General features: G+C 45.0%; 4 protein-coding genes and 2 long non-coding RNA genes across 7 annotated transcripts in view; 2 read left to right on the forward strand and 4 right to left on the reverse strand.

The window, feature by feature from the left end:
* Positions 1–15921: 15921 nt before the first annotated feature.
* On the reverse strand, positions 15922–27660 carry LOC311107306 (ubiquitin-conjugating enzyme E2 K). Its single transcript, XM_084149791.1, has 7 exons — positions 27202–27660; positions 22111–22204; positions 21851–21909; positions 18406–18488; positions 18196–18295; positions 17064–17192; positions 15922–16891 (listed from the first exon to the last, which is right to left on the reverse strand). Exons 1-7 carry the CDS (start codon positions 27262–27264, stop codon positions 16817–16819), a joined length of 603 nt encoding a protein of 200 aa, XP_084005917.1. The 5' UTR covers positions 27265–27660; the 3' UTR covers positions 15922–16816.
* A 17761-nt stretch (positions 27661–45421) lies between these two features.
* LOC311107608 (beta-klotho-like) lies at positions 45422–53981 on the reverse strand. Its single transcript, XM_084150129.1, has 6 exons — positions 53042–53981; positions 51707–52220; positions 51226–51494; positions 48268–48524; positions 47210–48150; positions 45422–46739 (listed from the first exon to the last, which is right to left on the reverse strand). Exons 1-6 carry the CDS (start codon positions 53789–53791, stop codon positions 46294–46296), a joined length of 3177 nt encoding a protein of 1058 aa, XP_084006255.1. The 5' UTR covers positions 53792–53981; the 3' UTR covers positions 45422–46293.
* A 7889-nt stretch (positions 53982–61870) lies between these two features.
* LOC311107583 (toll-like receptor 6) lies at positions 61871–64725 on the forward strand. Its single transcript, XM_084150090.1, has 2 exons — positions 61871–61947; positions 62270–64725. Exon 2 carries the CDS (start codon positions 62272–62274, stop codon positions 64690–64692), a length of 2421 nt encoding a protein of 806 aa, XP_084006216.1. The 5' UTR covers positions 61871–61947; positions 62270–62271; the 3' UTR covers positions 64693–64725.
* A 114-nt stretch (positions 64726–64839) lies between these two features.
* On the reverse strand, positions 64840–68817 carry LOC311107584. The gene is made up of 3 exons (XR_014610436.1): positions 66495–68817; positions 66308–66407; positions 64840–66037 (listed from the first exon to the last, which is right to left on the reverse strand). It is a non-coding gene; the product is annotated as an uncharacterized lncRNA (long non-coding RNA).
* Positions 68818–68825: 8 nt separating this feature from the next.
* On the reverse strand, positions 68826–70457 carry LOC311107585. Its single transcript, XR_014610437.1, has 3 exons — positions 70091–70457; positions 69639–69903; positions 68826–68948 (listed from the first exon to the last, which is right to left on the reverse strand). It is a non-coding gene; the product is annotated as an uncharacterized lncRNA (long non-coding RNA).
* A 548-nt stretch (positions 70458–71005) lies between these two features.
* The window catches only part of LOC311107386 (mitochondrial nicotinamide adenine dinucleotide transporter SLC25A51-like), a 6769-nt gene continuing 6578 nt past the window's right edge, over positions 71006–71196 (forward strand). The window contains exon 1 of one of the 2 annotated variants that reach the window (XM_084149880.1): positions 71006–71087. The gene's annotated coding sequence lies outside the window, so the exon portion shown is untranslated. Of the gene's footprint in view, positions 71099–71196 lie in introns of both variants that reach the window. The other variant, XM_084149879.1, reaches the window with a different exon arrangement.

A 71196-nucleotide genomic window follows, 5' to 3' on the forward strand; every position in this document is an offset into this window, starting at 1 on the left:
GGATAAAAGCGTCTGCTAAATGGCATATTATATTATATTATTATTATATTTGTGGTTCTAGTCCGGGTGGTTTTGAAGCGGTATGGTTCGGTAGTGTGGTTGTGCATATGTTGAGAAAGTTTGTAGCAGGTTTTTGTGTCGAGCTAGCATGCTAGGTGAGGTTTGCAGTAGGGCTAATGTGAGTTTCAGTTTGCTGGCTAGCAAGATAGCTCATGTTTTTTTGGTCAACATAAATTTTTGGTGTGGCCGCACCCGCGAAGGTAGTCAGTTGTTTACAGCTGGTAGTCGTTAGCTACTGTAGGGCTGATGAGGTGTTTTGCTCGTGGGCCGGAACATTTTGTGTTTTGGCTACAGTTTTGGTAGCTTTTGTTAGTGCTGTTTGCAGGATTACATTACCCAGTTTGGAGTCTGGAGGACTCTGTGGCACATGTATTTGTGTTAGTGCTAGGCTAGTGGCTAACAGTTGCTATGGTATGTAGCTTTGGTAAATCAGGGTGTGTTAGTGCTAGGCTAGTGGCTAACAGTTGCTATGGTTTGTAGCTTTTGTGCATGGCATTCTGGTTTGGTTTTGCCTGGTATGAGTGGACATCTCTGGCGCTTGGAACACATGCATGTATAGATTGGTTAGCAGTGAGCTACTGGCTAACTTTGACATTTGTCAGTCGATTTATTAGTTCTGTTTAGCCTACTGATTTTGACTATGGGGGCATATGAGCCAGCAGTGTTTTGTGCTGATGTAGAGAATAGTTGGGTGTTTCTCAATCTAACAAGTGGGGGGGGGGTGGACCACGAAGATCTCCCCCACCACACGAGCCCGAGGGGGTGCAAAACCCGACAGGAGATCATGTCAGTGACTCAACCCACTCAGATCGAGTATAGCAACAACAAAAAAAAGCCTGGTATGACGTGGTGCACCCCTCCTATGGATGGCATGGGAGAGCGCGAGCAAGCCAATGACTCAGCCCTCGTAACAGGGTCAGAGGCAGAGAACCCCAGCCGAGAGAGGGGAGCCAGCCAGGCAGAGACAGCAAGGGTGGTTCGTCACTCCTGTGCCTTGCAGTTCACCTTCGCACCCCGGGGCCAGACTCTACTCAATCATAGGAGCTACTGAAGAGTTGAGTCTTCAGTAAAGACTTAAAGGTTGAGACCAAGTCTGTGTCTCTCACATGGATTGGAAAACTATTCCATAAAAATTGAACTCTATAGGAGAAAGCCCTGCCTCCAGCTGTTTACTTAGAAATTCTAGGAACAATAAGGAGGCATGCGTCTTGTGACCGTAGCGTATATGTACGGCAGGACCAAATCGGAGAGATGGTAGGAGCAAGTCCATGTAATGCTTTGTAGGTTAACAGTAAAACCTTGAAATTAAGCCTTAACAGGAGTAATATGATCAAATGTTTTGGTTCTATTCAAGATTCTAGCAGCTGTATTTAGCACTAGCTGAAGTTTGTTTAGTGCATTATCTGGGTAGCCGGAGACTAGAGCATTGCAGTAGTCTAATCTTGAAGTGACAAAAGCATGGATGAGCTTTTCTGCATCATTTTCTGACAAATATTTTGTATTTTTGTGATGTTACTAACTTGAAAAAAAGCTGCTCTTGAAATATTTTTGATATGTTTGTCAAAAGAGAGATCAGAGTAACATCAAGGTCTTTCAGTTTTATTTGAGGTCTCAACCATCGAGATTCATTCTCAGATCCGACAGCAGATCTCTTTGTTTCTTGGGACCTAGAACTAGCATTTCTGTTTTGTCTGAGTTCAAAAGTAAAACATTTGTCGACAACCACTTCCTTATGTCTGAAACACAGGCTTCCAGACTAGACAATTTTGGGGCTTCGCCATGTTTCATTGAAATGTACAGCTGTGTGTCGTCTGCATAGCAGTGAAAGTTGACATTGTGTTTCCGAATGACATCACCAAGAGGTAGCATATATAGTGAAAACAATAGTGGTCCTGGAACGGAAGCTTAAGGAACACTGAAACCATCCACAGAGACAAACTGATATATTTCCGACAGATAAGATCTAAACCAGGCAAGAACTTGTCCGAGTAGATGAATTAGGGTTTCTTATCTCTCCAAAATAATGTGGTGATTGATGGTGTCGAAAACAGCTTTTTCTAACATTTTTGAAAGGAATGGGAGATTCGATACAGGCCGATAGTAAAAGATTTCCGGGTCGAGGTTTGGCTTTTTGAGGAGAGGATTTATTGCTGCCACTTTTAGTGAGTTTGGTACACATCAAGATGATAGGGAGCTGTTTATTATGTTCAACATAGGAGGGCCAAGCACAGGAAGTAGCTCTTTCAGTACCTTAGTTGGAATAGGGTCCAGTAGGCAGCTGGAAGGTTTAGAGTCCATTACTATTTTTGTGAATGTGTAGAGAATTACAGGATTAAAAAACTTGAGTGTCTCCATTGATCCGAGGTCCTGGGCAACTGAGTTTTGGAGAATATGCATATTCAAAGAGGAGTCCTGTCACACCCTGGCTCTGGGACTCTATATGTTGAGCCAGGGTGTGTTCATTCTATGTGGTTTATTTCTATGTTGGGGGTTCTGGTTTGTTGTTTTCTATGTTTGCCTTAGTGACTCCCAATCAGAGGCAACGAGTGTCAGCTGTTGGCTGGTTGTCTCTGATTGGGAGCCATATTTAACTGTCTGTTTTTCACTTTGTGTTTGTGGGTTTTTGTTCCGTGTTCGGTCATTGTCACCGTGGACGTTACGAGTCGTTTGTTGTTTTGGTCGTGCTTTAATTTAATAAAGTAAACATGTTCATTCATCACGCTGCGCATTGGTCTCTCCCTGACGATCGTGACAGAAAAACCCACCAAAACTGGACCAAGCAGCGTGTCCAGGAGCCATCGCCAGGGGAATCGCTTGCAGATCTCCGTGGCAACCTCGACTGGGTCCAGCCTTGTAAAGAGCAGAGTGGATGGACTTGGGAACAGTGGAGGAAGAGTCTAGACTGGGTCAAGCCTAATGAAGAGCAGAATGGCTGGAATTGGGGGCAGAAGAGCGAGAGTTGGGCGAGAACGATAGAGGCCTGGCCCACGGGGAGGAGAGACCCCCAGAAAATTTTTAGGGGGGGGGCTCACGACGTCGGGGCAGCAGGAGGCCGCGATAGAGCGGTCCAGCGGGTTGGCAGAGGCGGCCGCCAGGTTACGGGGGCCACTGGTCGAAGAGGGGATGGAAGGTAGAGAGGCACGGCGAGAGGTACTGGGGTGTGTTACCAGTCCGGTCCGGCCCGTTCCAGATCCCGGTGTAGGGCCAGTGGTGTGTGTCCCCAGTACGGTCCGGTCTGTTCCTGCTCCCCGCACCAAGTCAGTGGTGCGCTTCGTCAGCCCGGCTCGGCCCGTTCCTGCTCCCCGCACCAAGTCAGTGGTGCGCTTCGTCAGCCCGGCTCGGCCCGTTCCTGCCCCCCGCACCAAGTCAGTGGTGCGCTTCGTCAGCCCAGTCCGGCCTGTCCCTGCTCCACGCACCAAGCCTATGGTGTGCGTCGTCAGCCTGGTAAGGCCCGTTCCTCCTCCACGCACCAAGCCAGTGGTGTGCTTCGTCAGTCCGGTGAGGCCCGTTCCGGCTCCACGCACCAAGCCAGGGGTGCGCATCGTCAGCCCGGTCCGGTCCGTTGCTGCTCCACGCACCAAGCCAGGAGTGCGAGTCGTCAGTCCGGTGAGGCCCGTTCCGGCTCCACGCACCAAGCCAGGGGTGCGTATCGTCTGCCCGGTCCGGCCCGTCGCTGCTCCACGCACCAAGCCAGGGGTGCGCATCGTCAGCCCGGTCCGGCCCGTTGCTGCTCCACGCACCAAGCCAGGGGTGCGAGTCATCAGTCCGGTGAGGCCCGTTCCGGCTCCACGCACCAAGCCAGGGGTGCGTATCGTCAGCCCGGTCCGGCCCGTTGCTGCTCCACGCACCAAGCCAGGGGTGCGCATCGACAGCCAGGTCCGGTCCTTTCCTGCCTCACGCACCAAGCCTGGGGTGCGCGTCGTCAGTCCGGCACAACCCGTGCCTGGGTCATCGGTGCCAAATCAGGTACCGCTTTATTGCTCCCCAACGGAGCTGAAGCTAGCCGCTCCTGCTACGTCCAGGTCAGCTCCAGCCAGCGGGGCCAGACCGGACCAGGGGCGCTATGGGGGGTTTATTGGAGGGTGGTGGGCAAGCCCGGAGCCAGAACCGCCGCCGAGGAGGAGTGCCCACCCAGCCCTCCCCTATTTTTCTCTGGTTGAGGCGCGGTCGCAGTCCGCGCCTTTAGGGGGGGGTACTGTCACACCCTGGCTCTGGGACTCTATATGTTGAGCCAGGGTGTGTTCATTCTATGTGGTTTATTTCTATGTTGGGGGTTCTGGTTTGTTGTTTTCTATGTTTGCCTTAGTGACTCCCAATCAGAGGCAACGAGTGTCAGCTGTTGGCTGGTTGTCTCTGATTGGGAGCCATATTTAACTGTCTGTTTTTCACTTTGTGTTTGTGGGTTTTTGTTCCGTGTTCGGTCATTGTCACCGTGGACGTTACGAGTCGTTTGTTGTTTTGGTCGTGCTTTAATTTAATAAAGTAAACATGTTCATTCATCACGCTGCGCATTGGTCTCTCCCTGACGATCGTGACAAGTCCGTAATTTGTTTTCTAATGATCATGATCTTTTCGTCGAATAAGTTTATTTTACCAGGTAAATTGACTGAGAACACATTCTCATTTACAGCAACGACCAGGATAATAATTATAGGGGAGAGGAGGGGGGATGAATGGGCCAATTGGAAGTTGGGGATGATTGGGTTCCCATGATGGTATGCGGGCCAGATTGGGAATTTAGCCAGGACACCGGCTAACACCCCTACTCTTACGATAAGTGCCATGGGATCTTCAGTGACCACCGAGAGTCAGGACATCCGTTTAACATCCCATCCAAAAAACGGCACACTACGCAGGGCAATGTCCCCAATCACTGCCCTGGGGCATTGGGATATATTATAAAACAAAAATTGACTAGAGGAAAGAGTACCTCCTACTGGCCCTCCAACACCACTTCCAGCAGCATCTGGTCTCCCATCCAGGACCAACCCTGCTTAGCTTCAGAGGCAAGCCAGCAGTGGGATGCAGGGTGGAATGCTGCTCAAGTTCATTAAGTTATCACTGCTGAAATGAAGGCCATTTTCACTTGGGGAATTCTGCTTTTAAGTTAGCTTTGCAACAGTATAGAAAATAACTGTTGGATTGTTTTTATTCTCCTCAATCAGGTTGGAAAAGTAGGCTGATCGAGCAGCAGTGAGGGCTTTTGATATTGCACCGTATCGTCTTTCCAAGCTAGTTGGAAGACTTCCAATTTGGTGGAGCGCCATTTCCGTTCCAATTTTCTGGAAGCTTGCTTCAGGGCTCAGGTATTTTCTGTATAGAAGGGAGCTAGTTTCTTGTGACAATTTGTTGTTGTTTGTTTTTAGCGGTGTGACTGCATCTAAGGTATTATGCAAGGTTAAGTTTAGATCCTCAGGTAGGTGATTAACTGATTTTTGTACTCCGACGTCCTTGGGTAGGTGGAGGGAGTCTGGAAGGGTATTTAGGAATCTTTGGGTTGTCCGAGAATTTATAGTGTCGCTTTTGAGAATCCTTGGTTGGGGTCTAAGCATATTATTTGTTGTGATTGCAAATATAATAAGATGGTGGTCTGATAGTCCAGGATTATGAGGAAAAACATTTAGATCCACAATATATATTCCATGGGACAAAACTAGATCCAGGGTATGATTGTGGAAATGCGTAGGTCTCGAGACATGTTGGACAAAACCCACTGTCTATGTTTTGTAGTGGGTCTGTGGACTTCTCCATGTGAATATTGAAGTCACCAAAAATGTGAATATTATCTGCCATGACTGTGAGGTGATAGGAATTCAGGGAACTCAGTGATGAACGCTTTATACGGCCAAGAAGGCCTGTAAACAGTATTTATAGAAAGTCATTGTTTGCGAAAAAGCACCTGAATGATCATCAAGACTCTTGGAGGAACGTTCTATGGACAGATGATTCAAAAGTATAACTTTTTGGACGACATGGTTCCAGTAATGCCTGGCGAAAACCAAACACTGCATTCCACAGTAAGAACATCATTCCAAAGGTCAAGCATAGTGGTGGTGGTGTGATGGTTTGGGGATGCTTTGCTGCCTCAGGACCTGGACGACTTGCCTTAATAGAAGGAACCATGAATTCTGCTCTGTATCAGAGAATTCTACAGGAGAATGTCAGACCATCCGTCTGTGAGCTGAAGCTGAAGCGCAGCTGGGTCATGCAGCAAGACAATGATCCAAAACACACAATCAAGTCTACATGAAAATAGCTAAAAAGCAACAAATTTGAAGTTTTGGAATGGCCTAGTCAAAGTCCAGACCTAATCCCAATTGAGATGTTGTGGCAGGACTTGAAACGAGCAGTTCATGCTTGAAAACCCACACGTCACTGAGTTAAAGCAGTTCTGCATGGAAGAGTGGGCCAAAATTCCTCCACAGCGACGTGAGAGACTGATCAACAACTACAGGAAGCATTTGGTTGGAGTCAGTGCAGCTAAAGGTGGCACAACCAGTTATTGAGTGTAAGGGGGCAATTACTTTTTCACACAGGGGAATTGGGTGTTGCATAACTTTGTTTATGAAATAAATGAAATAAATATGTAATTGTTGTGTTATTTGTCCACTTATGTTCCCTTTATCTAATATTAGGTTTTGGTTGAAGATCTGATAACATTGTCACGCCCTGACTCAGGGGACTCTTATATGTTGAGTCAGGGTGTGAATATTCTATGTTATGTTTTCTATGTTTTCATTCTAGGATTGTATGTCTATGTTTAGCCGGGTGTGATTCCCAATCAGAGACAGCTGTTGCTCGTTGTCTCTGATTGGGGATCATACTTAGGCAGCCTATTGGCACTAGTTAGTGGTGGGATCTTGTTCTGTGTGTAGGCTTATTTTGTGTTCAGCCTTAGGACTTCACGTTTCGTTTGGTTTGTTGTTTTGTTGTATGTTTATCGGTGAAATAAACATGTACGCATTTCACGCTGCGCCTTGGTCTGACCCGTCCTTAAACGAACGTGACAGAAGATCCCACCAAACACGGACCAAGCAGCGTGCCCAGGAGGACCGAACACCCTGGACACAGGTGGGGAAGATGTGGTCGTGGGAGGAGATATTTGCGGGAAAAGGACCCTGGGCGAAGAAGGAAGCCCAGGCAGGAGAGGAGCAACGGCAACACAGAAGCCGGCCGAGGAGGAAGCCCGAGAAGCAGCCCCAATAACATTTTGGGGGGGAGGCTAAAGGGGTGGTCGGGGAGCGAGAGAGAAGAGCCCCGACCACTGCACCCGGTGGGTTTCCAGATTGAGTCCCTACGACCATGGGAAGAAGAGTGGGAACAGTATTATTCTGAGTAGTTGGAGGATGACGACGACGATGAGTTTCTGTTCCCTAACTCGTGGGGGCTCCTGGAGGAGTCCTCACTGGAGGAGGAGTGCCGAGAGAGAGAGAAGGATCGGATCGGCAGGGTAAGAGAGGAGGCCACCATATTACCGGGGCTGATAGCTAGAATAGAGCGGGAGAGATCCATTCAAGAGGAGGCACTGCAGGAGGCTCGTAGGGAAAAGGAGGAAGTAGAGGCACGGAGAGAGGAGCTGGTTAGGCAGCATAAGGAGCGGGGGTTAATAAAGGAACCTAGGTATGCGGAGATACGCACTGTGTCACCAGTGCACCTTCCCAGTCCGGTCCGACCCGTTCCTGCTCCTTGCACCAAGCCAGTGGTGCGTGTCGCCAGTCCGGCCCGGCCTGTTCCTGCTCCTCGCACCAGGCCAGTGGTGCGTGTTCCCAGTCCGGCCCGGCCCGTTCCTGCTCCTCGCACAAAGACAGTGGTGCGTGTCGCCAGTCCGGCCCGGCCCGTTCCTGCTCCTCGCACCAAACCAGTGGTGTGTGTCGCCAGTCCGGCCCGGCCCGTTCCTGCTCCTGCTCCTCGCACCAAGCCAGTGGTGCGTGTCGCCAGTCCGGCCCGGCCCGTTCCTGCTCCTCGCACCAAGCCAGTGGTGCGTGTTCCCAGTCCGGCCCGGCCTGTTCCTGCTCCTCGCACAAGGCCAGTGGTGCGTGTTCCTAGTCCGGTCCGGCCCATGCCTGCTCCTCGCACCAGACCTGTGGTGCGTGTGTCCAGTCCGGCACGGCCTGTGCCCGTTCCACCGGTGCCGGTGCCTGGTCCGGCACCGGTCAGCTGCTCCACTCCGGAGCCAGAGCAGTCCGCTCCATCGGGGTCCAGTCCAGCTCCGGTCAGTGGCTCCACTCCGGAGCCAGAGCAGTCCGCTCCACCGGTGCCTGATCCAGCTCCGGATCCGATCTGATAACACTGTCACGCCCTGACTCAGGGGACTCTTATATGTTGAGTCAGGGTGTGAATATTCTATGTTATGTTTTCTATGTTTTCATTCTAGGATTGTATGTCTATGTTTGGCCGGGTGTGATTCCCAATCAGAGACAGCTGTTGCTCGTTGTCTCTGATTGGAGATCATACTTAGGCAGCCTATTGGCACTAGTTAGTGGTGGGATCTTGTTCCGTGTGTAGGCTTATTTTGTGTTCAGCCTTAGGACTTCATGTTTCGTTTGTTTTGTTGTATGTTTATCTGTGAAATAAACATGTACGCATTTCACGCTGCGCCTTGGTCTGACCCGTCCTTAAACTAACGTGACAAACATTCAGTATCACAAATATGCAAAAGTAGAGAAAATTAGAAAGGGGGCAAATACTTTTTCATAGCACTGTATGTAAATGAGATTTCTGTAATTATTTTAAATACAATTGCAAACATTCTAAAAACATGTTTTCACTTTGTCATTATGGTGTATTGTGTGTAGATTGGTGAGAAAAAAATATATATTTAATTCATTTTGAATTCAGGCTGTAACACAACAAAATGTAGAATAAGTTAAGGGGTATGAATACTTTCTGAAGGCACTGTAGCAAGCTTTTTCGGCTGGTGGAGGTCCTGCAGATCCATGTCCAGATAAAGTGTCCGGGGTGAAAAAGTTGAATGAAAAAAGTGTGAGGACAAAACTAAGACGTTGGTAAACTTGTTAAATACAGAGTTTGATTAAACGGCTATTAAAAGTAAAAAGCAAAACGTTTGGCAGGTAGCCAAGCAAACAGCACAGCAGCATGGAGACAACGATAGTTAGGGGTTTCGCAGCCTCTGCCGAGTCCCCAACAGCCGAATGTTCCGCTTTTCAGCGGAAATGGAAAGAGAGCCTGTGACAAGACTTTTGCATTTGGACCTTAACAAGGCGACACTCCATCTTAACTCCTACTCCACATTTACTGGATTGGTTGAACAGTGCAGAAGAGAACCTCCCCCAACAGTTTTTTTTTGTTCTCATCATGACCAGTATGTAGGGGATCTAGTTTCAGGCGTTTCTTTTACGCCTGCTACATTAGGTTAGGGGTTTCGTAACAGAAGGAAATAAGGATTTTTTGGAAGGCAAGAAGGGTTCTAGAACCCTTCTGAATCTGAATAATGTTTTTTATTGTATTTTGTACTGAGTATTAGTGTTTACCTCATTGTTTAAACTTAAACATCAGGAGTTTGAGTAATCTGATAAATTAAAAAAGATAGGTGTGAGAATTGTTTTAAACTGTTCCTACATGGAGATGTAAAGTTCCCTTTTTTACATAGGATGTGAAATCTGAAACCACTTGAAGCTTGATGTCCCTCCTACAATTTCATTTCGTTCTTCTGACTGTCCATCAACTCCTGGCTGAAGCCTACATCACAGCCACTGACAAAGCACATGCCTGCAATTCATACATTGTAGCTCAGCAGGAGAGAGTGGTTTCATCACTATTGCACATTCAGAGATCAATTTATAGCCATTCATCTAAAATAATTCAGACTTTAAACAAAAAACCCTTTCTGTTTTGTCATAGATTGACAAGATTAATATGTGATGAAAGGCGAGTTCCTAACGAGTTCAGGAAGCCAAGCTAGAGCTCTGTGTGACGTTCACAGATGTTTTGATAAAGAGAGATCTTTAGAAAATATGCACATTTTCTCTAACACTAAACATACACATATGTATTTTACAGTAATAAGGAAGGTGAAATCTTATAGTTAGTGGTTTTATCATTTGATTATAATATATTTAGAAAGCATATAAGTCATTTCAAGCGAGTTGCGCAGCGGTCTAAGGCACTGCTCTCAGTGCTCGATGCGTCACTACAGACCCCCTGGTTCGACTCCAGGCTGTATCACAACCGGCGGTGATTGGGAGTCCCATAGGGCGGCGCACAATTGGCCCAGCGTCGTCCGGGTTTGGCCGGTGTAGGCCGTCATTGTAAATAAGAATTTGTTCTTAACTTACTTGCCTAGTTAAATAAAGGTAAGATAAAAAATGCATTGTTTTGTTGAATAGGAAATACGTCATAAGATATTTCGAATTTTTATCATATTTGTACTGTGTACTTGAGCTTGTGTCTAGATCCTCAGCAATTTATAACTAGTTTAACCAGAAAGGTGAGATTTTAACCTTTCTTGGAGTATGCAGCATTGTGCCCAAGGACTCTAAGATAACCTGCCTAAATGACTACCGACCCGTAGCACTGACGTCTGTAGCCATGAAGTGCTTTGAAAGGCTGGTCATGGCTCACATCAACAGCATTATCCCAGAAACCCTAGACCCACTCCAATTTGCATACCGCCCCAACAGATCCACAGATGATGCAATCTCTATTGCACTCCACACTGCCCTTTCCCACCTGGACAAGAGGAACACCTACGTGAGAATGCTATTCATTGACTACAGCTCAGCATTCAACACCATAGTGCCCTCAAAGCTCATCACTAAGCTAAGGATCCTGGGACTAAACACCTCCCTCTGCAACTGGATCCTGGACTTCCTGATGGGCCGACCCCAGGTGGTAAGGGTAGGTAACAACACATCTGCCACACTGATCCTCAACACGGGGGCCCCTCAGGGGTGCGTGCTCAGTCCCCTCCTGTACTCCCTGTTCACCCATGACTGCATGGCCAGGCACAACTCTAACACCATCATTAAGTTTGCCGACGACACAACAGAGGTAGGCCTGATCACCGACAACGATGAGACAGCCTATAGGGAGGAGGTCAGAGACCTGGCCGTGTGGTGCCAGGACAACAACCTCTCCCTCAACGTGACCAAGACAAAGGAGATGATTGTGGACTACAGGAAAAAAAAGAGGACTGAGCACGCCCCCATTCTCATCGACGGGGCTGTAGTGGAACAGGTTGAGAGCTTCAAGTTCCTTGGTGTCCACATCACCAACGAACTATCATGGTCAAACACACCAAGACAGTTGTGAAGAGGGCACGACAAAGCCTATTCCCCCTCAGGAGACTGAAAAGATTTGGCATGGGTCCTCAGATCCTCAAAAAAGTATACAGCTGCACCATCGAGAGCATCCTGACTGGTTGCATCACCGCCTGGTATGGCAACTGCTTGGCCTCCGACCGCAAGGCACTACAGAGGGTAGTGCGTACGGCCCAGTACATCACTGGAGCCAAGCTTCCTGCCATCCAGGACCTCTATACCAGGCGGTGTCAGAGGAAGGCCCTCAAAATTGTCAAAGACTCCAGCCACCCTTGTCATAGACTGTTCTCTCTGCTACCGCACGGCAAGCGGTACCGGAGTGCCAAGTCTAGGTCCAAAAGACTTCTCAACAGCTTCTACCTCCAAGCCATAAGACTCCTGAACAGCTAATCATGGCTACCCGGACTATTTGCACTGCCCCTCCCACCCCATCCTTTTACGCTGCTGCTACTCTGTTAATTATTTATGCATAGTCACTTTAACTCTACCCACATGTACATATTACTTCAACTACCTCAACTAGCCGGTGCCCCCGCACATTGACTCTGCACCGGTACCCCCTTGTATATATAGCCTCCCTACTGTTATTTTATTTTACTTCTGCTCTTTTTTTCTCAACACTTTTTTTGTTGTTGTTTTATTTTTACTTTTTTGTCAAAAATAAATGCACTGTTGGTTAAGGGCTGTAAGTAAGCATTTCACTGTAATGTCTGCACCTGTTGTATTCGGCGCATGTGGCCAATAACATTTGATTTGATTTGATTTGATGACAATAGTTATTGTTCATGGTCCTCTCATGATAAATAATTACTTTGAGGGATTACGTAGATTACATTTTATGTTACATGTAGTTACATTTAAGAGGTTTTAATCATTTTACATGTACAGTACTGACATAGAAAGAAATCATGGCAAAGATATAAACTTTCAAATTATTATTTTCTGTGATTTTTATTGAGCAGAGAATAGAAGAATAGAGGGGAGTCTGAGTGAACCAGCAGTGTATTGTATGGTACACAGCAAATTGGCCAGTGCCTCTGTAGCTCAGCTGGTAGAGCACGGCGCTTGTAACGCCAAGGTAGTGGGTTTGATCCCCGGGACCACCCATACACAAAAATGTATGCACGCATGACTGTAAGTCGCTTTGGATAAAAGCGTCTGCTAAATGGCATATTATTCTTTATTATTATTAACTAGTGTGGATTTTTCAGTGTGACATTTATAGTGTTGATTCAGGAGTTTAATTAACTTGGTATGAAAAAATTTATGCACTCACTAACTGTAAGTTGCTCTGGATAAGAGCGTCTGCTAAATGACTAAAATGTAAATTTAAAATGTGTTGGTGTTAATAACCAGTTGTGTGATTGTGTAATTTTTACTCTGTGTGGAGTAACACTCAAAACCACACCCAACCATTATCATATATCCCAGCATGCTCTATTGCAGGTTGATTTTCATAATTGTTTGTTTCAATATCTGTTTTTGCATGCACATCATCTGATTGGTTGATCTTAAGCTACACAAAGATAAATAGCATCCATTTATCTAAACGGTTTGTAACTGCACCCGTTACTGGGTCAGATGGTTGTTCCAGTTTACATCATTTGCAGGTGATTAAAAATTCAAATGGCGAAGTTGCATAAAGATTTGTGAATTCAGATTTGACGTCATGGTTTTATCACTATCCATGGAGTTTTTAAACTACGGCACGCGACATGGTCCTACGTGCCAATAAATCAGCACTATATACAGTGAGGGAAAAAAGTATTTGATCCCCTGCTGATTTTGTATGTTTGCCCACTGACAAAGAAATGTTCAGTCTATATTTTTAATGATAGGTTTATTTGAAGAGTGAGAGACAGAATAACAACAAAAAAATCCAGAAAAACGCATGTCAAAAATGTTATAAATTGATTTGCATTTTAATTAGGGAAATAAGTATTTGACCCCCTCTCAATCAGAAAGATTTCTGGTTCCCAGGTGTCTTTTATACAGGTAACGAGCTGAGATTAGGAGCACACTCTTAAAGGGAGTGCTTCTAATCTCAGTTTGTTACCTGTATAAAAGACACCTGTCCACAGAAGCAATCAATCAGATTACAAACTCTCCACCATGGCCAAGACCAAAGAGCTCTCCAAGGATGTCAGGGACAAGATTGTAGACCTACACAAGGCTGGAATGGGCTATAAAACCATCGCCAAGCAGCTTGGTGAGAAGGTGACAACAAACAGTTGGTGCGATTATTCGCAAATGGAAGAAACACAAAATAACTGTCAATCTCCCTCGGCCTGGGGCTCCATGCAAGATCTCACCTTGTGGAGTTGCAATGATCATGAGAACGGTGAGGAGTCAGCCCAGAACTACACGGGAGGATCTTGTCAATGATCTTGAGGCAGCTGGGACCATAGTCACCAAGAAAACAATTGGTAACACACTACGCCGTGAAGGACTGAAATCCTGCAACGCCCGCAAGGTCCCCCTGCTCAAGAAAGCACATATACAGGCCCATCTGAAGTTTGCCAATGAACATCTGAATGATTCAGAGGAGAACTGGGTGAAAGTGTTGTGGTCAGATGAGACCAAAACCGAGCTCTTTGGCATCAACTCAACTCGCCGTGTTTGGAGGAGGAGGAATGCTGCCTATGACTCCAAGAACACCATCCCCACCGTCAAACATGGAGGTGGAAACATTATGCTTTGGGGGTGTTTTTCTGCTAAGGGGACAGGACAACTTTACCGCATCAAAGGGACGATGGACGGGGCCATGTACCGTCAAATCTTGGGTGAGAACCTCCTTCCCTCAGCCAGGGCATTGAAAATGGGTCGTGGATGGGTATTCCAGCATGACAATGACCCAAAACACACGGGCAAGGCAACAAAGGAGTGGCTCAAGAAGAAGCACATTAAGGTCCTGGAGTGGCCTAGCCAGTCTCCAGACCTTAATCCCATAGAAAATCTGTGGAGGGAGCTGAAGGTTCGAGTTGCCAAACGTCAGCCTCGAAACCTTAATGACTTTGAGAAGATCTGCAAAGAGGAGTGGGACAAAATCCCTCCTGAGATGTGTGCAAACCTGGTGGCCAACTACAAGAAACATCTGACCTCTGTGATTGCCAACAAGGGTTTTGCCACCAAGTACTAAGTCATGTTTTGCAGAGGGTTCAAATACTTATTTCCCTCATTCAAATGCAAATTAATTTATAACATTTCTGACATGCGTTTTTCTGGATTTTTTTGTTGTTATTCTGTCTCTCACTGTTCAAATAAACCTGCCATTAAAATTATAAACTGATAATTTCTTTGTCAGTGGGCAAACATACAAAATCAGCAGGGGATCAAATACTTTTTTCCCTCACTGTACATTTTTGTTTTTTCAAATTGCCTGCGTCTTGGAGCTTAAAATGGGATCATGTATACTGTGCTAATGACGATACAAAAGAGTAACATAGAGCAATGTACAATACAGCAAACTTGGTAAAGAAGGCATTTATGGTAAGTGCATGGAGGCCACCATCTTTATGCACCTCAGCTTTTGTTGGATATCCTCACTCTAGCTGGATTCCAATAAGAATTACACATCACTTTGCAAGCCAGCATAATGTGACTTGCAGGCCTAATATGGCCTGTAAACCAGGAGTTTACGACCACTGTGTTTAACTAGGCCCGGAATGAAAAGCCTTATTAATGTAATGTATTGTAAAAATAAATAATAATAATAAAAAAATGCAATTAATGTTGGTAGAACCATTCAGAGGGTTCTAGGAAGAACCCTTCATAGAGGGTTCTAGGTAGAACCCTTTGCAAAGTGTTCTACCTAGCACCAAAATGGGTTCCCCTATTGGGACAAACCGAAGAATCCTTAGCATCTTTTTTTTCCTAAGAGTGTAAGCCTACTTACAAAGTATAGACTGCTCCCAGAAACACAGACTGAAACACACAAGCACCCACACAAGCTTGTAGGGGCATTCTTCCCAGTGCAGGCACGCAGGCTGCAATATGGGTATAAGAGAGTGCTGCCAGGTCCACTCCTGTGATTAAAGATGGACTTGTTGGCGAGGCTAGCCCAGACACATGCTACCTACGCTGCCATCTGCTTGTGTTCTGACTAATAACTCTCGCCTGACTACACAGACAATATGCTCTGTGACTTTTCTCAAACATGAACTGAGAGTCCATTGTACAATACGTCAATCTAGCTCCTGCACTGATCCAGTAGCATGTGGGTTTTTAATCATCTCTACTGACAGGTTCAACCCATTTAGTAATTCCTTTGGTGCCACTGACGGTGCAGTGCTGCTGTGCATACAAATGCACTTATTGAAATAAATATGCAAATGTTGCAGCATGGTTACATGCACACAATTCTATTGTAATGAATATGCTTGTTCTACTTTCCCCAAGTATATAATTCCCACTGGACTTTATTTCGCCAGCATCATAAATGTAGCTTCTCACCCTAGATTTTTACACACAGAGGGAAGACTACTAATCGCACACGCAAATCCAAACACACAAAATCATAAAAATATTATACAATATTATGCATTTCTTAAAAGCACATAATACAAATTCCACACGTTTTGGATTAATTTACACAGACTTTAATAGCTTTATTTACAGATGAATTCTTTCGACTGTTTTTTTCTCTGTTGGCATAGTTCAGTGGATGCCATATTTTTCACACCTTTAATTATTTTTTTTACTTCCAGTCTCAATTTGCTTGAGTAGCATTATCGGTGAACAATGAGGTGAGCGCTTCCTGCTTTTTGTTTTCTTTCTTTCTTTTTAAAAATGGGAATCCAAATGTCTTCCTGTAGGAGGCCAGATCCAAATAAAAAGGGGTAGGAGGAAAGAGTGATGATTATGAATCAGGAGGGGGGTGGGGCTACCTGCTGATGGAGTGGGCTGGGGAGTTTGGGAAGGTAAAACTGTTAAAACAGGTGACATGATGGGCATGATATGGATGTGGCTACTGCAAGGAAACATCAGAGATGTTTGCTAGCAAGTGCCAAAAGGGTGGAGATGGTGGAGATTAAGAAAATGGCCCTGTTCAAACAATCTAACACTGTTTCCTTACCTTCTTCAAGGTCGTAGCTGATGTAAAACGATTGTATAGTTAAATAGGATGCCAGTGGAGAGTGTTTGGACAAAGCCAGCGAGTGAATGGGGTCCAGCATGAGCAGAGAGGAAGGGCACTTGGTTCAAGTCATTTGATTGAGGTATGTGAAATGGAAGGGTATAGTGCCAATGTGAAGATGGCATGGAAGATGGAGCGTGGTACAGAGCAGAGATGATGGTGATTACGACAAAGGGGAGAAGTGCCAGGAGATTGAGAGGGGGTATCCAACAGGTGTGGAGGTGAGGGGTCAGAGGAACAGAGGGCTTCAGATGGAGGGAGGCTGAAGGAGAGGGTGTGTATGATGGGGGCCGGGGGGTGAGGTGGTGTGATGGGTGGTTTGGGACCAGGGGGCCATTGAGTCTCAGTTACTGAGCAGTAGCTCTGTCGCCGTCTCCACGTCCCAGGATTTCGACGACAACGCCACTATTACTGCATTCTGTGGAGACGGGACAAACAGGAGAGAAGGAAGTTTATAACACAGTCATAACTATGCTACAGTATTCGAACACAAAACAGATCCATTGGTGAACCATATTAAAATGTAAATGAGTTATGAAGGTATCGACCACTGAGACAGTAATAGAGCTGGTCACATGGGGCCCACTCACTTTATCGAAGCCCATGGCACAGAGTTTGTCTATTTTGCGGGTGTACTCTGGACTGGAGGAGGGGGCGCCGGCGTACACGTGAGACCAGAGTCTGGCCGTCTGTTTGAACATCTCTGGGTTCTGCTTATACTAAAGAGTGAGAACACACAACACTGAGTGGGCAGCAAGACAGCAGTATAAAAAACCTCACTAGGCTACAATTTAGTAAAGCAATTGTACACGAGAGGGCGTGCTAAACTACTTTTTTTAGCACTTTTTTAGTGATAAAGAAATTGTTTTGTACAACCTCGAATGTACAATAGCTTTTCTACAGCGGGTTACCAATTAAAAATATATATTTTGATCAATGTATTCATAGGCTACTATTTCATCCCTCAACAGAAATATAGGCTAGCCCCGACGCATCTACGGTTGCTAGCCAAGCCGGCTGGCCGTTCATTCTATCGGTTAGGCTGCCAGAGTCGCGACCCAGTCGTTAAGTCTTTGTTCTATATCCCAGTCATTCGTTCTAAATGTTCCGTTCCCATGCTGGCTGGCAATGCTCTTATCGCTTGCTTGCTAGCTAGCCAGCCAACTATGGCTAACACAGTCACTAGAATAACAGCAAAGTAGCTGCATTTCATTTCGTTTGACCTGTTTTTCTATGGACATCTCTTTGTATATATCAATAAAAATGATGCTGATTCATGATTTCAACCGGCTGAGAAAAGATGTCCATCTCGTCCTGACACGTTAATTCTCAATAGGACAGTGGAGATCGAATTTCAATATTGAAACAATGTTGCAAATGTCGAGAGACAGACTGGAACGTTGGTACAAACCCCCGTCGTTCCAAATCAAATGTTAGGCTAGAAGCAAGGGGAAATAACGTCTAGATATTTTTTACAGATGGAACAGAACACAAGATGCCCATTTTTGCATCATAGGCTTACCCGTGCTAAACAGATTTTTCAGTATGGTTTAGAACGCGTCTCAACCAACCGCAATGCTTGTTTTGCTCAACCCATTGTAGAATAAAGCAGTGGGGAGACAGAGCAAGTCTAAAAAACACATTAGAAAATCTACAAAGACATTACAGGCATACTTATGCATGCGCTCCCTCTCCCACACATGCACACAGTGTTCCTCTCACCTGATTGGCCACTACAGCGTCCTGTGGGTCGTCTGGTTCTGCAGCTGCCAGTAAGGCCTGTAGTGACAGCAGCACTGTCCTCAGCGTCATAGCTGCCGCCCTGTCAGACACACAGAGGGTACACAGAGCAGTACGAACTGGGATCAGTCTTAACCAAGATATGACAATGAAAAAAATTGAATTTAAGAGTATTGAAAAAAGGTGACTCACCACTGGTCTTTGAGGATGTCCAGACATATTGCACCTGTGACTGAGCTGATGTTGGGATGCCAAATCTTCGTGATAAATCGCACCTGGGGGGCCAGGGGAAGCACATAAACAAGCAAATGAATTAGCAAGGGACTTCACCCTGGCACCGGTCAATGTTGACAAAATACACAACTGAACAACAAACATCAGAATATGTTTGAGATATATACAGTGGTGTGAAAAAGTGTTTGCCCCCTTCCTGATTTGTTATTTGTTTGCATGTGTCACACTTAAATGTTTCAGATCAAACACATTTAAATATTAGTCAAAGATAACACAAGTAAACACAAAATGCAGTTTTGAAATGAAGGTTGTTATTATTAATGGAAAACAAAATCCAAACCTACATGGCCCTGTGTGAAAAAGTGTTTGCCCCCCCCCTGTTATAACACAACTCAACTGTGGTTTATCACACCTGAGTTCAATTACTCTAGCCACACCCAGGCCTGATTACTGCCACACCTGTTCTCAATCAAGGAATCACTTAAATAGGACCTGCCTGACAAAGTGAAGTAGACCAAAAGATCCTCAAAAGCTAGACGTCATGCCGAGATCCAAAGAAATTCAAGAACAAATGAGAAAGAAAGTAATTGAGATCCATCAGTCTGGAAAAGGTTATAAAGCCATTTCTAAAGATTTGGGACTCCAGCGAACCACAGTGAGAGCCATTATCCACAAATGGCGAAAACATGGAACAGTGGTGAACCTTCCCAGGAGTGGCCGGCCGACCAAAATTACCCCAAGAGCGCAGAGACGACTCATCCAAGAGGTCACAAAAGACCCCACAACAACATCCAAAGAGCTGCAGGCCTCACTTGCCTCAGTTAAGGTCAGTGTTCATGACTCCTCCATAAGAAAGAGACTGGGCAAAAATGGCCTGCATGGCAGACTTCCAAGATGAAAACCACTGCTGAGCAAAAAGTGACATTAAAGCTTGTCTCATTTTTGCCAGAAAACATCTTGATGATCCCCAAGACCTTTGGGAAAAAACTCTGTGGACTGACGAGACAAAAGTTGAACTTTTTGGAAGGTGTGTGTCCCATTACATCTGGCGTAAAAGTAACACCGCATTTCAGAAAAAGAACATCATACCAACAGTAAAATATGGTGGTCGTAGTGTGATGGTCTGGGCCTGTTATGCTGCTTCAGGACCTGGAAGACTTGCTGTGATAAATGGAACCATGAATTCTGCTGTCTACCAAAAAATCCTGAAGGAGAATGTCCGGCCATCTGTTCGTGACCTCAAGCTGAAGCGAACTTGGGTTCTGCAGCAGGACAATGATCCAAAACACACAAGCGAGTCCACCTCTGAATGGCTGAAGAAAAACAAAATGAAGACTTTGGAGTGGCCTAGTCAAAGTCCTGACCTGAATCATATTGAGATGCTATGGCATGACCTTAAGGCAGTTCATGCTCGAAAACCCTCCAATGTGGCTGAATTACAACAATTCTGCAAAGATGAGTGGGCCAAAATTCCTACACAGCGCTGTAAAAAACTCATTGCAAGTTATCGCAAACGCTTGATTGCAGTTGTTGCTGCTAAGGGTGGCCCAACCAGTTATTAGGTTGTAGGGGGCAATCACTTTTTCACACAGGGCCATGTGGGTTTGGATTTTGTTTTCCATTAATAATAACAACCTTCATTTCAAAACTGCATTGTGTTTACTTGCGTTATCTTTGACTAATATTTAAATTTGTTTGATGATCTGAAACATTTACGTGTGACAAACATGTAAACAAATAAGAAATCAGGAAGGGGGCAAACACTTTCACACCACTGTGTATATACACACACACACACACACACACTACCAGTCAAAAGTTTGGACACAGCTACTCATTCAAGGGTTTTTCTTTATTTTTACTATTTGTTACATTGTAGAATAATAGTGAAGACATCAAAACTATGAAATAACGCATATGGAATCATGTAGTAAGCAACAAAGTGTTAAACAAATCAAAATATGAGATTCTTCAAATAGCCACCCTTTGCCTTGATGACAGCTTTGCACACTCTTGGCATTCTCTCAACCAGCTTCATGAGGTAGTCAACTGGAATGCATTTCAATTAACAGGTATGCCTTCTTAAAATTTTATTGGTGGAATTTATTTCCTTCTTAATGCGTTTGAGACAATCAGTTGTGTTGTGACAAGGTAGGGGGGGTATACAGAAGATAGCCCTATTTGGTAAAAGACCAAGTCCATATTATGGCAAGAACAGCTCAAACAAGCAAAGAGAAACGACAGTCCATCATCACTTTAAGACATGAAGGTCAGTCAATACGGAAAATGTCAAGAACTTTGAAAGTTTCTTCAAGTGCAGTCGCAAAAACCATCAAGTGCTATGATGAAACTGGCTCTCATGAGGACCGCCACAGGAATGGAAGACCCAGAGTTACCTCTGCTGCAGAGGATAAGTTCATTAGAGTTACCAGCCTCAGAAATTGCAGCCCAAATAAATGCTTCACAGAGTTCAAGTCACAGACGCATCTCAACATCAACTGTTCAGAGGGGACTGTGTGAATCAGGCCTTCATGGTCGAATTGCTGCAAAGAAACCACTACTAAAGGACACCAATAAGAAGAAGAGACCTGCTTGGGCCAAGAAACACGAGCAATGGACATTAGACCGGTGGAAATTTGTCCTTTGGTCTGGAGTCCAAATTTGAGATTTTTGGTTCCAACCGCTGTGTCTTTGTGAGACGCGGTGTGGGTGAATGGATTACCTCTGCATGTGTAGTTCCCACCGTAAAGCATGGAGGAGGTGGTGTTATGGTATGGAGGTGCTTTGCTGATGACACTGTCTGTGATTTATTTAGAATTCAAGGCACACTTAAACAGCATGGCTACCACAGCATTCTGCAGCCATACGTCATCACATCTGGTTTGGGCTTAGTGGGACTATCATTTGTTTTTCAACAGGACAATGACCCAACACACCTCCCAGCTGTGTAAGGGCTATTTTACCAAGAAGGAGAGGGATGGAATGCTGCATCAGATGACCTGGCCTCCACAATCCCCCGACCTCAACGCAATTGAGATGGTTTGGGATGAGTCGGACCGCAGAGTGAAGGAAAAGCAGCCAACAAGTGTTCAGCATATGTGGGAAGTCCTTCAAGACTGTTGGAAAAGCATTCCAGGTGAAGCTGGATGAGAGAATGTCAAGAGTGTGCAAAGCTGTCATCAAGGCAAAGGGTGGCTATTTGAAGAATCTCAAATATAAAATACATTTTGATTTGTTTAACACTTTTTTGGTTACTACATGAATGCATATGTGTTATTTCACAGTTTAAGTCTTCACTATTATTCTTCAATATAGAAAATAGTACAAATAAAGAACAACCCTTGAATGAGTAGGTGTGTCCAAACTTTTGACTGGTACTATATATACACACAAACCTACCTACCTTTGGTGGATTGAAGGGATATGTTTCTGGAATTTTTATTTCTAGTTGATATCTACCACCTGAACAAAAAAAATAAAAAATATCACAGAAAGAAATCTTCTGTATCCTTTTGCATGACATGAGCCACGCTCCCTTGAGGTAAAAGTGCTTTGAATCCTATTGTGGTAAGTTAGGAAGTTGGCCTCAGCCTTCAAGTAAACCCAGGTTAAGTCTGTCCCAGCTAAACCAGTCTGTCTAAATTCCAAAGTCAGGCCTCTCACCTTCATACGGTGTGTCAGGTGGCCCTGCGATCTCCCCCTTCAGCTCTGTGAAGTTCTCATCCACCAGGTCCACCTTTATCTGGTTTTTACTCGTCTGTCAGAGAGAAGAGGACATCAGTTGGTTCTGTCACAGAGCATGGGCCAGGGTGTAAGGAAAGGAGGGGTATCCGTCAGACGGTACCTCATCCCAACATCCTCTCAACACAGACAATCTCACAGAAAAGTGAGAGCTAATACTTTCACATGATCTGTCTCCTTGTACTTGAGTACGACAGATACTTTAATAACAAGCAACATTATGAGAAGTTTGACAGTTAATTTGTGACTTGTGCTATAGATTCTGATACGATATCCAAAGGGCCAATTCCACAGCAAACGAATGACGCTGAGATGCCCATTTTCCACTTTAAAAAGTATGCCAAGTAAAAACCATTGATTGCAAAGTTAAACAAACCATACAACTCTATGCACAAGGCCTACTTAAGATACCAGAATTTTGACTTTGATACCGATACCAGGTTTATCATCACAATACTCTATACCATTACGATACTCTATACTAAAAAGATACCAAAGTCACAGAATGGAGCTTGCTGTAGACAGAAACTCAGCTACTGCTCTGCTCAAACGTTGGGCATCTTTTGAGTTCAACATCATTACATTTGAATTGTTTTAAATCAAAACTTTCAGACAGCCATGGATGCATTAATGAATCAATTATACAATCAACACACAATAGTTTTCACCAATCTAACTACATGATAACATTACGGTAATAATTTATAAAAATTTGCCCTGTCTCTAACCAGTAATGACATTAAGACAAGAAGGGGGTGGCACTTCGGAGCACAGTCAGTTCGCTGAGGCAATAGATAACATTTGGGAGAGACGTGAACAAACAAGTGAATTAATAAAAATGTTGGTGGCAATCGGCTTTCAAATCAGCATATTTTGCGTTATGATTTGCACAAAGTACTAAGGTAGTGAATTGATGTTACCTTTAGCTGTTAGGTAGCAAAGAAAGTTAGCCTACAATAGCTGGAAGCTACCGGTATCTTCTTGCATTGTAAAGTGTTCTAGCCTGTAGGGACATTGTTTTGCGAACAGTTATGAACATTTTCAACATTTCTACATGCCGTGTCACATTATCCAAGTGTTTTAACTTCTGTGCAGAACGAGTGGGAGCTAACATGATGCAGCCCAGACTCCTAGTGCAGGCTAGCACTGAGTAAGTGGACCAGGCACGGTGCGCGCTATAATAAGGGGTCGGCTGCGCTGATAGACAGGCTTGATCTGTCAGACACATTTGGCAGAAGTACCGAAAGTAACAAAAATGTGAGTACCGAACCGTTTATGTTCTAGTATCAAAAAAAGTTTCAGTATACCATGCAACACTATTGTGCAGTGGAACCCAGAACTATATGTGACCACTTGGTTACGGCGACACCGTTCTGCCGAGGACAAACAAACCAGTGGCCACCGCAAAGCCCAAGCAGCCTGACCCTCTCTGGGCGTTCGTAAATTCAGAGCGTTGTCCGTTTGTAGCTAAATTCAGAGAGTTTCGCTCTCGGAGTGTTCAGAGCGCACACTGGACGCTCTGGCCGAGGGTTGATCCAAGCGTTCTGACCTCACAACGGCAGTCAAGCATCCAAGCTAACCGGCTAACGTTGGCTAGCTACTTCCAGACAAACGAGAGAACACCTCACTCTGACCATTTTACTCGCCCAAGAAGAGCTGGTTAGGCTGTTTTCATGTTATCCATAGCGTTGGTGACAGTAAATGTGCTGATGGCAACAATTTAATTGTGCTATTTTGGTGACGTTTACTGACACCGGCCATATTCAACGTGTGTTGAACGTTCGTAAATTCATCAGTTATTCTGCGCTCTGGCACACTCAGACGAGAGTAAATAAAAAAGCGAATTTACGAACGCACCCAAAATGTCAATTATGTGGTCGTCAAAATATACATAATAAATCATTTGAAAACAATGTGGCAGTTGTTACCCATGTCTAAAAATCCCAATATTGTGCCAAGAACATTCAAATCTGGGGGCCAACCCTTTTTGTGAAACCCCCCAAATCGTTGTGTTTATAATTGCGATGGGTATTCCTCAACCTCAGAGTAAGATCGATGTAACATTGTACGGCCATGAGGTACGGTAAAGTCCCAAGGGTGTTTCACGATCATCGGACGTCTTTTGACTGAACTACACTGAACAAAAATATAAAGGCAACATGTAAAGTGTTGGTCCCATGTTTCATGAGCTGAAATAAAAGATCCCAGATATTTTCCATACGCACAAAAAGCTTATTTCTCTCAAATTGTGCACAAATTTGCTTACATCCCTGTTAATTAGCATTTCTCCTTTGCCAAGATAATCCATCCACCTGACAGGTTTGGCATATCAAGAAGATGATTAAACAGCATGATCATTACACAGGTGCACTTTGTGCTGGTAACAAAAGGCAATTATAAATAATAATAATAATATTATTATAAAGTGTGCAGTTGTCACAACACAATGCCACAGATATCTCAAGTTTTGTAGGGAGCATGCTGACTGCAGGAATGTCCACCAGAGCTGTTGCCAAAGAATTGGATGTTCATTTCTCTACCATTAGCCGCCGCCAACACACACCTTCCAATGTCGTTTTAGAGAATCTGGCAGTACGTCCAACCGGCCTCACACTTGAAGACCACGTGTATGGTGTCATGTGGGCGAGCGGTTTGCTGATGTCAACATTGTGAACAGAGTGCCCCATGGTGGCGGTGGGGTTATGGTAAGTTATGGACAACGAACACATTCACATTTTATCGATGGTAATTTGAATGTACAGAGATACCGTGACGAGATCCTGAGGCCCATTGTCGTGCCATTCATCCGCTGCCATCACCTCATGTTTCAGCATGATAATGCATGTCCCAATGTTGCAAGGATCTGTAGACAATTCCTGGAAGCTGAAAATGTCCCAGTTCTTCCATGGTCTACATACTCACCAGACATGTCACCCGTTGAGCATGTTTGGGATGCTCTGGATCAACGTGTGTGATAGTGTGTTCCAGTCAATATCCAGCAACTTCGCACAGCCATTGAAGAGGAATGGGGCAACATTCCAAAGGCCACAATCAACAGCCTGATCGACTATGCGAAGGAGATGTGTCGCGCTGCATGAGGCAAATGGTGGTCACAACAGATACTGACTGGTTTTATAGTCCACATCCCTACCTATTTTAAGGTATGTGACCAACAGCTTCATATCTTTATTCCCAGTCATGTGAAATCCATAGATTAGAATTAATTTCAGTTGACTGATTTTCTGTAACTCAGTCAAATCTGTTGCGTTTATATTTTTGTTCAGTATATAAGGTAAAACGTTTTTTCTTTGATCTGTCATTCAGATGTTTTCAGAGACACAGAAAAAAACAGCAGGTTACAAAGTAGAGCTTCGTAGCTACATTTTGATGTATGGGTTGTCAGGGATTGGTCCAATTTCACGTTTCGCCACCCCCATTCCCATGACTAGTGCTAGCTGTGTGGGGAGTGCCTGACGCCTTTCATTGAGGCAACGAGCCAGGCAAGTGGTGAATTTTGTGATTGATGGTTTTATTCTTTAAAGTAAAAACTACCAGAATTCAGTGGCTACAGCCCTACAATCAATAAAAATATAGCTAAATACCAGTGAATTGAAAATGTTTCCCATCTATCTTTGGTGCAGCTGGTTCTAGCATGCAGCTCACTGTTGTGTGCTTAGGCTAATTATTTGCTGCAGTTTATCCTCCCATCACCAGAGTAATTAATCAACACCAAAAACAACTTTACAATTTAACCCAACTCAGGTGTAGGCCTACCTTAGAAGTAAGCAATGTTATTCAACTAGGAACCTTCTGTGTTACAGTTCAGACTTAGTGAGAATCTGTGTTAGGCTACGTGGTGTGTGTGTGTGTGTGTGTGTGTGTGTGTGTGTGTGTGTTGGTGGGGGTGCTGTGAGTGTGAAGGGATGCTGAGAAGTGTGTCTGTTTTAGGCTGTGTGTGGGGATGCTGTGTGTGTATTAAGTATCTAATTGGCATAAAGTAGTATAAAAAGTGATATTCTAATTTCATACATTGTTTCAAATTGTTACAAACTCTGACCACCCTACTTAAAATTATTGGTCTTAAATTACTGTAATTATGTATTCCGTACTGCCTCATTTGCATAATATATAATTTTAATTGAAAAGATGTCATAACAATATGACCACCTTATCTTGAGAAATTGGACAAAACATGGTGAATTTAAGAATCCAGACAGGTGATTTGATGCCATTATCGACTAGGGATTAACATGGACCTGTCCCCGACCTTTTTCAATATCATCTCTCAGCTACAGTAAATCCTATCCTCTTGAAATTGTGTTCTGTGTTTCTGCGAGAAGCATCTACAACATGGAATACAAAGTATAACACCTGAACAAAAGTTACATTTTGTCCCCTAAAATCCTAATATTAGATGGCAGTTAAATTGGGTTTTGAGGCAAGTTATTTATCATATTGGATTACTTATCGTCAACCTAGCCTGCAACAGGACAGGTAGAAAATGTCACACTAACGTTAGCTTTCGAACCCTCTGCCAATGCGGCAGAAGTTGACACCCTGGTGGTAACCAATTATAACCATCATTGGTGGTAACACAGCGTTAGTTGTTGGCTAACTAACCAGTTATCTAACGTCTTCACCTCTAGGTTGATTTAAACATCATATCAAGCCAGGGTGAGCATTTTTGCGTTGCTTCTTTCACAACCCCTGGCCTAACTAGGTTGCTACCTTCGCAGGAAACGCTATCTGTAGCTGGCATCCAGGTATGGGATTTCCTGTAGGCTAGCAGCACAACTAACCGTAACGTAGTTAACAAAAAGCCAGTCACATTTTCCTTTCATGGCCTTCGCTTTTGTTAACATCTGGCTAAGTACCGCTAGCTAGCTGTGTTAGCTAACAAAACACTCATTTCCAACAGGCAATCGTGTTTGACACAAACTCTGCTAACATTAGCTTGCTAACTAGCTGCTAGCTACCTAGCGTTGCATTCACTGAAGAAAATAAACAACCCACCTCCTCGCTTTTGAGAACCTCTTTAAATTCCCGTTTTATCCTTTGAACCGCGATGTTGGCCATGATTTCGCCGTGTTTCTGTCGGAAGGGATCCTCTCGGTCACAGGCCTCACTTGGCTTCAGCCCTCCTAGTTAGCTAGCTAACCCAGCTAATTCACACTCCCCCTCGCACTTTCGTCCTCTCTGTCACTTTTGGATCGGAGCAATAATAACAGCTGCAAGATACAGCTAGCTACGGTCAGTAAATGCTACGTTTTGCGGGAACGTGACCGAGCCCCGATGTCATAAAATATTACGGTAGTTACAAAAGAGTCGAGGGACATGTGTATTTTCTCGCAATATTGCCACTATGTACGCAGTGGACAGTCGGTGGTCCTGGAAACATTTTAATACCAACCGCATGCAAACTGAAATGCTGGTCATGTGATTTCGACAGCATTGCTTTCCTGTACGCTGCTTGCCATTGGTTCCCTCCCTGTCATTATAACCTTTTGGAGATGCTTCTTATGTCTGCAATAACTGGTATACATATTTGTATGAGTGGACAATTAAAAACAGGCATATCGTTGCTTATATATGCTTGGATATATTGTCCAAAGTGTAGGCCGTCATTGTAAATAAGAATTTGTTCTTAACTGACTTGCCAAGTTAAATAAAGGTAAAAAAAAGTAAACATTTTACATTTAGCAGACGCTCTTATTCAGAGCGACTTACATTTTAGTGAGTGCATACATTTTTTTTTTTTATACTGGCCCCCCGTGGGAAACGAACCCACAACCCTGGCGTTGCAAACTCCATGCTCTACCAACTGAGCTACATCCCTGCCGGCCATTCCCTCCCCTACCCTGGACGACGCAGGGCCAATTTTGCACCGCCCCATGGGTCGCGGCCGGCTACGACAGAGACTGGATTCGAACCAGGATCTCTAGTGGCACAGCTAGCACTGCAATGCAGTGCCTTAGACCACTGCGCCACTCGGGAGTAAACGTTAATTGATCATAAATAAATAATGACACTGTACATTATATTTATTGTTAACTGGACCTCACTTCTTATCATCAATGATGCAACATTCAGAACCTAACTATAGAAAAGCTCTCAATTCAACATTATACACTTATAGAAAAGGTTCACTGTATACCTCCATAAACCCTGGGGTGTATTCATTACGCCAATTCTGTTGCAAAGCGTTTAGTTTATTGCAATTGCAAAACGTTTTAAAACGAAAATGAGAGTTTCTATTGGACAAATTCAGGTAGGTCCCTCCCAGTTTCGTTCCATTTGCTCTGTTTGCTTCCGTTTGGTTCTTAAACGTAAACGGGTTCCGTTGCAAGACCTAATGAATACACCCCAGTCTTGATTGTGATGGATGAGAACAAGGTCAAAGGTTATTCTATCAATCTGTCATAACAAAGCCTTTCCTTATTTGTATTCGTGGTCTTTCACTGTCTCTACCTAGAAAAACTGTTTCATGTGGAGATGCCACATCATTACAGATGACAGCTCAAGATTACTTATCATAAGTCGTCATACATTTGACATATTACCGAAGTTACAAACTAGACTCTGTGGTGAAACGATGGTACTAATTAATCCTCTACTCCAGCGGTTTCCAAACTTTTTTGCCCCATGACTGCATTTTGATATAAAAAAAAATGCAGGGTCCCACCATGTAAAACATTTGATGTAATCAACAGCCAATGTTTACTTTTTAAATTGGGGCTATGACGGTCTATTACAAATCAATCAATGTCTTTTCAACCAGGGTTTGCCCACTGGGAGGGTTTATATCAGCCAGCAATTGCAAAAGCAGATAAAACAAAAAAGGAAAAGCCGATAATGAAAACCATTGCAGGCCAAAATGACCGGGAGAAAAAAAATGCCATTGCAAAATAATGCTTTTTATTCATTGATGGAAATACCAGTCGATGGAAATACATTTGAGGTCATGCTTATCGGTCTATAGGTTAATTTGCATAATTTAGTGGAATTAAATTGCCTGTGTGTATTTTCATTAGTCGCCATGCATCTTATTTATCCAACACAACTATCTCATGCGCGCAGCATACAGTGCCTATTTTGAGCCTATTTTTACCGGGATTTATTTTACAAGCCCCATTCACTGGGCAACAATTCTAAATGCAATTGCATGTTAAAAACAAGGCCGGCGTTATGGGCGGGCCTTAGGGGGCCTGGCCTGCACTACCATACCTCCTAGCCTATCCAAATAAAATATGTAAATATTGGTTCTTTATTTGACCGAGACAAAGACGAATAAATCTCAGATAAATCATCCGAGCAAGCGAAACAGCGCCCCTCTGTTTCAGTATGTGTAGCCCATGAATCTGGTGCTGTCTGGCATGTCATAATCTTTGTTTCCAGGCAGGATCAGATACATGGGCTAAGGGGTGCTGTTTCTCTCGCTCAGATGTTTCCGCTCAGATGTTTCTCTGGTGAATAGTTCCTTCTCCAGACAGTAGAGCCTGCACCGCTCCTTCTCCAATAGTTGAAGGTACCATGCCCAGTTGATAATCACCCTAATAATTGCCTTGAAACTCAACCTAAACTATACCGAAACTAATTTCAGCAATATAACAACAGTTTAAATAAATGAAGTAAAGTATGATTGGGAGGAAGGGGGAGAATGGGTGAGTTGATGAGCGAGGTGAAGCGATCTATGCATAATTATTATGTAATCACCAATTGTGAATGAAGAACAGGGCGGCCTTTCTATTGTATTGATATATTCTAATTATAATCTCAAAATGGTAGGTACCCTATATCAGTCCACTGAATCCAAGCAGTCTTATCAGTCTACTCTGGCCTACTTGGAGTACACAGTGAAAGCGTGCATAATTTACAATGGCAAGAAGACCTAGACGAATGGATGCACATGCTGCGTTAGCGTTGCTACAAGATCTGAATGAAAACGACTCAGATGGTGGGGAAGAATCGATCATGACATCTCTGATGATTATTCTTCTGATTCTGAGCCTCAGCCTGAACATACATCTCCGAGTCCTAAGCGCAAAAAAAGAATGGAGTCCACTGAGCAGGTGAGACAGGAGAGAAGAGACAGAACAAGCCGGTGACAATGCTATGGACGATTATCAGCACAAAATGTCATCACTGAGAGAGCAGGCCCTACATCTCAAGCAAAAAACAACATCAGCAATGCACTCACCAGCTTTTGTTGTTTATGTGACATGGATGTGCTGCAACTGATGCCATTGCGTGAAGAAGCACACCATGTAAGCACGAGCTGACAATAATATTTCGACTGCTGTCATATTGACACATTATAATGCCATTATTGCTTATGTGCCAATTTTAATTATTTATCAATGTCACGGATTCTGCCGAGGCTGCTCCTCCTCCTTGCTCGGGCAGGCTTCGGCGTTCGTCGTCCCCGGAGTACTAGCTACTGCCGATCGATGTTTTCGGTGTTTGTCTTGTGTTGTCTAGTTTATACACCTGTTGCTTATTTTGTGTTGATTGTGTAACATATAAGTTCCTTGTTTTACGTTTGGCCTTTGTGTGTTATTGTCATTTTGTCTCGTTGATGTTCGGCATATCTATTTCGCCTTTTTACGCACAGAGTGTTTTTCTCCTCCAGTGTTGTGGAGACTTTTGTTTGTGCGTTTTGCATTAAGTAAAGTAGTCATCCTGATTCTCTGTGTCCTGCGCCTGACTTCACTGCCGCGTACACATCACCCCTTTGACAGAATAACACACCACCATGGAGTCAGCAGGACCAGCGGTGGTAACGGAGTCTCTGGAGGATCGTGTCAGCAGCCAGGACGCCATGATCCGTAGACTTGGCACCGCCATGCAGGATGTGATGGACACGCTGAGCCGATGGGAAAGAGGAGGCTTGCCCACACCTCCTCCTACAATACCACCACCATCGGCCAGACCCATCGTTCCATCTCCGGAGTCCAGTGGGATTCGGCTCTCACTCCCGAGGGCCTATGATGGCACCGCAGCCGGGTGTCAGGGTTTCCTACTTCAAGTAGAACTCTACCTGGCAACCATTCACCCGGTGCCCTCGGGATACGAGAGCGTTTCCGCCCTCATCTCCTGTCTATCCGGCAAGGCATTGGAGTGGGCCAATGCCGAATGGAGGGGAATAGACGCCCCCACCATCAGCTATGCGGAGTTCTCCCGCCGCTTCAGGGCGGTTTTCGATCATCCCCCAGAGGGGAAAGCGGCAGGGGAGCGTCTGTTCCACCTCCGACAGGGGAAGAGGAGCGCGCAAGAGTTCGCCCTGGATTTCCGGACTCTGGCGGCCAATGCGGGGTGGAATGAGAGGGCCCTCATCGACCACTATCGGTGCAGCCTACGAGAGGACGTTCGCCGAGAGTTGGCCTGCAGGGACACCAACCTAAGCTTCGATCAGTTGGTGGACATGTCGATCCGTCTGGATACCCTGCTGGCTACCCGCGGACGTCCGGAGTTGGGGCCGTCCATTCCATCCCCCAGCACCTCCGAGCCGAGCCCTATGGAGCTCGGGGGTGCTGGTGCTAGAGAGAGGAGGAGAGAGACCCAGATAGAGGCCATCCCCTGCACCAACTGTGGCCGTAGAGGACACACTGCGGCTCGGTGCTGGGGAGGGTCTCCTGGGGATCGAGGCAACAGGTCACGCACTGATGAGACATTTCAGGTGAGTAGGCGCCCAACTCACCCAGAGCTCTCTGTTGTCCACTTGTGTATTCAAGTTGAATTTCCCCAGGTTTCATCTCATTCCCAGAATAAGGCGCTAGTCGATTCAGGCGCAGCTGGGAATTTTATTGATCGTAATTTCTGTGTTAAGTTAGGGATTCCCCTCCTACCAGTAGATGTGCCTTTCCCTATCCATGCCCTAGACAGCCGTCCTTTGGGGTCAGGTTTAATTAGGGAGGTCACGGCGCCACTAAAGATGAAGACGCAGGGGGGTCATGAGGAAATCATACAGTTGTATCTGATCGACTCTCCTGCGTTTCCCGTGGTGCTGGGGCTTCCTTGGTTAATCTCTCATGACCCCACCATTTCGTGGCAACAGAGGGCTCTCAGGGAGTGGTCTGATCAGTGTGTCGGGCGGTGTATAGGTGTTTCCGTAGGGGCGACCACGGTGGAAAGTCCGAACCAAATGCCCGCACTGCACATTCCTCCTGAGTATGATGATTTGGCACTCGTGTTCAGTAAGAAGAGGGCGACACAATTGCCACCTCATAGACAGGGGGATTGTGCGATAGACCTCCAGGCAGGTGCTGCACTTCCGCGTAGTCATGTGTATCCTCTGTCACAAGAGGAGACGGCGGCTATGGAGACATACATCGCCGAGTCTCTGGGACAGGGATACATACGGCCCTCCACTTCTCCTGCGTCTTCGAGTTTCTTTTTTGTGAAGAAGAAGGATGGAGGTTTGCGCCCGTGTATTGATTACCGTAGTCTCAATCAGATCCCTGTTAAATACAGTTATCCTCTCCCTCTGATTGCGAGTATGACGGAGTCATTACACGGAGCGCGCTTCTTCACAAAATTGGATCTCAGGAGCGCCTACAACCTGGTGCGCATTAGGGAGGGAGATGAATGGAAAACAGCATTTAGTACCACCTCGGGTCACTATGAGCATCTCGTCATGCGATACGGGTTAATGAATGCTCCTTCAGTCTTCCAATCATTTGTGGACGAGATTTTCCGGGATTTGCATGGGCAGGGTGTAGTGGTGTATATTGACGACATTCTAGTATACTCTGCTACACGAGCCGAGCATGTGGCCCTGGTGCGTCGAGTGTTGGGTAGGCTGTTGGAGCATGACTTGTTTGTGAAGGCGGAGAAATGCCTGTTTTTCCAGGAGTCCATCTCCTTCCTGGGCCATCGGTTGTCCGCGTCAGGGGTGGAGATGGAGATTGACCGAGTTTCAGCCGTGCGTAATTGGCAGACTCCTACCACGGTTAAGGAGGTGCAGCGGTTTTTGGGTTTTGCCAATTACTACCGGAGGTTTATCCGGGGTTTTGGACAGGTAGCAGCTCCCATCACCTCCCTGCTAAAGGGGGGCCCGGTGCGTTTGCAGTGGTCGGCTGAGGCGGACAGGGCGTTTAGACAACTGAAGGACCTGTTCACCTCGGTTCCGGTGCTGGCACATCCGGACCCCTCTTTGGCGTTCCAAGTGGAGGTGGACGCGTCAGAGGCGGGTATTGGGGCTCGAGATTCGTGATCGACTAATTTATTGGGCTCACACGTCACCCTCCTCTGGACATCCTGGTATTGGCCGGACAGTGCACTGCCTTAGTGAAAAGTACTGGTGGCCAACATTGGCAAAGGACGTGAGGGTTTATGTCTCCTCCTGCTCGGTGTGCGCTCAGTGTAAGGCGCCTAGACACCTGCCCAGGGGGAAGTTACAACCCCTACCCATTCCACAACGGCCGTGGTCTCACCTATCGGTAGACTTTGTCACGGACCTTCCCCCCTCCCAGGGGAATACCACTATTTTGGTCGTTGTGGATCGGTTTTCTAAGGCCTGTCGTCTCATTCCAATGCCGGGTCTCTCTACTGCCATACAAACTGCTGAGGCCCTGTTTACTCACGTCTTCCGGCTCTACAGGGTACCTGAGGATATAGTGTCTGATCGGGGTCCCCAGTTCACCTCTAGAGTCTGGTGGGTGTTTATGGAACGCTTGGGGGTCTCGGTTAGCCTTACCTCGGGTTTCCACCCTGAGAGTAATGGGCAGGTGGAGAGAGTAAACCAGGATGTGGGTAGGTTTCTGAGGTCTTATTGCCAGGACCGGCAGGAGGAGTGGTCGGGGTATATCCCCTGGGCAGAGATTGCCCAGAACTCCCTTCGCCACTCCTCTACAAATCTGACTCCTTTTCAGTGTGTATTGGGGTATCAGCCGGTTCTGGCACCCTGGCATCAGAGCCAGATCGAGGCTCCTGCGGTGGATGAATGGTTTCGGCGCTCGGAGGAAACATGGAACGCTGCGCATGTCCATCTGCAGCGGGCTATCCGTAGGCATAAGGCGAGTGCCGATCGCCACCGCAGTGAGGGTCCAGCGTATGCACCTGGAGATCGAGTCTGGCTCTCGACTCGAAACCTGCCCCTTCGCCTGCCCTGCCGGAAGCTGGGTCGGCGGTTTGTGGGGCCATTTAAAGTCCTGAGGAGATTGAATGAGGTATGTTACAGGTTACAACTGCCAAATGATTATCGCATTAACCCCTCGTTCCATGTGTCTCTCCTCAGGCCGGTGGTAGCTGGTCCACTCCAGGACAATGAGATACGGGAGGCTCCTCAGCCCCCACTGGACATCGAGGGGGCTCCGGCATACTCAGTCCGGTCCATCGTGGATTCGAGACGTTGGATGGGGGGTCTGCAGTATCTCGTGGAGTGGGAGGGGTACGGTCCGGAGGAACGGTGCTGGGTGCCTAGGAGGGACATCTTAGATCCCTCCCTCCTGACGGAGTTCCACCGGAGTCATCCCACTCGCCCTGCTCCGCGTCCTCCTGGCCGTCCCCGAGGCCGGGATCGGCGCACGGCTGGAGCCGCGCATCAAGGGGGGGGTACTGTCACGGATTCTGCCGAGGCTGCTCCTCCTCCTTGCTCGGGCAGGCTTCGGCGTTCGTCGTCCCCGGAGTACTAGCTACTGCCGATCGATGTTTTCGGTGTTTGTCTTGTGTTGTCTAGTTTATACACCTGTTGCTTATTTTGTGTTGATTGTGTAACATATAAGTTCCTTGTTTTACGTTTGGCCTTTGTGTGTTATTGTCATTTTGTCTCGTTGATGTTCGGCATATCTATTTCGCCTTTTTACGCACAGAGTGTTTTTCTCCTCCAGTGTTGTGGAGACTTTTGTTTGTGCGTTTTGCATTAAGTAAAGTAGTCATCCTGATTCTCTGTGTCCTGCGCCTGACTTCACTGCCGCGTACACATCACCCCTTTGACAATCAAGCACACTTGGCGCTTATAATGATTTTTAGGCTACTGGTGTTTTCATCATTGGACTGCGCATCTTGCTGACCATGCATCTTGGTGGTTGGGGTATTTTATTTTGTCATTATAAAAAGAAGCCATTACCGCATTCCAACACATATTTTTTCTGTTTCATAGTTGTAACAAAGGCACTCCACAAATAAAATGTACTGAACACTTGAATTTGTAACATAAACTAATGAAAATGCTTGTGTTATTAAATGTTTTTCTTCGTATTCTAATATTACCTAAGACCTTCATAAACACAGCCAAACTATTATTTTTGAGATAGCATATATGAAATGTATTAACACACTGTTAGAATGTTGCAGTCAGAATGACTGCTCATTAGCTTGAAGGGGAGTTCTTCAAGGCCCAGCGGTTCCTGCCCCCCTATGGAAATAAAATGCCTGTCCAACTGATTCATTCTGGTGCTGGCCCTGGTTAAAAACAGTTTTGGTGCATGATTTAAAAAGAGCTACTATTTTTATTTCTCAACTAGTATATGAAGCAGGCTTCCCATTCACCATTCAAGTGCAGACCAACAGGCTATCAGCAAGTCTGTCACCACTTTACAATGTGAGCTGGAGGCAATATGCAAACATACTTAATTGTTTGAAACCTGAATGTTTTATTTCATATTATGAAGCATGCCTTACCTTGCTTCAAAGTAGCCTATAGTCAAAATCCGACCATGGAAACATGACGTTTACGATTATCCTACCATTCTGCGTGACAGTTATGATTTTCATATGCACATTTTCGTGGAACAGTTTAATTTCAACAATAACGTTTTAGTTTCTCAAAATCATTGTCACTTGGTCAATCGTAAAAATCGGAATTAAAATGATACAAATCTGAACGTTAAAAATCAACAAATGCGAAATCACCAGCCTCTGCCATTTTGACACATTGATAAAGAAATGGGCGCATGGAACTCATAGCCTATGGGCCAATGAAGCAGTAGGCCTACTTCCATTGCTCTTTCACATCGAGGATTGGTGACTATCGCGGGGCAGATTGTTGAAAATATTTTTCAAATAGCTTACTGTGAGGAACTATAGTTTTAATATATTATCATTCGCAATGGAATGTAATATATATATATATCTATTTTATATATATATACTTTCCTACGTTTCCATGCAGCAGGCTCCCTCAACATTATCAGGACAGAGAAAACAGACACATGCTCATTGCTCACATGGAGCACCCCAAACAAAAGACACCGAAAAAATTGACACATCTCTTAAATGATGGTTAGGAAATGAGCCACAACTTGTTTCTCACAAGTGTAGCAGGTTGTGAACTCTGCAAACAACGTTTCCACTCTGAGAACGAGAACGGCAAATTACTATAATTAATACATGCATTTTACGGGGATTAACGGTACATTTACTGCTGGTGACATATGTAATGGAGAATTGCTAAAAATAAATAAAAGGGAAAACAATTCACACAATGAATCCGTAAGAATTGGCGGGAGACATCTGAGCCATTCTGGAAAGAGCCTTGCCTATACTGTATCTTCGCAACACCCCTCCTTCTTCATGCCTCAATATTTTAAGTTCTACTCAAGACATTATCTTCACACATGCTGTATTTTAGATGCTTTTCACTGACAGCCGCAACTCAACAATCAGCAAGGCCTATTGAAACACGCGCTGCCCAAATTGTCGGCTTCCCAAAAAAGGCATAGGCCTATGAGCTTGTGAGATGAAACAATCCACAGCTATTTCTTTAAAGAAGCTAATGATCGCCGATTCCTCTGTGGCTAAGTCATGCTTTCTGGGGAAGTATTTTGAAGTATTTTATTTCTGTATAGACAGGAATCATTATATAATTAAGGCACATTTATTTCCATTTACTTCCCCATTGGACCCACCACTATGCAATTTCTCTCCTTTTCTATTGGTTTTCATATCAACTTTAATTCATTGTTCAGAAGCTATAAAGGCACAATCCTAGTCATATTAGCAACCCATCCTAGTTGTTGCATCTTTAGATTTCCCATCTTTCTAAGTTTCTAACAGAGATTTGCGCTGTTTAAAATGGTGTTTTCCCTCAAATTGCATTTTGGCAAATGTTTGAAAATTACTTTTTATTAGCTGCTTCATTACATAAATTGCATGTTCTGTTAAAATGCATTACCATAATCTAAATGCCCTAATTGGTTATGTACCCAATGTGTATGGGTTCGGTACATTTCTCAAATGGCCGGTACATTTAAATCTTCCAGACCAGGCGCCACATTTTCCTAATGGAAACCGTGGTCTGAGAGTACTTTTGACAGTGTTTAAATCTGAAGGAAGTATGGTTTGAAGTGACTGAAATGCATCAGAAAGGTATTGGGAAGTTCGGAAGATCATCAGGCAATAATGTTGTATGATCTTCTGTGTAGAAAATAACATAATCATTGAAAAATGTTATTTTTCCCCAAGTCTGATTTAGTGCCTGGACCTGTCCACTCTCTTCTAATGAGTCCTGTGCAGCTTGTGGGCATTGTACAGGGACACAGATACATAGGCCTATATGTTCCTGAGAGTTTTTTATTTTATTATTTTTTTTGGGGGGGGGGGGGGGGGGGGGGGGGGATTAGCTTAATATTGCAGATAGATTGTATCTTCTATCAATGTAATTGTCTGCATCACTTCCAATCCCCCATGTTTTTTATATATATACTCCCCTTTATTACTTTTCAACCCCGCCATCCTTTCCCTACTTGGAGTAAATTAGTGAACAACAATGCCCAGGCCTCTACTTCCGGTCTATACTTACTATCTACACCTTATGGACACAGTTAATTTTACAATAATTCTATTATACAGTGGGGAAAAAAAGTATTTAGTCAGCCACCAATTGTGCAAGTTCTCCCACTTAAAAAGATGAGAGAGGCCTGTAATTTTCATCATAGGTACACGTCAACTATGACAGACAAATTGAGAAAAAAATATGCAGAAAATCACATTGTAGGATTTTTTATGAATTTATTTGCAAATTATGGTGGAAAAATAAGTATTTGGTCACCTACAAACAAGCAAGATTTCTGGCTCTCACAGACCTGTAACTTCTTCTTTAAGAGGCTCCTCTGTCCTCCACTCGTTACCTGTATTAATGGCACCTGTTTGAACTTGTTATCAGTATAAAAGACACCTGTCCACAACCTCAAACAGTCACACTCCAAACTCCACTATGGCCAAGACCAAAGAGCTGTCAAAGGACACCAGAAACAAAATTGTAGACCTGCACCAGGCTGGGAAGACTGAATCTGCAATAGGTAAGCAGCTTGGTTTGAAGAAATCAACTGTGGGAGCAATTATTAGGAAATGGAAGACATACAAGACAACTGATAATCTCCCTCGATCTGGGGCTCCACGCAAGATCTCACCCCGTGGGGTCAAAATGATCACAAGAACGGTGAGCAAAAATCCCAGAACCACACGGGGGGACCTAGTGAATGACCTGCAGAGAGCTGGGACCAAAGTAACAAAGCCTACCATCAGTAACACACTACGCCGCCAGGGACTCAAATCCTGTAGTGCCAGACGTGTCCCCCTGCTTAAGCCAGTACATGTCCAGGCCCGTCTGAAGTTTGCTAGAGTGCATTTGGATGATCCAGAAGAGGATTGGGAGAATGTCATATGGTCAGATGAAACCAAAATAGAACATTTTGGTAAAAACTCAACTCGTCGTGTTTGGAGGACAAAGAATGCTGAGTTGCATCCAAATAACACCATACCTACTGTGAAGCATGGGGGTGGAAACATCATGCTTTGGGGCTGTTTTTCTGCAAAGGGACCAGGACGACTGATCCGTGTAAAGGAAAGAATGAATGGGGCCATGTATCGTGAGATTTTGAGTGAAAACCTCCTTCCATCAGCAAGGGCATTGAAGATTAAACGTGGCTGGGTCTTTCAGCATGACAATGATCCCAAACACACCGCCCGGGCAACGAAGGAGTGGCTTCGTAAGAAGCATTTCAAGGTCCGGGAGTGGCCTAGCCAGTCTCCAGATCTCAACCCCATAGAAAATCTTTGGAGGGAGTTGAAAGTCTGTGTTGCCCAGCGACAGCCCCAAAACATCACTGCTCTAGAGGAGATCTGCATGGAGGAATGGGCTAAAATACCAGCAACAGTGTGTGAAAACCTTGTGAAGACTTACAGAAAACGTTTGACCTGTGTCATTGCCAACAAAGGGTATATAACAAAGTATTGAGAAACTTTTTTTATTGACCAAATACTTATTTTCCACCATAATTTGCAAATAAATTCATTCAAAATCCTACAATGTGATTTTCTGGATATTTCTTTCTCATTTTGTCTGTCATAGTTGACGTGTACCTATGATGAAAATTACAGGCTTCTCTCATCTTTTTAAGTGGGAGAACTTGCACAATTGGTGGCTGACTAAATACTTTTTTTCCCCAATGTATATATATATATATTTATTTATTTTGCTCCTGAACTTCTTCTACTCTCAACCTCTCCTATCATTTTCATGATGTCCATCCGGTTTGCTTCTATATGCCATATCTTTCTAACTGTGCTCTTTCCCAAAAGCTCCCAACATACAACCTATATACTTATTATGGACACAGTATGCTTACATTATTAGCTATCTTTGTTATTATTTGTTGTTATTTGTTATTAGTTCCATCCTTCAACTCTATTCAATACCTCCCATCTATCTCTTAACACCATCCATATAGGATTTCTATTTGCCATATATATTTCAACCATACTGTGATGTTTTACAAAAGTTCTGAACCTTTCTATTCTCATTGCTTCTACAGATTGTGAATTAAAAATAAACATTTTTGCTAAAAGTATTATTATATTATTGATCGATTGACTATGACTTTTCAGATCACCCAGTAATGCTATCTGCAAGGTTAGCTCCAGGTAAATATTGCAATCCTTTAGCCATTCCTGGACCTGTGTCCAAAAACAAGCTACAAATGGACAGAACCAAAACAAATGATCTAATGATTCTGTCTCTTCACAGCAAAATCTGCAGAGCTGGGAAGATTGTATCCCCCATATAAATAACATTCTATTGGTAGCAAGAATTTTATATAATAATTTAAATTGAAAGATTCAAATTTTTGAATCCGGTGTCGTTTTGCGTGTCAGTTCATAAACACTATGCCATGGGATCGGTACGTCAAAAATCTCTTCCCAACTATTTTGCAATCTATATGGGACGGCTGTCAATCCTTTGGTCCTTAAGTGAAACTGATATACTTTTTTATTTATCACAGTTTTCCTTAACCAATTATGTTCTTTAATGCAAGGCCGACAGACAAGTTCCTTACTTTCTCCACCTTCCACTTTCCTCTTCCACTTTTGCGGTAAGGCTGCAATTATTTGGTTGTAATTTTGGGTAGAGCAGACATTTCCATATGTTTTTGTTAGCTGCATGTGTGACATAACTCCACCAGTCCTACCGATGATATCATTTACAAAGATTATACCTTTTTTAAACATTCTGTCAAAAAATAAAGTTTTTTTGTCAATTAGTATATTTGAATTTAACCACAATATTTGTTGCATTATTTGTTCTGTCATTTCTGGAGGATTAAATTGAAATTGCAACCAACTTTCTATGGCTTGTTTTAGAAATAGTGATATTTGGGAGATGATTTCCTTTTCAAATAACTGCAAATGAGTTGTTGTATTCTGAATAAAGGGAAAAAGGCCTTTCTTGAACATTTGGTGAGACAATCTTACTAATTTGCTTGAGAACCAGTTCGGATTTAAGTATAACTTTTGTATGACTGAAGATTTTAGTGATAGGTCTAATGCTTTAATATTTAATCATTTCTGTCCTCCGAATTCATATTCATTATATAAATATGCCCTTTTAATTTTGTCTGGCTTGCCGTTTGCTAACTTTCTATTAAAATGTATTGAAGTGAGATCATTTATTTCCTTTGGGATATGTATTCCGAGTATATCCACATCACCATCAGACCATTTTATTGGTAAACTACATGGTAATGTAAAAATTGTATTTTTTAGTGATCCAATACGTAATATAGTACATTTGTCACAATTTGGTTGTAATCCAGAGAGGTTAGAAAATGTATCTAGATCCTCTATGAGGCTGTGGAGGGATTCTAGTTGTGGATTTAAAAGAAAACATGAATCATCAGCGTACAATGACACCTTTGTTTTTAAGCCCTGGATTTCTAGTCCTCTGATATTATTATTGGATCTGATTTTAATAGCTAACATCTCGATGGCCACAATAAATAGATATGCCGATAGTGGACAACCTTGTTTCACTCCTCTTGACAGTTTAAAACTTTCTGAGTTACTATACATGATTTTGACCCATTTTATAAGAGATTCTCCAAAATGGAAATGCTCCAGGCATTTATATATAAACCCCAGTCGAACTTTATCAAATGCCTTTTCGAAGTTTGCTATGAATAGCAGGCCTGGTTTCCCATATTTTCCATAGTGTTCTATTGTTTCCAATACTTGCCTTATATTATCTCCAATGTATCTTCCATGTAAAAAACCTGTCTGATTAGAATGAATAATATCCGACAATACCTTTTTAATTCTATGCGCTATACATTTTGCTAGGATTTTTGCATCACAACACTGAAGTGTAAGGGGCCTCCAATTTTGTAAATGGACTGGATCTTTATATTTTCCACTTGTATCCTGTTTCAGTAATAATGAGATCAGACCTTCTTCTTGAGTGTCAGATAATCTACCATTTACATAGGAGTGGTTAAAACATGCTAATAACGGTCCTCTTAGTATATCAAAAAAGGTTTGGTATACCTCGACTGGTATGCCATCCAACCCTGGAGTTTTCCCAGACTTAAAGTCTTTAATTGCATCCAGAAGTTCCTCCTCTGTAATTTCACCTTCACATGAGTCTTTCTGTGTGGCTGTTAATTTGACATTATCAGTAGAAAAAAATTCTCTACAATTAGCTTCAGTTAGAGGAGATGGAGGCAACTGAAAAGAAAACATACGCTTAAAGTACTTTGTTTCTTCCTTCAAAATATCATTTGGTGAATTATGGGTGACTCCGTCAATTGTAACCAGTTTCATTAAGTTCTTTTTGGTAGCATTCCTATGTTGAAGATTAAAAAATAATTTGTTCCTGAGAGTCTTATCTTTCAGTGATGGTGTCATAATATTTTGTAGCTTAAACGATTCAAAAGATAGAGCCACATTTGTAGGAAGAAAACATAAAACGCTATTATTTATTACAACCGCATCTAGCGGCTACCGGAGGTTACTGACATAACCCCGATTCTCGTGACCCATTTTGAAATAGGTGACCCCACATGGGGTTGCGACCCCTAGTTCGGGAAACGCTGCTCTACTCTGACTCTGAATATTTTCTACCTTTCTCAGCCTGTGTATTATTGTCAGCGCGCTCTCTTTCTCTCTCTCTCTCTCACGTTCTCTCTCTTGCTCTCTCTCTCTTTCTCTTTATTTTTCTCTCTCTCTCTCTCAATTCAATTCTCTCTCTCTCTCTCTCTCTCTCTCTCTCTCTCTCTCTCTCTCTCTCTCTCTCTCTCTCTCTCTCTCTCTCTCTCTCTCTCTCTCTCTCTCTCTCTCTCAATTCAATTTAAATTCAATTTAAGGGCTTTATTGGCATGGGAAACATGTTAACATTGCCAAAGCAAGTGAAGTAGATAATAAACAAAAGTGAAATAAACAATAAAAATTAACATTAAACATTACACTCAGAAGTTCCAAAAGAATAAAGACATTTCAAATGTTATATTATGTATATACAGTGAGGGAAAAAAAGTATTTGATCCCCTGCTGATTTTGTACGTTTGCCCACTGACAAAGAAATGATCAGTCTATAATTTTAATGGTAGGTTTATTTGAACAGTGAGAGACAGAATAACAACAAAAAAATCCAGAAAAACGCATGTCAAAAATGTTATAAATTGATTAGCATTTTAATGAGGGAAATAAGTATTTGACCCCCTCTCAATCAGAAAGATTTCTGGCTCCCAGGTGTCTTTTATACAGGTAACGAGCTGAGATTAGGAGCACACTCTTAAAGGGAGTGCTCCTAATCTCAGCTTGTTACCTGTATAAGAGACACCTGTCCACAGAAGTAATCAATCAATCAGATTCCAAACTCTCCACCATGGCCAAGACCAAAGAGCTCTCCAAAGATGTCAGGAACAAGATTGTAGACCTACACAAGGCTGGAATGGGCTACAAGACCATCGCCAAGCAGCTTGGTGAGAAGGTGACAACAGTTGGTGCGATTATTCGCAAATGGAAGAAACACAAAAGAACTGTCAATCTCCCTCGGCCTGGGGCTCCATGCAAGATCTCACCTCGTGGAGTTGCAATGATCATGAGAACGGTGAGGAATCAGCCCAGAACTACACGGGAGGATCTTGTCAATGATCTCAAGGCAGCTGGGATCATAATCACCAAGAAAACAATTGGTAACACACTACGCCGTGAAGGACTGAAATCCTGCAGCACCCGCAAGGTCCCCCTGCTCAAGAAAGCACATATACAGGCCCGTCTGAAGTTTGCCAATGAACATCTGAATGATTCAGAGGAGAACTGGGTGAAATTGTTGTGGTCAGATGAGACCAAAATCGAGCTCTTTGGCATCAACTCAACTCGCCGTGTTTGGAGGAGGAGGAATGCTGCCTATGACCCCAAGAACACCATCCCCACCGTCAAGCATGGAGGTGGAAACATTATGCTAAGGAAGTGTTTTTCTGCTAAGGGGACAGGACAACTTCACTGCATCAAAGGGACGATGGACGGGGCCATGCACCGTCAAATCTTGGGTGAGAAACTCCTTCCCTCAGCCAGGGCATTGAAAATGGGTCGTGGATGGGTATTCCAGCATGACAATGACCCAAAACACACGGCCAAGGCAACAAAGGAGTGGCTCAAGAAGATGCACATTAAGGTCCTGGAATGGCCTAGCCAGTCTGCAGACCTTAATCCCATAGAAAATCTGTGGAGGGAGCTGAAGGTACAAGTTGCCAAACGTCAGCCTCGAAACCTTAATGACTTGGAGAAGATCTGCAAAGAGGAGTGGGACAAAATTCCTCCTGAGATGTGTGCAAACCTGGTGGCTAACTACAAGAAACGTCTGACCTCTGTGATTGCCAACAAGGGTTTTGCCACCAAGTACTAAGTCATGTTTTGCAGAGGGGTCAAATATTTATTTCCCTCATTAAAATGCTAATCAATGTATAACATTTTTGACATGCATTTTTCTGGATTTTGTTGTTGTTATTCTGTCTCTCACTGTTCAAATAAACCTACCATTAAAATTATAGACTGATCATGTCTTTGTCAGTGGGCAAACGTACAAAATCAGCAGGGGATCAAATACTTTTTTCCCTCACTGTATACAGTGCTGTAACAATGTGCAAATAGTTCTGTACAAATGGGAAAATAAATAAACATAAATATGGGTTGTATTTACAATGGTGTTTGTTCTTCACTGGTTGCCCTTTTCTTGTGGCAACAGGTCACAAATCTTGCTGCTGTGATGGCACACAGTGGTATTTCACCCAGTAGATATGGGAGTTTATCAAAATTGGGTTTGTTTTCAAATTCTTTGTGGATCTGTGTAATCTGAGGGAAATATGTGTCTCTAAAATGGTCATATATTTGGCAGGAGGTTAGGAAGTGCAGCTCAGTTTCCACCTCATTTTGTGGGAAGTGTGCACATAGCCTGTCTTCTCTTGAGAGCCAGGTCTGCCTACGGCGGCCTTTCTCAATAGCAAGGCTATGCTCACTGAGTCTGTACATAGTCAAAGCTTTCCTTAAGTTTGGGTCAGTCACAGTGGTCAGATACTCTCTGTTTAGGGCCAAAAAGCATTCTAGTTTGCTCAGTTTTTTTGTTAATTCTTTCCAATGTGTCAAGTAATTCTCTTTTTGTTTTCTCGTGATTTGGTTGGGTCTAAATGTCTCTCTCTCTCAATTAAATTCTCTCTCGCTCAATTCAATTCTCTCTCTCTCAATTCTCTCTCAATTCTCTCTCTCATTCTCTCACTCTCTGTTTTCTTATCAAGGGCCCTGAACTAGTTTTGGGACATTAGAACCCCACTAGGGGGCAGCAGTGTCTGAAGGAAACAGTGCCCACATAGAGCAGCAACTTCTGGCACAGCAAAGCTTCTACAGCAGACAGAATAAAAGGGGAGCTGAAAATTACAGTTGAATTTCATTTTATTTAATATATAACAAATGATTTTGGATTCATTTACAGAGTAAAATGTTTTGAACTCAGCAAACATTGCACATCATCTTCACAAAAATGTTGCACAATCATTGACAATAATACATTATAATAAGTGCTTGAGTTGGCCATCTGTACATAACATGTTCCAGTGGTTTTGTCTCTAGAGCCCAGAGACAAAAATACTACTGCCATCAATCCAGACTCCCCATGCTAGGAACTCCCTATTACAATTCTACATAGACTCTCCGAGAGTGTCTCAAGGAGAGTTGGGATATGCAACAAAAAAACAAAACATTTTCAATTCACATGTATTAATTCACACTTGTACACGTGTGAAACAGGACAAATATAAGTACCCACCAAATTATAAGACAGGTCAGGACACACAATGACACACATCAACAAGTCATACTAACAGGCCAGTCTTGTACACAATACATGATCAGTACATCACAATAGCAGCATTAACAGAAGATTTCAAGTTATAGCCAACTCCTGACAACAAAACAACAAAACAGTCCCATGGCTACATCATATTCTTGTCTGTGATAACGTATAAGCTACATACTGTCAATTATGTTAATTGGCGATACATTGATTATCAATATGCGGGGTCTCTAGGGCTCAGACAGACAGACTCTACTTGTCACTCGGTAAAGATGACCCCTTGGCCCTTGCTGATCCCGCTGTGTTGAGCACAGTCCCAGTGGGCTTGTGGAGTATAATGAAGTTGCCCCCTAGACACTGATCTAAAGTAGGTTTTTTGTTTTTCCTCTAAGTTCAAGGCTTTGGGGAGGGTAAGCTGATCCTAGACCTGTCCCTAAGAACCACTACTCAAAAGGGGACCATCGCGCTCTCCCAGAAGCTTGGCTGGTGTGTAAAACCCGCAGGCCACTACAACAGGAACAACCCCAGTATGAATGAGGCCCTGACTAACGGCGGACCACGCGGATCCTATCCTCCACATTCTGTAGTGACACTCTCTCCCACGGCTGACACTTCCTCCCGAGCAGGACGGGACACACTGGCAAGCCCACCCTCCTCCTCCTAGTCCTCTTCCTCCTGACAATGATGATGATGACCCCCACCAGCATAGCTAATGTAAGGAGGAGACATGCAGCGAAGAACAGCAGCAGTTTGTTCTCTGAGATGCGAGCACAGATGGAACACAACATCCTGAGGTCGTTGATCCTACAGGAGGATGTGACGTTGTTGCCAGGGAAACCGCTGCGCTCAATGATCTCTCTGTAGGCTGCTATGGAGGCTTTGGGTCGGGACTGGTGGTGGGAAGAGGTGAATAGGCCGAACTGAGGGACGTGTCGATCCTGCAGCTTCCAGACGTAGAAGCCCTTTAGGTTGACTCCATCCAACTGACGAGCTGGAGGGGAGCGAAAACAGGGAGAATTGAGGTCAGAATCCCTCTTTCTGTGTGGGGCCATAAACCAATTGAAACTATATTGTGGCTAAAGTACTGCACAGGATGTTTAGTTCAGTACAGGACAGGACAGTTCTCACTGGGATTAACATTATGATCTCAAAGGTTCCTTATACAGTAAAGTCCATGAGTTTTATGAGGGGGCTCATGTGATAAGGCCGTGTGCTGTGGTGTGTTAGGAAATGATCTGTGAGAAAAGTCACCTTTGACCTCTCATACTTAAAGCAACTAATGAGTGCCCAACTCTACCTGTCTGCAGCAGAAACTGCAGAGAGGAGGTCTGTTTATTTTCGAACAATATAAATCAGTATAGAACCGCCAGGATATTTATGATAAGAACAAACTAGTGGGTTATCATTGGACTGGAGTTGGAGGGTATGAAGGGAGTTTGAGGAGGTTAGAGAGAGGCTCACCTTTGAGGGCCTCCTGCAGGTAATTCCTGATGTAGTGCTGCCTGAGCAGATCCTTTACAGCGGCCTGGTCGTCCACCCCACTGGCTGTGACTACAATAGGCAGGGCTCCTCCATACCGCTCCTTCACCCAGCGCAGCACCCTCCGGAGGCCCCAGGGGACCACCGCCTGCCCCAGACCAGAGGAGTCCCAGGTGTGGTCAGACATCAGCAGGCAGTCATGGTCTGGAGGTTGAGGTTGCTGGGGGTTAGGTGGGGAAGTCTGAGGAGAATGGGGGCGTGGTGACACGAGACGCGTGGTGAAGTGGTTCAGTGCAATGAAGCCCAGTGCCCCTCCTAGCTCCTCTTTTTCCTGGACAGTGAAGTGCGGTAGTGGGGATCCAGGGAGGCCCATCACCCTCGCCCTCTCCTCCAAGTACCTCCTCACCTCTGGAGGGTACTTACCACTCTTACCCTCCCCCTCTCTGCCCCCTAGTAGTGGGTCTAGGAAACGACCAAGCTCAAACAACAGGAATCTCTGAGCGGCGGTTGCATGTGACTCCAGGAAGGGGTTGGCGGGTTCTGCCCAGTCTGCGTGCAGGGCCAGGGACACCAGTCCTCCCTGTTGGCTGAGATACTCCCTCTCATAGAGCCTCCAGGCCTTAGCGTGGGCCAGGAGGAGGTTATGGGCTGCCAGATGCTGCTCCACCCCGCTCTTGTAGGCATCCACCAGTCTGTTGGGCTCATTGATGGTAATCCAGTAGCTCACCCAGGGCCCCAGCTCCCTGTAGCAGAGGGCTGCGTAGCTCTGGAAGGCCTCCACCGTGCTCTGGTTCAGCCAGCCGCCAGAGGCATGCAGCGGGCCGGGCAAGCCCAGCAGAGGGACTCTGTTAGTGGGGTAGTAGAGGGTGACCACAGCCTCCAGGCCCTGCTTGCGGAGCTCGGTGAGGAAGCAGCGGTAGTACCTGTTAGAAAGAGTTTGAAATGTAAAGTGTGTGTATGCATACAGGCATGCATTTTAGTGTGTGTTTGCATGTGTGCATGTATGTTAAACATACACATTATACAGTTTGTGTCTCTACCTCAGGGCCTCTGTGTCCACATTAGACAGATCTCCTTGGGGCAGGATTAGGGACCAGTTGAGGGCGAAGCGGTAATGAGATGCCCCTGTGGACTCAAAGAGGCCCAGGTGACCACTGATGGCCAGGTAGTCAGTGCACTGTGCCCCCCTGATGTGGAGCTTGACCCCTTGGACAGGATGCAGTGCCCCGTCCCCTGTCAGGTTCCAGCTGTACAGGTGGGGGTCGGTGAATTGAGGGGAGAAGGGATAGAAATTGACCTTTGATAAAAGAAGAAAGTATATACGTTTTTGTGTATATTTCATACGTTTGCATTATCTAGCTTGCTGATTGTTCTGTTCGAGATCAAGAGCAAGTAAGGGAGAGCAGTTTTGCAAAATAAAATCACCCTCTCTTTCCTTTCTCCTCCCTCTCTCTTTCCTTTCTCCTCCATCTCTCTTTCCTTTCTCCCCCTCTCTCTTTCCTTTCTCCTCCCCCTATCTTTCCTTTCTCCTCCCTCTCTCTTTCCTTTCTCCTCCATCTCTCTTTCCTTTCTCCTCCCTCTCTCTTTCCTTTCTCCTCCCTCTCTCTTTCCTTTCTCCTCCATCTCTCTTTCCTTTCTCCTCCCTCTCTCTTTCCTTTCTCCTCCCCCTCTCTTTCCTTTCTCCTCCCTCTCTTTCCTTTCTCCTCCCTCTCTCTTTCCTTTCTCCTCCCTCTCTTTCCTTTCTCCTCCCTCTCTCTTTCCTTTCTCCTCCCTCTCTCTTTCCTTTCTCCTCCCTCTCTCTTTCCTTTCTCCTCCCTCTCTTTCCTTTCTCCTCCATCTCTCTTTCCTTTCTCCTCCCTCTCTCTTTCCTTTCTCCTCCATCTCTCTTTCCTTTCTCCTCCCTCTCTCTTTCCTTTCTCCTCCCCCTCTCTTTCCTTTCTCCTCCCTCTCTTTCCTTTCTCCTCCCTCTCTCTTTCCTTTCTCCTCCCTCTCTTTCCTTTCTCCTCCCTCTCTTTTTCCTTTCTCCTCCCTCTCTCTTTCCTTTCTCCTCCCTCTCTTTCCTTTCTCATCCCTCTCTCTTTCCTTTCTCCTCCCTCTCTCTTTCCTTTCTCCTCCCTCTCTCTTTCCTTTCTCCTCCCTCTCTCTTTCCTTTCTCCTCCCCCTCTCTTTCCATTCTCCTCCCCCTCTCTTTCCTTTCTCCTCCCTCTCTTTCCTTTCTCCTCCCTCTCTCTTTCCTTTCTCCTCCCTCTCTTTCCTTTCTCCTCCCTCTCTCTTTCCTTTCTCCTCCAGCTCTCTTTCCTTTCTCCTCCCTCTCTCTTTCCTTTCTCCTCCCTCTCTCTTTCCTTTCTCCTCCCTCTCTTTCCTTTCTCCTCCATCTCTCTTTCCTTTCTCCTCCCTCTCTCTTTCCTTTCTCCTCCAGCTCTCTTTCCTTTCTCCTCCCTTTCTCTTTCCTTTCTCCTCCCCCTCTCTTTCCTTTCTCCCCCCTCTCTTTCCTTTCTCCTCCCTCTCTCTTTCCTTTCTCCTCCCCCTCTCTTTCCTTTCTCCTCCCTCTCTTTCCCTTCTCCTCCCTCTCTCTTTCCTTTCTCCTCCCTCTCTTTCCTTTCTCCTCCCCCTCTCTTTCCTTTCTCCTCCCCCTCTCTTTCCTTTCTCCTCCCTCTCTTTCCTTTCTCCTCCCTCTCTCTTTCCTTTCTCCTCCCTCTCTTTCCTTTCTCCTCTCTCTTTCCTTTCTCCTCCCCCTCTCTTTCCTTTCTCCTCCCTCTCTTTCCTTTCTCCTCCCTCTCTCTTTCCTTTCTCCTCCCCCTCTCTTTCCTTTCTCCTCCCTCTCTTTCCTTTCTCCTCCCTCTCTCTTTCCTTTCTCCTCCCCCTCTCTTTCCTTTCTCCTCCCTCTCTCTTTCCTTTCTCCTCCCTCTCTCTTTCCTTTCTCCTCCCTCTCTCTTTCCTTTCTCCTCCCTCTCTCTTTCCTTTCTCCTCCCTCTCTCTTTCCTTTCTCCTCCCCCTCTCTTTCCTTTCTCCTCCATCTCTCTTTCCTTTCTCCTCCCCCTCTCTTTCCTTTCTCCTCCATCTCTCTTTCCTTTCTCCTCCCTCTCTCTTTCCTTTCTCCTCCCCCTCTCTTTCCTTTCTCCTCCCTCTCTTTCCTTTCTCCCCCCTCTCTCTTTCCTTTCTCCTCCCTCTCTTTCCTTTCTCCTCCCTCTCTTTTTCCTTTCTCCTCCCTCTCTCTTTCCTTTCTCCTCCCTCTCTTTCCTTTCTCATCCCTCTCTCTTTCCTTTCTCCTCCCTCTCTCTTTCCTTTCTCCTCCCTCTCTCTTTCCTTTCTCCTCCCTCTCTCTTTCCTTTCTCCTCCCCCTCTCTTTCCATTCTCCTCCCCCTCTCTTTCCTTTCTCCTCCCTCTCTTTCCTTTCTCCTCCCTCTCTCTTTCCTTTCTCCTCCCTCTCTTTCCTTTCTCCTCCCTCTCTCTTTCCTTTCTCCTCCCTCTCTCTTTCCTTTCTCCTCCCTCTCTCTTTCCTTTCTCCTCCCTCTCTCTTTCCTTTCTCCTCCCTCTCTCTTTCCTTTCTCCTCCATCTCTCTTTCCTTTCTCCTCCCTCTCTCTTTCCTTTCTCCTCCAGCTCTCTTTCCTTTCTCCTCCCTTTCTCTTTCCTTTCTCCTCCCCCTCTCTTTCCTTTCTCCTCCCTCTCTTTCCTTTCTCCTCCCTCTCTTTCCTTTCTCCTCCCTCTCTCTTTCCTTTCTCCTCCCCCTCTCTTTCCTTTCTCCTCCCTCTCTTTCCCTTCTCCTCCCTCTCTCTTTCCTTTCTCCTCCCTCTCTTTCCTTTCTCCTCCCCCTCTCTTTCCTTTCTCCTCCCTCTCTTTCCTTTCTCCTCCCTCTCTCTTTCCTTTCTCCTCCCCCTCTCTTTCTTTTCTCCTCCCTCTCTTTCCTTTCTCCTCCCTCTCTCTTTCCTTTCTCCTCCATCTCTCTTTCCTTTCTCCTCCCTCTCTCTTTAATTTCTTCCCCTTCTCATCCCCTCACCTGTAGGGTGGAGTCGGCTATGCCCCAGTGGAAGTCACATGGGAAACGCCCTTTGACCTCTCCGGTGATCTCATCACTGAGGAAACCGTTGTCCTTGATGACCTGCCTGTAGAACTGAGCGGTGGTCTTGGGAACCCTGGTTCTGTTGGCCTGGCTGAAGTCTAGGTAGAACAGACCTCGTCTCACACTGTAGCCGTAGTTCCACTCAAAACCATCCACCAGAGACCAGGCTGTGTAGCCAAACACTCTGACACCGTCAAACACTGTGGCTGGATACAAACAAACACAGAGAGAAGGAGATGAGGATGCACTGTTACCACAGAAGTACAAATAGCACAACAGTTCAGAGGTTAAATGTATGTAACAGGGTAAGTCAGTCAAATGTACTCTCTCTTGTTGACCTCCTCTGTTTTCCCTAATCCTGCCCCCTCCTCTGCCCCCTCCTTGGCCCCCTCCTCCCTCCTCCCTGCGCCCTCCTCACCTTGCAGCACCTGGTTGATGAACCTCTTCATCCGGTAGATGGCCACTGTATCCTCCCTCTCCACAGCTGCATCTGAGAACCAGCCCCCCTCCACCACCAGCACAGGCAGGTCCCCATACTCCAGCCTCACCCAGCCCAGCACCCACCTCATGTCCAGGGACACAATCTGCCCATAATGGGCCAGGCTCAGGCTCAGACGCAGGTTGTTAGGCCCAAAGGACAGGGAAAAGAAGTCAGCCGTTCCCCGCACCCAGGACTTCTCCTCTGGGGTGAACTCAGGCAGAAGCCCCCTGTGGGTAGATCTCATGGAAGCTGGGTAGTCCCCATCCCCGAAGATGGGATTGGCGAACCAGCCAAGCACCGCCTCCATGGACTGCTGGCAGAGCTCGATATTGACTGGTGTGGCATGGCCTCTCTTAGGCACCATCCAATGGGAACCCAAGACGATGGACACCTGACCATTCTGAGTCGGGCGGAAGAAGGTGTCATAGGTGTGCCACGCTTTGGCATGTGCCTGGAAATGAAAATAAATAAATAAATAAAATGTAGGTCAGTTATACATGCACTGCATTATGGCAGAGACATTGCACATACTACAGACATTGGACCTGTACAGTGTGAATATGCACTGGGACATAACTGATTATTAATGAAGCCTTCTTAACATCCTGTCATCTTGCTGCATTGCCGGTCTTTCTGCCACAAAACTGCTGCTGTCACAGACCCCCAGTGTCTCCTTAGGTGTCCTGTTTACTAATCACAGTACTGCAGCTGTAATAAACCTCTCATAGCAGAAGGTAAACACACTTTTTAACAAGAGGTCAATGACTGCTAATAGCTGCTGAAGGAGCACAGTGAATATTGAATATCACAACATAAAACCATTTGGATTAGTTTAACCTGATTGACTGAATAAAGCACAGCATGTACCATGGCTATTAAAGTTTTATGTCTTCACTCATTTTCTTTGCAATGTCTTGAACCCAATGAAAGACGCAAACATTCATTGACCACATCAGCTGATAAAACCCACAGAAGTATGAAGTTCATAGACAGGCTGTCTGACTAAACGGGGTCTCAGTCTGTACTATGGTCTGTTCAACAGACCCTTTCACACGAGTCAATCTATCCAAAGGGTTCTAATTTACAACACAACCCCCTGACCCCTCTCCCAAATGGGTACAGATAGTCATTGCCCTTTGACACAGAACTAGGAACAACTTTTCATTCCGAAATCCTAACCATTCCCATTGGAGGGAAAACACAAAACTGACCTAAGATCAACGACTAGGGGCAATTTCATCCTCTGACCCTTAACCCTTGACCCTGACTTACCTTGATGAGGTTGTGGGCCACATTGAAGGGGGCAGTGGCATCGCCTGTCTCTCCAGGCGCGTGCATCCCCGTCCCGTACCCCTGGACAGCCACCAGGTAGGGGTTGTGTATGGTGATCCAGTACCTCACACGGCCACCGTATGTTCGGAAACAGAAGGCAGCATATGCGTCAAACAACCCCACCAGGGTGTCATTCCTCCAGCCCCCGTAGTGCTCCTGCAGGACCTGGGGAAGGTCCCAGTGGAACAGGGTGACCACCGGCTCAATTCCCCTCTCCAGGAGCCTGTCGAGCAGTCTCCCATAGTGCTCCACAGCCACCCTATTGGGCCGACCTGTGGCAACCCCATCGGGGAAGAGTCGGGGCCAGGAGAGGGAGAAGATGTAGGAGCGCACCCCGAGGTACCCCAGCGCCTCAATGTCCTCCTCCCAGCGGGTGTAGCCGTCACTGGCCATGTCTGCGACACCTCCATCACCTCGGTGGGGGGCTGAGTGAGTGAAGTGATCCCAGATTGAGGGGCCTTTGCCGTCACAATCCCAAGCCCCCTCAGTCTGGAAGGCAGAGGTCCCCGTGCCCCAGAGGAACCCTGGAGGGAAGGTCCCATAGAGGAAGGACTGGCTCTGGATGAAGGGCTCTGGGGTGGAGGGCTGCTGCCACTGCCTCCTGCCCTCCCCCAGAGAACAGAAAGCCCCACCCCAGACCATCACTGTCAGGAAGAGGGAGAGGAGAAGAGAGAGAAGGTATGTTGCCATATTGGAGCCTGAAGAAGAAGAATGATACTCTCCAGAGTTTTCCAAAATCCTTCAGAATAAATAAGCTGGTCTCTGTCTGAGGGGCTGTTCCTGTGTATCAGGGGTCCAGATGTTGAGAAGGTGAGGGATCCATGATAGAAGAGTAGATGAAGGGATTGAAGTGAACGAGTAGAGGAGAATGAGACTTCTACATGTGGAGCCCAGGAGGGGTGTAGTATCCATCTGACAGGCTAACCTGGTTGGACTTCCTTACCTCCCACTCTACCTCCCTCTCTCCCTCCCTCCTTTTCTCTCCCCTCCTGCTTTCTGACACATAACGTACATTGTACACGCACAACCACACTCACAAACACTGACTCATACACTCAGGAACACACGCACCCACACACACCTTTGAGGCAGACGCGTGATTATTTTGTCAATGATTAGCTTGAACTCTGATCCTCACCTCCATGACTGAGATGTGGCTCCCACTTACTCCCTCCCTCTCTCTCCATCTCTCTATCTCACAATCACTTTCTCCTGCTAAATCGTATACTCTCTCTATCGCTTCACCCTTCATTTTATTTTCATCGATCTCACCGTCATACTGGAATCATTACAACCAAATGGATAATAAGGAAAATATTGGCTTGTTCTTGCAGCTATTCAAACCCAAAATGTCCTGTTTGAGAAATAGCCACAATAAGGTCGAGTTAAGGGTTTAGCTGTGGGGCACATCCACAAGATAAAACCCATATGTCAATTGGATTTATGAAATCAGAGCCAAATAGAATATAGTTCAGCCATTGGGCACAAAGAATACTGAGGAAAAATGGAGAGTTCCCTGTGGTTTTATGGCCAAATCAGTTCAAGCCTGGCCTCACTGTTATCCTAGATTTTATTAAAGATGATGACAGGTAAAAACAGACATGATGTTCCTCTTGCTCTGATTCAGTTCTGCAAATTGTGTGTGTGTGTGTTTACCTATCTTTGATCCAATTTTAGGAAATACAAAGAAACAGAAACAACTCCATCTGCCAAATCCTTAATGTTTTTGTTTGTGTAGCTTTGAAGATGCCAGTTGGTGTAAAGTGGTGGTTGGCGACACAGCACCTTATCATTAAGGTGTCACAGGTATTATTAGGTTCAATTTAGCTGGAAAATGGATATCCTTCACCTCTACCTGACCTGACATCAGCATGGTTGCAATGATACAGCACAAATGTAGGCCTACCCACAAAAAGAACTGCACTAGTATGACGTTGTACCTTTGAGCTGCCTGGGCTAAAATGTATAAAGTATATCAAACAGTAGATCAGTGATGGTATATGGTGGGATACATCTTGGGATGCTAGGCTAAATATATCAGTTCCCATTGGCAACTTTACAACTGCTGGATATGGGATGAAAATATGCATTATCTTGCACTCTCTTGGAGAAGCACATGAATCCATGGGTCAAAGGGAGTGAGCAGCTCACTGTAAAGTCAACGCCGGGCCCAGGGAGGAGTTAAGTGGGAGTGTTTAGAAGCACACTGTGAATGTGGCAAGGGGTCAGACTTGAAAGCCCTAATTTTCAAAAGAAGGGCTCATCCAGGATTTGAAGCCTTGACCTCTCACACCCAAAGCAAGAACCATACCCCCAGACCAACAAGCCCTGTCTTTGAAAATGCGTAATGGGTGGCTATTAAAATACCCAAGCTTTTCTCAATCAGGATCGGCAGGGCTCATTGGTCTGGGGCAGGGCAGGGCTGGGCAACTCCAGTCCTCAGGGGCCTGATTGGTGTCACACTTTTGCCCCATCCCTAGCAAACACAGCTGAGTTAAACTAATTGCATTTTTAACTGAAGATCATGATTAGTTGATTATTGGAGTCAGGTGTTTAGCTGGGGCTGGGGCAAAAGTGTGACACCAATCAGGCCCCCGAGGACTGGAATTGCCCAGGCCTGGTCTAGGGCACGGTTCCCCAACTGGCAGCCCGAATTTGGCCAGCGGGTGGTTTTATTTGGCCCCCCAAGTTTTCTGAGCAAATTATTACTATTACACTTTTTTACAGAATTTTCATTGTTGGACATAGAATACTGTAAAAACACCAGGAAATCAGCTCCAATGGGTTTTCATTTTGGAAATCTGTTCTCAAGTATTCCCACGCATAATAGAGAGACATACACTACCAGTCAAAAGTTTGGACACACCTACTCATTCAAGGGTTTTTCTTTATTTGTACTATTTTTTACATTGTAGAATAATAGTGAAGACATCAACACTATGGAATAACACATATGGAATCATGTAGTAACCAAAAAAGTGTTAAACAAATCTAAATATATTTTATATTTGAGATTCTTCAAATAGCCACCATTTGCCTTGATGACAGCTTTGCACACTCTTGGCATTCTCTCAACCAGCTTCATGAGGTAGTCACCTGGAATGCATTTCAATTAACAGGTGTGCCTTCTTAAAAGTTAATTTGTAGAATTTCTTTCCTTCATTATGCGTTTGAGCCAATCAATTGTGTTGTGACAAGGTAGGGGGGTATACAGAAGATAGCCCTATTTGGTAAAAGACCAAGTCCATATTATGACAAGAACAGCTCAAATAAGCAAGAGAAACGACAGTTCATCATTACTTTAAGACATGAAGGTCATTGAATACGGAAAATGTCAAGAACTTTTCTTCAAGTGCAGTCGCAAAAACCATAAAGCACTATGATGAAACTGTCTCTCATGAGGACCACCACAGGAATGGAAGCACAGAGTTACCTCTGCTGCAGAGGATAAGTTAATTAGAGTTACCGCCTCAGAAATTGCAGCCAAAATAAATGCTTCACAGAGTTCAAGTCACAGACTCATCTCAACATCAACTGTTCAGAGGGGACTGTGTGAATCAGGCCTTCATGGTCGAATTGCTGCAAAGAAACCACTACTAAAGGACACCAATAAGAAGAAGAGACCTGCTTGGGCCAAGAAACACGAGCAATGGACATTAGACCGGTGGAAAGTTGTCCTTTGGTCTTTTGAGACGCGGTGTGGGTGAACGGATGATCTCCGCATGTGTAGTTCCCACCGTAAAGCATGGAGAAGGAGGTGTTATGGTGTTGGGGTGCTTTGCTGGTGACACTGTCTGTGATTTATTTAGAATTCAAGGCACACTTAACCAGCATGGCTACCAGTGGCGCCGGAGAAGATGGCTGCCGTTTTACAGCCCTCTAACCAATTGTACTATTATGTGTGTTTTTTCGCGTTATTTGTAATTTATTCTGTACATAATGTTTCTGCCACCGTCTCTTATGACCAAAAAGAGCTTCTGGATATCAGGACAGCGATTACTCACCTCGTATTGGACAACGTTTCTTTCTTCAACGACCCAGACGCGAAGGATATCCTACAGACACCCGACAAGGCCCAAATCCCCGTCATTCGCATGAGAAAGAGACGGAGATATCGTGGACGTAGGTCAGGGTGCATTGTAAGGATCCGACAGCGAGCGAGTAAACTGCCTCTTCCATCAATCCTATTAGCCAATGTTCAATCATTTGAGAACAAATTGGACGACCTAAGATTACGGTTATCCTACCAACGGACATTAAAACTGTAATATCTTATGTTTCACCGAGTCGTGGCTGAACGACGACATGGACAACATACAGCTGACGGGATATACGCTACATCGGCAGGGTAGAACGGCAGACTCCGGCAAGGAGTGGCGGTCTGTGTATATTTGTAAACAACAGCTGGTGCAAAAAATCTAATACTAAGGAAGTCTCTACGTTTTGCTCGCCTGAGGTAGAGTATCTCATGAGTATCTCATGATAAGCTGTACTATCTACCACCACAAACCGATGCTGGCATTAAGATTGCACTCAATGAGCTGTATAAGGCCATAAGTAAACAGGAAAACGCTCATCCAGAGGCAGCGCTCCTAGTGGCCAGGGACTTTAATGCAGGGAAACTTAAATCTGTTCTACATTATTTCTACCAGCATGTTAAATGTGCAACCAGAGGGAAAAAAACTCTAGACCACCTTTACTCCACACACAGAGACGAATACAAAGTTCTCCCTCGCCCTCCATTTGGCAAATCTGACCAAAACTCTATACTCCTGATTCCTGCTTATAAGCAAAATCGAAAGCAGGAAGCACCAGTGACTCGGTTAATAAAAAAGTGGTCAGATGAAACAGATGCTAAGCTACAGGACTGTTTTGCTAGCACAGACTGGAATATGTTCCGGGATTCTTCAGATAGCATTGAGGAGTACACCACATCAGTCACTGGCTTCATCAATAAGTGCATTGATGACGTCGTCCCCACAGTGACCGTACGTACATACCCCAACCAGAAGCCATGGATTACAGGCAACATCCGCACTGAGCTAAAGGGTAGAGCTGCCGCTTTCAAGGAGCGGGACTCTAACCCGGACGCTTATAAGAAATCCCGCTATGCCCTCCGACGAACCATCAAACAGGCAAAGAGTCAATACCGGACTAAGATTGAATCGTACCACACCGGCTCTGACACTCGTCGGATGTGGCAGGGCTTGAAAACTATTACAGACTACAAAGGGAAGCACAGCCGCGAGCTGCCCAGTGACACAAGCCTACCAGACGAGCTAAATCACTTCTATGCTCGCTTCGAGGCAAGCAACACTGAAGCATGCATGAGAGCACCAGCTGTTCCGGATTACTATGTGATCACGCTCTCCGTAGCCGATGTGAGTAAAACTTTTAAGCAGGTCAACATTCACAAGGTCGCAGGGCCAGACGGATTACCAGGACGTGTACTCCGAGCATGTGCTGACCAACTGGCAAGTGTCTTCACTGATATTTTCAACATGTCCCTGACTGAGTCTGTAATACCAACATGTTTCAAGCAGACCACCATAGTCCTTGTGCCCAAGGACACTAATATAACCTGCCTAAATGACTACCGACCTGTAGCACTCACGTCTGTAGCCATGAAGTGCTTTGAAAGGCTGGTCATGGCTCACATCAACACCATTATCCCAGAAACCCTAGACCCACTCCAATTTGCATACCGCCCCAACAGATCCACAGATGATGCAATCTCTATTGCACTCCACACTGTCCTTTCCCACCTGGACAAGAGGAACACCTACGTGAGAATGCTGTTCATTGACTACAGCTCAGCGTTCAACACCATAGTGCCCTCAAAGCTCATCACTAAGCTAAGGATCCTGGGACTAAACACCTCCCTCTGCAACTGGATCCTGGACTTCCTGACGGGCCGCCCCCAGGTGGTAAGGGTAGGTAACAACACATCTGCCACGCTGATCCTCAACACGGGGGCCCCTCAGGGGTGCGTGCTCAGTCCCCTCCTGTACTCCCTGTTCACCCATGACTGCATGGCCAGGCACGACTCCAACATCATCATTAAGTTTGCTGATGACACAACAGTGGTAGGCCTGATCACCGACAACGATGAGACAGCCTATAGGGAGGAGGTCAGAGACCTGGCCGCGTGGTGCCAGGATAACAACCTCTCCCTCAACGTGATCAAGACAAAGGAGATGATCGTGGACTACAGGAAAAGGAGGGCTGAGCACGACCCCATTCTCATCGATGGGGCTGTAGTGGAGCAGGTTGAGAGCTTCAAGTTCCTTGGGGTCCACATCACCAACAAACTATCATGGTCCAAACACACCAAGACAGTCGTGAAGAGGGCATGACAAAGCCTATTCCCCCTCAGGAGACTGAAAAGATTTGGCATGGGTCCTCAGATCCTCAAAAAGTTATACAGCTGCACCATAGAGAGCATCCTGACTGGTTGCATCACCGCCTGGTATGGCAACTGCTCGGCCTCCGACTGCAAGGCACTACAGAGGGTAGTGCGTACAGCCCAGTACATCACTGGGGCCAAGCTTCCTGCCATCCAGGACCTCTATAACAGGCGGTGTCAGAGGAAGGCCCTCAAAATTGTCAAAGACTCCAGCCACCCTAGTCACAGACTGTTCTCTCTGCTACCGCACAGCAAGCGGTACCGGAGCGCCAAGTCTAGGTCCAAAAGGCTTCTCAACAGCTTCTACCCCCAAGCCATTAGACTCCTGAACAGCTAATCATTGCTACCCAGACTATTTGCACTGCCCCCCCACCCCCACGTCCCTCTTTTATGCTGCTGCTACTCTGTCTATTATTTATGCATAGTCACTTTAACTCTACCCACATGTACATATTACCTCAATTACCTCGACTAGCCGGTGCCCCCGCACATTGACTCTGCACCGGTACCCCCCTGTATATAGCCTCCCTACTGTTATTTTATTTTACTGCTGCTCTTTAGTTATTTTTAAAAAAAATGTTTTATTTAATACTTTTTTAAAAAATGTATTAAAAGAAATGCATTGTTGGTTAAGGGCTTGTAAGTAAGCATTTCACTGTAATGTCTACACCTGTTGTATTCGGCGCATGTGGCAAATACAGTTTGATTTGATTTGATTTGATTTACCACAGCATTCTGCAGCGATACGCCATCCCATCTGGTTTGGGCTTAGTGGGACTATCATTTGTTTTTCAACAGGACAATGACCCAACACACCTCCAGGCTGTGTAAGGGCTATTTTACCAAGAAGGAGAGTGATGGAGTGCTGCATCAGATGACTTGGCCTCTACAATCCCCTGACCTCAACCCAATTGAGATGGTTTGGGATGAGTCGGACGGCAGAGTGAAGGAAAAGCAGCCAACAAGTGCTCAGCATATGTGGGAACTCCTTCAAGACTGTTGGAAAAGCATTCCAGGTGAAGCTGGTTGAGAGAATGCCAAGAGTGTGCAAAGCTATCATCAAGGCAAAGGGTGGCTATTTGAAGAATCTCAAATATAAAATATATTTTGATTTGTTTAACACTTTTTTGGTTACTACATGATTCCATATGTGTTATTTCATAGTTGTGATGTCTTCACTATTATTCTACAATGTACAAAATAGTAAAAATAAAGAACACGCCTTGAATGAGTAGGTGTGTCCAAACTTTTGACTGGTACTATATGTGATTTGTTTTTATTTTTAGAATTTTCTTTGTTGGACATAAAAGACTAAAAACACAAGGGATTTTTAATTTTGGAAATCTGTTCCCAAGTATTCCCACGCATAACAGAGAGACGTGATCGTTTACAATTAATAACAATTGGATTTATATTGCGCTTTTCCACCAATTGAGGTACTCAAAGCGCTTTACATAGTAGAGGGAAACTCACCTCATTCACCATCAATGTGTTGCACCCACCTCAATGATGCACAGCGACCATTTTTGTGCCAGAACGCTCATCACACATCAGCTATCAGGTGGAGAAGTGAGGAGGTGAGGAGTGATTTATGCCAATTAGGAATGAGGGGGATGATTTGGTTGCCATGATGGAATGTGGCCAGGTTGGGAATTTAGCCATGACACCGGGGTGAACACCCCTACTCATACAATAAGTGCCATGGGATTTTGAATGAGCACAGAGTCAGGACACCCGTTTTAACATCCCATCCGAAAGACGGCTCCCTACGCTGGGCAATGTCCCCAAATGTAATCAAGGTTTGAAATGATTATGTTTTGTCAAATATTATATCTGTTTGGGCTTCTTGCAGTCAGTTTGCAGTCTAAAAATATATATTTTTCATTTTCCGGCCCCCCGACCATTTGCAAAAGAAAGAATTGGCCCGTGTAACCAATGTCTTATGCAGTTGTTATATCCTCCAACCCTACCCATTTTTGTAAATCAATATAACAATAAGTTAGATCTACCTTAAAATGTCCTATGTAATATTCTTATAATGAAGCCATACATTGAGTAATATATTATCATAGCCACTAGCTGTGCCAAATCCACAGACATGTGGCCAAACTTCATTTCCTGTCAAGCACTCAATTCCTTGCCCATCACTGTGAATAAAAAAGGAAGTGAGAAAGCGATGTGAGTGAAGGAGGAACAGAAGTTGCCTGCACATTTGAATGGCCTGGTTTGACGTCTGTTTCCCCTCTGCTCAACGTTTACTGTATGATCAGAGAGAGTGTTAGAGTTAGAGTGATAGGTTGATTGGATGAGTGTGAATGAGAGAAATCACTAAGGAAAAGAGAGATTTATCTGAAAGTGAGAGACGAACTTACTGTGACTGACTGAACATTATCTCAACAAACACATCACTTGAAAAGCCATAGGACGCTGAAAAAGACAGGTCAGTCTGTGTCCTCTTTCTGTGTGCGTGTGTGTTGCAGACTTGTTTTTAAGACATTTGTGAGTTTCTGTACTGTACAATAGACCAAAATTAGTCTATTTAAGAGTTTATAATAAAACAAGGAAGCTCTTGTTTTTGCGAATACCCTAAGAGCACTGCAAGTTGAATAACATTCATATCGAAAACAGGAACCAAAACCTTTATTCACATTCTAATGAAGGCCAATGATTTTATTATGATTCACTGCACACAACACACAATATTATAGACTACCTCTTTTACACGAACATTGTTTGTTAAATTTTCTCTTGTCCCTCTCCAGAGATGAGGGCTGTGGCAGTCACCCTCTGGGCTGTGGCTGTGTTAATGGGAGTCCATCACTGCACCCCCTCCTCCTCAGAAATCCACACCATTATTGTCAACCTCTCCTCCAAAAACTTATCCTCTGTTCCTGGAAACCTACCGCCATGCACCGAAGCCCTGGACCTCTCCCAGAATAACATACACAAACTTGGCCATGAGGATTTCCAAGTCACAACTCACCTGAGGTTCCTCAACCTGTCTTGGAATGTCTTGGAGGATATAGATCCGGAGACGTTCCATCCCACACCGCTCCTGGAGAGTCTGGACCTCTCACACAACCAGCTCCAGAACCTATCTGATCAACGGTACTTGCTGTTAGCACAGAACATCAGAGACCTAGATCTGACCTTTAACATGTTCCACACCATGACCCTGGGGGTGGAGTTCCACAGCCTGACGAAGCTGGTGAGACTGGGGCTCGGAGCAAAAATCATCAGGGTGGAGGATTTCATCAACATCACTGACGTACACCTGCAAACTTTGACCCTTCGTCTGGAGAATCTCACAGCCTATGAGAGTGGCAGCCTGAGTGATGTCCAGGCAGAGAAGGTCAGCATTGGCCTGACGAACAAACCCACCGATCGAGATCTGATCGCAGATGCCCTGTTGATGTTTGACAAGGTCGAGCTGATGGGTATGAACCTCAAGGGCTACCACAGTTACCTGGTGGAACTTGTGAAGGAGAGAGGGGCAGTCAACACCACACATCTTTACCTGACCAATATGGCCATCACCTGGAAGGACCTGACAAACACCATAAACGCTGTGTTCGAATCCCCCATCATCCACCTGAGCACTTCAGACGTGGCAATCCACAATCCACCTTACTTTGACACCCCAGGAAGAGGCACATCCCACACTAAATCCTTCTCTGCCAGACGAGCGGGGGTGGTTACCTTTCTCTTCTCCCTGGAATCCCTCTGTAACTTCTTCATCAACATGCCTGTGGAGTGCCTGGCGATGACTGAGACGTCCATCATACACATGACCTGCCCCAAGTTTCCCAGCGGAATACTGCAGTTAGACTTATCAGATTGCGCCCTGACTGATACGGTCTTCTCCAGAGTAGAACAGCAAGTCACTATAGAGTGTACAACCCTGAATAAAGTGGACATCCTGGTTCTGAGAGGGAACAACCTCAAGAACCTTCAAACCCTGAGCAAGAGGGTCCAGAACATGAGCTCTCTGCGTCACCTGGACCTCAGCCTCAACTCGTTGGTTTACAGCGGCCAGGAATGCCACTGGCCACCGAACATTGTCCACCTGAACCTATCCTCCAATGGGCTGAGCGAGTCGGTATTCAGCTGCCTGCCGAACGGCACCGCCACCCTGGACCTCCAGAACAACCAGATCTCCACTGTACCAGAGACCCTGCTAGCCCTGGACTCCCTCCTGGCCCTGGACCTGAGTGCCAACCGGCTGAGGGACCTCCCGGTGTGCGCTGGATTCCCACACCTTAAGTATCTCCTTCTCAGGGAGAACTCCCTCCATGCCCCGTCTGTGAGCATTCTGGAGACCTGCCCTGTTCTAAAGGTTCTAGATGCCAGCCGAAATCCCTTCACCTGTACGTGTGGCCTGATGGGCTTCAGGGATCTGGGTGCTGGGACTGGGCTGGGCAGCGGACACTCTGCAATCCAACTTCTCCACTGGCCAGGAGCCTATCGCTGCAGCTATCCCGAAGTCTGGAGGAACTCCACACTGGAGGGCTTCCAGATCCCCGAGATCTCCTGCAATGTCGGCCTGTTGGCAACGGCCATCTTGTGCCCGGCAGTGGCTGTTATCATTGTTATGGTGACTCTGTGCCACCAACTGGACGTTCTGTGGTACCTGGGCATGATCTGGCAGTGGACCCGGGCCAAGCACCGTGCCAGGACCCAGCAGGTCCGGCCCGAGGATCTGGAGGGGGTGGTGTTCCACGCCTTTGTGTCCTACAGCCAGCATGATGCAGACTGGGTCAAGGGCCAGCTCTTGCCTAACCTGGAGGGCTCCAGCGGGGGACTCCACATCTGCCGCCATGAGAGGGACTTTGTCCCAGGGAAGACGATCGTGGAGAACATCATCCAATGCGTGGAGAGGAGCCGGCGCTGTGTGTTCGTCCTTTCTGGCCACTTCGTCCGGAGCGAGTGGTGCCACTATGAGCTGTACTTTGCCAGCCACCAGCGGCTGACCCGTGGGTCTGACAGTGTGATCCTGGTGCTCCTGGAGCCTCTGCCTCAGTACATGATCCCCTCCAAGTACTATCAGCTGAAGGCCATGATGGGCAGACACACGTATCTGGAGTGGCCCCAGGACCGGGGCAAGCACAGGCTGTTCTGGGCCAATCTCAGGGCTGCACTGCAGGCTGACCTGCCCACTGCACCTGTACGAGACATGGATGAGTGAGAGGGAAAGAGAGAAAATAAGAGAAATTGGGGAAGAAAATAGGGGAGATGGGGGGGCAGAGTGGTGGAGAAATCAAATTTCTGTGATTAACTTACAAATCATACTTCCTTAGAAGATAAATCAAATACAATGTAGAGTACATTGATCAAGAAACAACTGTTGTATCCAACCAGTCAGGTTTATTGGAGAATTCATATAAACTATCTATTTTCCTACAGCTTTATACAAAATAAAAACAATAAAATGTTATCTAACAATATCATAAATACGCTCACATTTGTCAACTTTCCAAAAATCTCACAATTATTTAGAACCTCTTTTTTTATATACACTTCATAAAATGTCGCATGATGACTCAAAATGAATTATTACGCTGCTCTATCATTCGCTACATACTTCAGTCTGAGACGGCCATCATTGAAGTCGTTTGTGGTGACGTCAAAATGAGGGGTGTTGTACAAAACAGTCATCAGCGATTAGATCATCTCTAACCAATCTGAGTATCAAAGCCAATGACGAATTTTCAAACACTGTTTTACCCACGTGTGTTCTGGCTCTGGCCCAACCCATTGGTTTTTGGGACCAATCCATTCTAGAAATCATCGTGGAGGTACTCAAACCAGTCTCATTGCGGAGAAGAAACTAATGTCCGTGGGCGTGGCATAGCATTTGGCCGGAGTAAAGAGTTTGGGGAGACAGGCAACACAAAATGATCCAAAAAGGAAAAATAAACAAAAGGTATCAAGATAGCCAATGGCAGAGAGAGAGCAAATACCACAGACACAGTAGACCAATCCCTGTTAAGTATCCCCAGAAACAGAATCCTCCCCAAGTACAGAACCTTCTCAAGTTACCGAATACATCCTTTGAAAGTCATTATCTAATATTAAGGCAAGTAGTACAAGTACAGAAGATTTTATGCTCGTGAGTAACATTAGCACCACAGATAAAGCCTAGAAAGAGGGAAACAAGGAATCTCTTTCTAATTATGTGTTATTTGGTCATAGTTGAGGGGTCCGGAGTTCAATTGTCAGGTCTGATGGAAGACGACGATGGTCTTCTGGGCACACAAGAGGCACAGCGACCAGGGTTTCACTGTGGACATTAGAACCATGAGCCAGGGCTCCGGGTCTTAACTGGTTCAAATGTCAGATGTCCAAGGGTCAAAGGTGAAGGGGTCAGAGGTCAGGGCAGGGACTGGATGATGATGATGATCTTCTCATTGATACAGAAGCGGTGGAGGACAGTATACAGGTTCTCCGCGCTGCGTAACACCTGTCTCTCCATAGCCAGACGGAAGTCCTCCTTCACCCCCTTAGTGATGCCACGCGTCACTGTGTGGTGCCTACAGGGCAGAGGAACACAGACAATGGGTGGGTATGAGAAAGAAACCCTTTCTAACGTTTTCTTCACGTTAATCATTTTATAAATCAGACACTTGATAATGTGTCTTTTTCTCCAAACTTCTACAGCAACAGCTGAGAAAACACAAATGTATCAATGATAAAACATAAAATTACACAACATCAAGGAAACAACATGTTTCCCCACATACAGTTTTCATAGTTTTTAAATGTTAGAGGTTTTGATAATTTGACTCAGAGAATTCTCTCACCAAACAGCTTCCTGAAACCAAACAGCTTCCTGAAACAGTTGACAGGCGTCTCCAGTTTTTCAGCCGTCTCCACCTTCAACCGGGACTCTCCCAGGTTGACCTAGAATGAGAGTGCCAACAAAGCTACAAATAAATTATTCTGTGTTATGGACAAGTTGGTGAAGGTCAAAGTTGAGAGGTTACGTACCCCGTGTTGGACCACAGACTCTGGGAAGCACCTGAGCAGTAGCAGGAGCATCTCAGCTTTCTCCAGGGTGTTGAAAGACTGCTCTGTGGCCTTCAGCAGCATCTCACACTGCACTGGGCCAGGCAGGGTTTCAAACAGACCTACAATAAACACACACAACACTTCACACGTTCCCCCCAAGCAGAGAGTTAACCTCAGGCAGATCTATGACCTTTTTCACATTGACGATAGCAAAGGGACATTTTCGAGAGGTTCTCGAGAGACAATACTGTTGTGTAAACGTGCAAAATTTTCACGTCTCGAGCGCTACCTCCGGAGGTCAGACACGACACTCGCCCGATAGTTGCCCCCCTCCGAGCACGAGCAGGGAAGTGTAAACAGAGAGGAGCAGGGAAGTGTAAACAGAATTGTCTTGTTGAGCTCAACACTGCTACAGTATAAATGGTAATAGCAGAGCAATGTTTTTGAAACATGAAATGTATAGACATTTTCCTTATATTGAGTTTTTACCTTAAATTGCAGTAACAGCCCGTTACATTGTCGCAGTAGCTGCCGCCTGCCGGCTGTACTAAGCCACGTAAAACTATCAAAGCCCATTTTTTGATATGTAAGTCAACATTTATAGATACGCAAGTCAACATTTTTAGATAGTAGATCATACAAATAGAATGTTTTTTCATTTGTAACATTGTGTGGTTATTTCAGAGGTGGCCCCACAGGTCCCAAAGTGGTGGTGGGGGTTACTGGGGCCCAGAGTTTTTCCTGATCTGGTAGGCTAACCTAACCAGGTAAAACTCTGGGTATGACATAGTAATAATTCAGCTGTAAAAAACGGTTTTATATGGGCTATGATGAGACCAGGTTTTTTCTATTCAGGTCATATGATTTTGAAAGAACTCCTGGAAAAACTCCTGGCCCTAGGGAGGATGAAAACATTAAAATCCTGTCAAACAAATCATGAGGCGAATTAGTCTAAACAACAGTACTTTGTCCCTCTTTTCAAGGCTTTTGTGTCAATATTTTTTATTAAACCAAATCAAAAGTGCTGGGGCAAATCCCAGCTCTCCACACGTTTGCCGGCGGCCTTGTTGTGCTGATCTCTGCAACGTGGATAGATGGAAATCGCCACACAATGCTACAAATGAAGAAACATAACCTATATGTATGATCTACGTGTATTTTATTTTTGGGTGGCGGGAATGGGCTTCCATATAAAACAGCTCATCTCAATTTGGTGAATTGTACCCACGTTTTCCGTTGCAATTTGCTTTTACCACATGTAGCCTAATGATTTGCATGATATTTATAAAAAAAATGAAGCATGTTTTGTTGTAATGTTGTAAGGTAGGCCTACTCTACTTTTATAGACTTCTTTCTGTGCTTGCTAACATTGCTGCACGAGGGCGATGCACACAAGTTGCTGGCAGAACAAGGCGGAGTTCTTATAGAACGATAGCAAAAAAAGCTTGAGTGCATTTCACACTACTTTTGAATTATAATAGGATTTTAAGGCTCGTATGAATGTCCTGCTTAATATAATGTTTGTGTCATCATCGCAACTCAACTGCATTATACTTAAAAAACACTTCAACCAGTAAAATGGGTCTTTGGCTAGCTTTCGCTACAGCCTCTATCAATGAGTGTTAGCATTCTAGCTAACAACTGCTGCATCCAAAATAGTTATTTTGTAAAGATCACAACCAAATATAATCTTAGAGACTGTTCAAGCAAGAATCAAAACATAATTGTAAGCGTATGAGAACCCCAAAAAGTGATTTTGTTTAGAAGTCGTGCGTATCTGTGCGTGACGTCAGTGTGTCGTGTACTGGAAAAGGGTCTATATTTGTATTAGAGGGGTAATCATTCCGTTTTGATAGGCTAACATTACTTGATGAAGATATGTTGCTAGCTTTAGCTGGCAGAAACTATACTGAACAAAAATATAAACACAACATGTAAAGTGTTGGTCCCATGTTTCATGAGCTGAAATAAAAGATCCCAGAAATTGTCAATTTGCACAAAAAGCTTATTTCTCTCTAATTTTTCCCACAAATTTGTTTGCATCCCTGTTAGTGAGCGTTTCTCCTTTGCCAAGATGATCCATCCACCTGACAGGTGTGGCATATCAAGAAGCTGATTAAACAGCATGATCAATACACAGGTGCACCTTGTGCTGGGGACAATAAAAGGCCACTCTAAAATGTGCAGTTTTGTCACACTACACAATGCCACAGATGTCTCAAGTTTTGAAGGAGCGTGCAATTGGCATGCTGACTGCAGGAATGTCCACCAGAACTTTTGCCAGAGAATTGAATGTTAATTTCTCTACCGTAAGCCGCCTTTGGCAGTAAGTCCAACCAGCCTCACAAACGTAGACCACGCCAGCCCAGGACCTCCACATCCAGCTTCATCACCTGCGGGATCGTCTGAGACCACACCGGACAGCTGCTGAAACTGAGGAGTATTTCTGTCTGTAATAAAGCCCTTTTGTGAGGAAAAACTATTTCTGATTGGCTGGGCCTGTCTCCCCAGTGGGTGGGCCTGGCTCCCAAATGGGTGGGCCTATGCCCTCCCAGGCCCACCAATGGCTGCGCCTCTGCCCAGTCATGTGAAATCCATAGATTAGGGCCTAATGAATTTATTTCAATGTACTGATTTCCTTATATGAACTGTAACATAGTAAAATCGTTGAAATTGTTGCGTTTATATTTTTGTTCAGTATATGTGCTTTTTTTCTTGAAGCTAAAATGTAATACGTGTACAGAAGAGAAAATAAACCCTTTAATTGTCTGCACATGCTTGTGAATTGTTGAGTTATTCAAGAGCATAATATGGTTTTGTTGCAATAATTAAAAGTGTAGCTAATATGGTAGTTGCTTGCTTAACGTTAGCTAGTAGCTAGCTAGTTGAATAGTTTGCAATGCTTAGCCTTCTGGCTAGTAGCTACTGTGACATTTACGGTACTTTTGAGCTGCGAGACAAGTACGTCAACCGAACCCTCTCTGGGCTCGTGACATTCCCGTCTCTAATGTTAATTCAAAAGTGTATGTACATATTATGTAATTGGAAATGTCATTCCGATAACTATTTTCAGTGTGAATAAACCCTAACACAAACACACACAATGACAGTCTCAGTCCTCACCCCATAGAAACTGAGCATGTTTGTTCTGACATTCGCTACGCAGGGCAGCTGTGATGACAGTGATCTACCGCCACACCACAGGCAGATCAGGGAAATTGATCAACCTGAAGGACACAGTACAAACAACAGCATTTATATCAGTCATCAACAGTACTGTGAGTGTGTGCATAAGTACAGAGATAAGAACTTTCACTCCCATGTCGTACAGCACTCTGCCCGCTGAAGCTGTCTTCTCTGCATTTCTCTCAATGGTGTACATCTCATACTGTCAAGACAAGACACCAATGTGACATTCCATTCTAGCCTGTGTGCAATAAAGCCAAGGACCAGATCTCTTGAGACTAGTTTTCCTAACGTTACATGTATTCCAAATGGCTCGTTAGTAGCACTTTAATATTTATCAAGCCAACAGCTAGCTAGAGTTGAATTGTCACTCACTAGACACAGCTTACCTGAATATTGAAGTCCGTGGGATAGAGGGTTCGAGCGGTCCTCCGACACAAGATCCTGAACTCGCAGTCCTTTTGTGCTGACATATTTGCCCATATTAAAGTCCGTGGGGTACATTGTTCGCGCGGTTATCGGCCATAAACAAGCCCAAAATATGATTTTTCTAGTGTTGAAATTGAAATTGGGGCACTTGTTTATTGCTCCTATCAATGACAATATTTTTATGACATATTGACTTGCAGTCGCATGTGTGATGACATTGATTTTGAGGTATCATTGACGAGGGTTGTCAGTCACTACTAGAGCTGATCCACAGTCAAAATTGGCTATATCGTAAACATTTATGAAAACAAAAATTCGCTTTTTGGTCTTAATTTAAGGCTAGGCATAAGGTTAGCAGTGTCGTTAAGGTTAGCGTTAGATTTAAAATCAGATTCTAAGAAGATACATTGTAGAAATAGGCGGGGTTTAGCCATTTGTGGATGTGGTAACTAGTGACGACAGGGATCCTCTTGGTAAATGCTGCCACCTGGTGCATAACAGAATATTGCACATAGAAAATGTAGGGTAGATCACACAACCAGACATAAACGTGTCAATGCAAAATAGAGCATCACAAAAAGCATGGGGCAGTATTCTAGTCATGGAGTTAACCCTCAAAATATAATCTATTATTATTTATCAAATACACATTGTAGTAACATGAGTCAAGAGAGCCAATAGCCCCTCTAGTGTGTATCAGAAAATCCGTATAAACTGATACGTTTGAAACCTTCAGCCACAAACTATAGGTATAGGCGATACTTATTTTTTGTATTCTTTTTTGTAGATTAGCGCAGGACCCGTGGTCGTAGCGCAGGCCCGCTACATGGCACGCGATCTGCATCTCGATTGGTTTTCCTGCTGTCACCTGCTTCCCTATGCATCTGCGATCGACAGCAGACGGAACGACCTAGCAAGCCTCATTTCCGTGGTAAACTACGGTTTCTTCGTGGCAAGGTAAAAGACAGGTACAGTTGGATACTAGGGGCCTAGTGTTGAAATATCATATATAATGTGGGTTTTAATTTATTACATTTACAACGATAGCCTTGAATGGGCATGCTAT

The sequence above is a fragment of the Coregonus lavaretus genome (genome assembly GCF_964263955.1).
Source record: "Coregonus lavaretus genome assembly, chromosome: 32".
NCBI classification, from domain to species: domain Eukaryota; kingdom Metazoa; phylum Chordata; class Actinopteri; order Salmoniformes; family Salmonidae; genus Coregonus; species Coregonus lavaretus.

What these genes read in the sequence shown, in the direction of transcription:
- LOC311107608 (XM_084150129.1), bottom strand. Translation starts at nt 53,791, where the DNA reads ATGGCAACATACCTTCTCTCTCTTCTCCTCTCCCTCTTCCTGACAGTG. An exon ending in TGGCCCACAACCTCATCAAG is followed by an intron (nt 52,221 to 53,041) that starts GTAAGTCAGGGT and finishes TTTCATTTCCAG; the next exon opens with GCACATGCCAAAGCGTGGCA. An exon ending in CATCAACCAGGTGCTGCAAG is followed by an intron (nt 51,495 to 51,706) that starts GTGAGGAGGGCG and finishes GTTTGTATCCAG; the next exon opens with CCACAGTGTTTGACGGTGTC.
- LOC311107306 (XM_084149791.1), bottom strand. Translation starts at nt 27,264, where the DNA reads ATGGCCAACATCGCGGTTCAAAGGATAAAACGGGAATTTAAAGAGGTT. An exon ending in ACGCTGTAGTGGCCAATCAG is followed by an intron (nt 17,193 to 18,195) that starts GTGAGAGGAACA and finishes CTCACTCTTTAG; the next exon opens with TATAAGCAGAACCCAGAGAT. An exon ending in GTGCCATGGGCTTCGATAAA is followed by an intron (nt 16,892 to 17,063) that starts GTGAGTGGGCCC and finishes CCGTCTCCACAG; the next exon opens with AATGCAGTAATAGTGGCGTT.
- LOC311107583 (XM_084150090.1), top strand. Translation starts at nt 62,272, where the DNA reads ATGAGGGCTGTGGCAGTCACCCTCTGGGCTGTGGCTGTGTTAATGGGA.